The sequence below is a fragment of the Ranitomeya variabilis genome, chromosome 2 (genome assembly GCF_051348905.1).
Source record: "Ranitomeya variabilis isolate aRanVar5 chromosome 2, aRanVar5.hap1, whole genome shotgun sequence".
Taxonomy (NCBI): Eukaryota; Metazoa; Chordata; class Amphibia; order Anura; family Dendrobatidae; genus Ranitomeya; species Ranitomeya variabilis.
The window spans coordinates 118,400,980-118,473,068 of NC_135233.1; the positions used below are offsets into that span (position 1 = coordinate 118,400,980).

The window sequence follows — 72,089 nt, forward strand, 5'->3', positions numbered from 1 at the left end:
GCCAAAGATTCCGTAAATGGTCTGTGCTTACTCAGTGGAATGAGTGCGCCCTGGCGGCGACTTTCAGAGAGGGTCTCTCTGATGCCATTAAGGATGTTATGGTGGGGTTCCCTGTGCCTGCGGGTCTGAATGAGTCCATGACAATGGCTATTCAGATCGATAGGCGTTTGCGGGAGCGCAAACCAGTGCACCATCTGGCGGTGTCCACTGAGAAGTCGCCAGAGAGTATGCAGTGTGATAGAATTCTGTCCCGAAGCGAGCGGCAGAATTTTAGACGGAAAAATGGGTTGTGTTTCTATTGTGGTGATTCTACTCATGTTATATCAGCATGCTCTAAGCGCACTAAAAAGCTTGATAAATCTGTTTCCATTTGCACCTTACCATCTAAGTTTATTCTATCTGTGACCCTGATTTGCTCTTTGTCATCTATTACCACGGACGCCTATGTCGACTCTGGCGCCGCTTTGAGTCTTATGGATTGGTCCTTTGCCAAACGCTGTGGGTATGATTTAGAGCCTTTGGAGACTCTTATTCCTCTGAAGGGGATTGACTCCACCCCATTGGCTAATAATAAACCACAATACTGGACACAAGTAACTATGCGTATTAATCCGGATCACCAGGAGATTATTCGCTTCCTGGTGCTGTATAATCTACATGATGATTTGGTGCTAGGATTGCCTTGGCTGCAATCTCACAACCCAGTCCTCGACTGGAGAGCTATGTCTGTGTTGAGCTGGGGATGTAAGGGGGCTCATGGGGATGTACCTGTGGTTTCCATTTCTTCATCTATTCCCTCTGAAATTCCTGAGTTCCTGTCTGACTATCGTGACGTCTTTGAAGAATCCAAGCTTGGTTCATTACCTCCGCACCGAGAGTGCGATTGTGCCATAGATTTAATCCCGGGTAGTAAATACCCAAAGGGTCGTTTATTTAATCTGTCTGTGCCTGAACATGCTGCTATGCGAGAATATATAAAAGAGTCCTTGGAAAAGGGACATATTCGTCCATCGTCATCTCCCTTAGGAGCCGTTTTTTTCTTTGTGTCAAAAAAAGACGGCTCTTTGAGACCATGTATCGATTATCGGCTTTTGAATAAAATCACTGTAAAATATCAGTACCCATTGCCGTTGCTGACTGATTTGTTTGCTCGCATAAAGGGGGCCAAGTGGTTCTCTAAGATTGACCTTCGTGGGGCGTATAATTTGGTGCGAATCAGGCAGGGGGATGAGTGGAAAACCGCATTTAATACGCCCGAGGGCCACTTTGAGTATTTAGTGATGCCTTTTGGTCTTTCAAATGCTCCGTCAGTTTTCCAGTCCTTTATGCATGATATTTTTCGCGATTATTTGGATAAATTTATGATTGTGTATCTGGATGATATTCTGATTTTTTCGGATGACTGGGACTCTCATGTCCAGCAAGTCAGGAGGGTTTTCCAGGTTTTGCGGTCTAATTCTTTGTGTGTGAAGGGTTCTAAGTGTGTTTTTGGGGTACAGAGGATTTCCTTTTTGGGATATATTTTTTCTCCCTCTTCCATTGAAATGGATCCTGTCAAGGTTCAAGCTATTTGTGATTGGACGCAGCCCTCTTCTCTTAAGAGTCTTCAGAAATTTTTGGGCTTTGCTAACTTTTATCGTCGATTTATTGCTGGTTTTTCGGATATTGCTAAGCCATTGACCGATTTGACTGAGAAGGGTGCTGATGTTGCTGATTGGTCCCCTGACGCTGTGGAGGCCTTTCGGGAGCTTAAGCGCCGTTTTTCCTCTGCCCCTGTGTTGCGTCAGCCTGATGTTGCTCTACCTTTTCAGGTTGAGGTCGACGCTTCTGAGATCGGAGCTGGGGCAGTGTTGTCGCAGAAAAGTTCTGACTGCTCTGTGATGAGGCCTTGTGCCTTCTTTTCCCGTAAATTTTCGCCCGCTGAGCGGAATTATGATGTTGGGAATCGGGAGCTTTTGGCCATGAAGTGGGCTTTTGAGGAGTGGCGCCATTGGCTTGAGGGGGCCAGACATCAGGTGGTGGTATTGACTGACCACAAAAACTTGATTTATCTTGAGACCGCCAGGCGCCTGAATCCTAGACAGGCGCGCTGGTCATTATTTTTCTCTCGGTTTAATTTTGTGGTGTCATACCTACCGGGGTCTAAGAATGTTAAGGCGGATGCCCTTTCTAGGAGTTTTGAGCCTGACTCGCCTGGTAACTCTGAGCCCACAGGTATCCTTAAGGATGGAGTGGTATTGTCAGCCGTTTCTCCAGACCTGCGGCGGGCCTTGCAGGAGTTTCAGGCAGATAGACCGGATCGTTGCCCACCTGATAAACTGTTTGTTCCTGATGATTGGACCAGTAGAGTCATCTCTGAGGTTCATTCTTCTGCGTTGGCAGGTCATCCTGGCATTTTTGGTACCAGGGATTTGGTGGCAAGGTCCTTCTGGTGGCCTTCCCTGTCACGAGATGTGCGAGGCTTTGTGCAGTCTTGTGACGTTTGTGCTCGGGCCAAGCCTTGTTGCTCTCGGGCTAGTGGATTATTGTTGCCCTTGCCTATTCCTAAGAGGCCTTGGACGCACATCTCAATGGATTTTATTTCAGATCTGCCTGTTTCTCAGAAGATGTCTGTCATCTGGGTGGTGTGTGACCGTTTCTCTAAGATGGTCCATTTGGTTCCTCTGCCCAAGTTGCCTTCTTCTTCCGAGTTGGTTCCTCTGTTTTTTCAAAATGTTGTTCATTTGCATGGTATTCCTGAGAATATCATTTCTGACAGAGGGACCCAATTCGTGTCTAGATTTTGGCGGGCATTCTGTGCTAGGATGGGCATAGATTTATCTTTTTCGTCCGCTTTCCATCCTCAGACGAATGGCCAGACCGAGCGGACTAATCAGACCCTGGAGACATATCTGAGGTGTTTTGTGTCTGCTGACCAGGATGATTGGGTTGCTTTTTTGCCATTGGCAGAGTTCGCTCTCAATAATCGGGCCAGCTCTGCCACTTTGGTGTCCCCGTTTTTCTGTAATTCGGGGTTTCATCCTCGATTTTCCTCTGGTCAGGTGGAATCTTCGGATTGTCCTGGAGTGGATGCTGTGGTGGAGAGATTGCATCAGATCTGGGGGCAGGTGGTGGACAATTTGAGGTTGTCCCAGGAGAAGACTCAGCTTTTTGCCAACCGCCACCGTCGTGTTGGTCCTCGGCTTTGTGTTGGGGATTTGGTGTGGTTGTCTTCTCGTTTTGTCCCTATGAGGGTCTCTTCTCCTAAGTTTAAGCCTCGGTTCATCGGCCCGTATAAGATATTGGAGATTCTTAACCCTGTTTCCTTCCGTTTGGACCTCCCTGCATCCTTTTCTATTCATAACGTTTTTCATCGGTCATTATTGCGCAGGTTTGAGGTATCGGTTGTGCCTTCCGTTGAGCCTCCTGCTCCGGTGTTGGTTGAGGGTGAGTTGGAGTACGTTGTGGAGAAGATCTTGGACTCTCGTGTTTCCAGACGGAGACTCCAGTATCTGGTCAAGTGGAAGGGATACGGCCAGGAGGATAATTCTTGGGTGAATGCATCTGATGTTCATGCCTCTGATCTGGTTCGTGCCTTTCATAGGGCCCATCCTGATCGCCCTGGTGGTTCTGGTGAGGGTTCGGTGCCCCCTCCTTGAGGGGGGGGTACTGTTGTGAATTTGGATTCTGGGCTCCCCCGGTGGCTACTGGTGGAATTGAACTGGTGTTTTCATCTTCTCTGTTCACCTGTTCCCATCAAGATGTGGGAGTCGCTATATAACCTTGCTGCTCTGTTAGTTGCTTGCCGGTCAACAATGTTTTCAGAAGCCTCTCTGTGCTTGTTCCTGCTCCTAGACAACTACTAGATAAGTTGGACTCTTGTCCATGTTTGTTTTTGCATTTTTGTTCCAGTTCACAGCTGTAGTTTCGTTACTGTGTCTGGAAAGCTCTTGTGAACAGGAATTGCCACTCTGGTGTTATGAGTTAATGCCAGAGTTTTAAAGTAATTTCTGGATGGTGTTTTGATAGGGTTTTCAGCTGACCATGAAAGTGTCCTTTCTGTCTTCTGCTATGTAGTAAGTGGACCTCAAATTTGCTAAACCTATTTTCATACTACGTTTGTTATTTCATCTTAATTCACCGCCAATACATGTGGGGGGCCTCTGTCTCCTTTCGGGGTATTTCTCTAGAGGTGAGCTAGGACTGATATTTTCCTCTGCTAGCATTATTTAGTCCTCCGGCTGGTGCTGGGCATCTAGAATCAACGTAGGCATGCTACCCGGCCACTGCTAGTTGTGCGTTAGGTTTAGTTCATGGTCAGCTCAGTTCCCATCTTCCAAGAGCTAGTTCCTATATATGCTTATGCTATGTTCTCTTGCCATTGAGATCATGACACATGGCCAAACGTCAACAGGCCTTCTTGAAATTAATTTCCTTGGGGAATCGAAGCCACACAGCGCAGGAGCTCTGGAATGCCATCGAGCAGGAGAGCGATGTGTATTTTGTGCCAGCGAATCTCCAGCCAGGCATGGTAGTGTGTGACAATGGCCGAAATCTGGTGGCAGCTCTGGCCCTAGGCAACCTCACTCACATCCCATGTCTGGCACATGTGCTCAACTTGGACTTGCAGAGTTTTTTGAGGGACTATCCGGATCTTGATGCACTGCTGCACAAGGTCCGCCTAGAGTGTGCTCACTTGCGACGTTCCAGCATGGCAAGATCATGCATTGCAGCGCCGATTCCGCCTTCCAGAACATCGCATCATAAGTGACCTACCCACCAGGTGGAATTCCACGTTACATATGTTGGAGCGGTTGTGTGAGCAGCAGCAAGCAGTAATGGAGTACCAGCTGCATCAGGCGCAAAGAAGTCACACTCCGCGCCGTTCAGACTTCACAACCACTGAGTGGGCCACTATGAAGGACGTCTGCCAGGTTTTACGTTCCTTCGATGATTCCACGCGGATGGCGAGTGCAGATGATGCACTAGTCAGCATGACTGTCCCCCTTATCTGCCTGCTTCAACAAACCCTGCAAGCACTAAGGGATGATGTTGTGGAAGAGGTGGAGGATGAGGAGTCACCAATTCCATCAGCTTCTGGACAGTCAGCGCTACGTGGTTCCTCACAAAGGCCTAGGCAGGGGACACTTTGTGAGGAGGATGAGGAGGAGTCAATGGAGGAGGAAGACATCATTCCAGAGGAGGGAGTTACACAATTATCCGTTAGTCAGTGTGTAGAGCGAGGGTGGGGTGAAGCAGAGCAGGCAGAGATCACACCTCAAGCAGGGGACATCGTTTCTTGGCCAGTTGGCAGTCTGCAGCACATGGTTGATTACATGCTGCAGTGCCTGAGAAATGACCGTCGCATTGCCCACATTCTCAACACGGCTGATTATTGGGTGTACACCCTCCTAGATCCTCGCTAATGGGACAACTTACAAAGCCTCATAACACTGTTGAACCGGGAGCGTAAAATGCGGGAGTACCAAGACACACTGGTGAATTCCATCATCTTCTCCATTCCAACTGAGAGCAGTGCTGCTAGTGCTTTACAAAGCAGCTCAGTGCGTCGAGGCAGTGGGAGGAGGCTCTGCACAAAGAGGGAGCAGAAGCAGTGCCTCAGCACAAGGCAAGACCAGTATGGCCCAACTGTGGCAGTTTTGTGTGCCCGCCACAAATGTCTACACCATCACAGACGGCTCCAGTCAGCAGGAGGCAACGTTTCCGTCAGATGGTCACAGACTACATGTCTGTACTCCCAGATGGCTCTTCCCCCTTCAAATTTTGGGTCTCTAAACTGGATACATGGCCAGAGCTAAGCCAGTATGCATTGGAGGTGCTGGCTTGCCCTGCTGCTAGTGTATTATCGGAACGCGTCTTAAGTGCTGCAGGTGGTGTACTAACAGACCGTCGCATGCGACTGTCCTCTGATAACATTGACTGGCTTACTTTTCTGAAAACTAACAAGGCCTGGATCTCACAGGAATTTGCCACGCCTCTTCCAGATTAAATAATTGGTTGGCTACAGTATCCAGGTCTCCTGTTGCGTTCATATTTCTACCACCTGAACTGTAATCCCTGGGCTCCAACACCGCCATTTGCTGCTCAGAAGTGCCGTCTGCAGAGTCAAAACACATGACCCAGTGTTATTGGGTTTCAGTAACGTCAGCTGATCCCCCCCCCCCAGCTGTGTACCCAGCAATGTGTCCTGCGACCGCCACGCTGACACAACAACTCAAATTTATAGGAACCTGTCCCCTTCCCAGGCGTTTGTTGCTGAAAGAGCCACCTTGTGCAGCAGTAATGCTGCACAAGGAAAAGGTAGCTCTTTTAGTTTAGCTCCTTGCACACGCAGAACGTAACACTTATAAAATGTGTCCCCTCATACCGTGAAACCGTCCCGGAGGTGGGACTTTCCTTCGTAATGTGACGCAGCACAGCCGTCATTCCTATCCCCTTGGCTCCGTGCGCTGCCTCCTTAGCATTGTTTGAATCTGTCCCTTAGCCTGCGCTGTTATGTTCAACCTTGGCCATGCACTGTTTGCGCTGCCCGTCTTCTGACATCCTTTGGTGTCAGGCGGACTGGGCCTGTGCGGCCGAGCTTCCCGAGATCCCGCATCGCTATCTCTTCTGATTTCATCATGCTGCGGGCCTGGGATCCATGTGCATGCGCAGTGCATATCTTCACCTCTGGCTCTCACTCATCTCCCTCCGCTTTCTTCAGACAGTGCGCCGTCAGCTGATCCATAATAGCATGCCACGACCGTGACGCCGCACACTAAGAAGAAGCCGAAAGGAGGTCAGTGAGAGGCAAAGATATGCACTGCGCATGCCCATGGATCCCAGGCCCACAGTGTGATTACATTAGACGACACTGCGAGGCGAGATCTCTGGCAGGGCGACCGCATAGGCGCAGCCAGCCTGACACCAAATGATGTCAGAAGACGGGCATCGCTAACTGCGCATGGCCAAGGTTGAACATAACAGCGCAGGCTCCGGGACAGATTCAAACAACGCTAAGGAGGCAGCGCACGGCGCCAAGGGGGTAGGGATGATGGCTGTGCTGCGTCCCTTTACGAAGGAAAGACCCACCTCCGGGACAGTTTCACGGTATCAGGGGACACATTTTATAAGTGCTTAGTTCTGCGTTTGCAAGGAGTATAATTAAAAGAGCCACCTTTTCCTTTTGCATCATTGTAGCTGAAAGAGCCACCTTGTGCAGCACCAAACGCCTGGAGGGGGGTAAAGGTAACCTTTCAACTTGCTTTAATTAGGCCTCAGCCTACACGGTGCTCGTCCTGCTTTCCCTGGGCTTCAACACCGCCAAGTGCTGTCTGCACAGTCAACAGTCGCTCCTCTGTTATTGGGGTTCAGTAACGCCAGCTGCTCCCCTGCTGTGTTGCGGCAATAACTCTAGCCTGCTCCTCCTGCTGTCCCTGGGCTCTAACACCGCCAGTTGGTGCTCGGAAGTGCTGGCTGCACAGAGAAAAACACTTGCTCCTGTGTTAGTGGAGTTCAGTAACATCAGCTGCTCCCCTGCTGTGTATCCGGCAACGTGTCCTGCAAACGCCACGCAGACACAACAGACAATAAGCTGCCTCCAGTGCAGGCTTCGGCCTACACCCTGCTCCTCCTGCTGTCCCTGGGCTCTAACACCGCCAGTTGGTGCTCGGAAGTGCTGGCTGCACAGAGAAAAACACTCGCCTTGCCACTGTCAGTGGGGTTCAGTAACGCCAGCTGTTCCCCTGCTGTGTAGACGGCAAGGTGTCCTGTGAACGCCACACACACTACAACAAAAATTAAAGGGAACCTGTCCCCCCCAGGCGTTTGTAACCAAAAGAGCCACCTTGTGCAGCACTAATTCTGCATTTGGACAAGGTGTTTTTTTTTTTTTAGTATACTCCTTGCACACGCAGAACTAAACACTTATAAAATGTGTCCCCTGATACCGTTTAACCATCCCGGAGGTGAGACTTTCCTTAGTAATGACACGCAGCAACCCCCTTGGTGCCGTGCGCCGCCTCATCAGCGTTGTTAGAATCTGTCCCGGAGCCTGCACTGTTATGTTATCCCTTGGTCATGCACTGTTAGCACTGCCAGTCTTCTGACATCATTTGTTGTCAGGCTGGCTGCGCCTGTGCGGCCGCGCTGCCCGAGATCACACCCCGCAGTGTCTTATTTATTCTCATTGCGGGGCTGTGATTCATGGGCATGCGCTGTGCATATCTTCGACTCTCACTCATCTCCTTTCGCCTTCTTCAAACTGTGCGGCTTCACGGCCGTGGCATGCGATAAGGGATCAGCTGACGCCGCACAGCCTGAAGCAGGCATAAGGACCTGAGTGAGAGGCAACGATATTTACTGCGCAAGGCCATGAATCCCAGGCCCGCAGTCTGAATAAATCACAAGACACTGCAGGTCTGGGATTCATGGCCTTGCGCAGTAACAGCGCATGGCCAAGGGATAACACAACAGCGCAGGCTCCGGAACACAAAAAAAGCAACGCTGAGGAGGCTGCGCCCAGCACCAAGTGGGTATGTTTGACAGCTGTGCTTCGTCTCATTAAGAAGGAAAATCCCGCCTCCGAGACGGTTTAACGGTATGAGGGGCTAAATTAGATAAGTGTTTAATTCAGCGTGTGCAATGATGAACATAATTAAAAGAACCACATTTTCCTTGTGCAGCATTACTGCTGCACAAGCTGACGCTTCTAGTTACTAACACCTGGTGGGGTTTAAAGGTTCCCTTTCAATTTTCTCCAATTAGGCTTCGGCCTACACTGCTCCTCCTGCTGTCCCTGACCTCTAACACCCCCAGTTGGTGCTTGGAAGTGCTGGCTGCACAGAGAGAAACACTCGCCACTGTGTCAGTGGGGTTCAGTAATGCCAGCTGTTCCCCTGCTGTGTAGCCGGCAATGTGTCCTGCAAATGCCACGCAGACACAACAGACATTAAACTGCCTCCAGTGTAGGCTTCGGGCCTACACTCTGCTCCTCCTGCTGACCCTTGGCTCCAACACCGTTAGTTGCTTCCTGGAAGTGCTGTTTGCACAGAGAAAAACACTTTCTCCTGTGTTAGTGGGGTTCAGTAACGTCAGTTGCTCCCCTGCTGTGTATCCGTCAATGTGTCCTGCGACCGCCACGCTGACACTCCTTCAGATATTAAACTGCCTCCAGTGCAGGCTTCGGCCTACACTCTGCTCCTCCTGCTGACCCTGGGCTCCAACACTGCTAGTTGGGGCTGTAGGAAGACAATCTTGAATAGGTCCCTCTGGTTCCAGTACCGTCAGCCGGTTCCGGGCAGAGCCTGTGGCTTAGGTGCCTCCTTCTGGGTATCCGAGTTCCACCAACGTCTGGTGGTCCTTGGTAGTGCTTTCTGGCACGGGTACCTCCTGCTTAGTAACCGTGTTCCAGTACTGTCAGCTGGTCCTCGGTTGTTCCATTGGCTCTTTTACCTTCGGCTACCCATCCGGGTTCCAGTACCGTCAGCTGGTTCTCGGCAGTGTCTTTTGCTCTTGTACCTTCTGCTCCCCATGCTGGTTCCAGTACCGTCAGCTGGTTCCGGGCAGAGCCTTTGGCTTAGGTGCCTCCTTCTGGGTATCCGAGTTCTACCAACGTCAGGTGGTCCTTGGTAGTGCTTTCTGGCACGGGTACCTCCTGCTTAGTAACCGGGTTCCAGTAACGTCAGCTGGTCCTCGGTAGTTCCATTGGCTCTTGGACCTTCGGGTAGGCTTCCGGGTTCCAGTTCCATCAGCTGGTTCTCGGCATTTCCTCAGCCTTCTTGTACCTTCTGCTACATTTCCAAGTTCAAGACCCTGAAGACCGAGAAGCAGAAGAACAAGAAGCTGCAGAACAAAGAGCAGAAGAACATTAAGCATAAGACTAAAAATCTGAGCAAAAGGTATTATGTAAATTATAAGCAGAAAAAGACTAAGCAGTGTATGGGGGTGAGTCCGTTCCTCCTCGTGGTGCCCCTGGAAAAAGCCTGCTGCTGCAGGCCAAACTGAACGCGGACAAATCCTGTTGTAACTCTTTTGTGACAGGCTTAACGGAAGGTGTAATCTTCAAACTTTTATAGATAATAACAACAGAAATGCCTGTCACAAATAAGAATATGATTAAGAAGTAGAATATGAAGAAGAATAATAGTTTAATAAAAAAGAATATGAAGAATGTAACAAAAAAAAATAGGTAGAAGAAGATGAATAAGGTGAAGAAGTTGATGTCAAAGATGCTGCTGCTGAGGATGATTAACAAGAAAGTGTGGGAGAAGTAAATAAGAAGGTGAAGAGCATGGAAGTAGTGAAACATCAATATCTGACAAAATAAAAAAAATCTTAACATAGTCAATATCTTTGTAACTCCGAACGTCTTTAAAAAAAATTAAAATTCCTGCTATTCTATTTGATTAAGCTAAACCTCTATGCCTTTAATGTCTCCGCCACCTCCCCCAATACATCCTACATTATTCCTAGTTGTTTTCCTTCATGTAGAATGAACCTACAAGGAAAGAAAGGGTTTATTTTAATTCCGATATTTTGGTCCCATTGACTTGCATTGGTATCGGGTATCGGTATCGGCGATATCCGATATTTTTCGAATATCGGCCGATCCAATCCGATACCGATACTTTAGGATATCGGAAGGTATCGCTCAACACTACTGGTGGCATATGTTGGGAGCGGGCTCAGGAGATGAACCTGCTCTGTACTCTGCAGGTGTCGTCTGTGTAATAGTCACCGCCTGTGCCAACAGCAGCAACCAGAGCTAGCTTAGGCTGCTGCTGATGTGACCACCTAAATGTCACTGGCACTCTCACACAGCTGTAGAAAATATAACTTCCATGGCGCAATCATTGTGCTCATTGCACCCCATCCCAAATGATCACAGGTTCAGTCCCTGAGGGGGCACTGAAAATAATGAAAGTTTAATAACAAGCTCAAGAAAAATCCTAACAAATTTTTTTAATTTTATTATCATCTCCCAGAATGAATCAAAATCTAAGACTCTTCGACCAATACATTGCATGTTAGAATTGCCATTTTTCTGTCTCCTCAACATCCCAAAAAAGCGATCAAGATGGTGTGAAACTACAGGAATACACAAGAAAATAAGAAAAATATGTAGAATGGAGAGTCCTCAGTGGTTGACACCTTATAATGGCTAACTGAAAAGGTAGTAACAAATTGCAAGCTTTCGAGACTAAACAGGTCTCTTCATCAGGCATAGACTAATAGAAATTCTGAAGAATCACATGTTTATGCACAACACAGCACAGAACTATTGCCATAGATAAGACAGGTGACATGAAGCAGAATTACCATTATTTGAGTGATAAACAATTATGTCCATAAATATTGGATCAGTTCGTAGATCAGGAGTCTAAATGTTTTATTGTCCTCTGATTGGGGTCTGGTTCTATGTTATGATGCCCCCACACGGTCTGAGGAGCAAATGTCTTAATTGATGTAAAAAGACAGTGAAAGATTAAACAAAAAAAATAGAATAAAATGTAAAAAAAACAAAACAAAAAGCGCATACAAGTCACAAAAATCAGTTTTGCCACTAAAAACACAGCCTATGTGTTAAAACAAAAATAAATATAAACATACACATAATTGGTGTCATCGCCTCCGGAAGTATTTGAACTATAAAACTTCACTTCAACTTCAGTTATTCTATACAGAGAACATGGTAAAAAATGAATAATAGAAAACATGCCAAAATTGAACTTTTTCATTATATTGACACAAAAAAACTGAATGAAAATGGATAAAAGTCATATGTAAAAAAAATGGTACAAATGACAATGCCAAATAGTACCCCAAAAAAACAAGCAAAAAAACTAAAATGTTAAAACTCTCAGAACATGGCGATGCAAAAACAAATTCATATTTGTAAAATATTGTTTTAAGTGTGTAAAAGTAGCAAAGCATAAAAAAAATATACAGCTCTGGAAAAAATCAAGAGACCAACACATCAAAACCCTGTCATGGACAGACCAGTCTCCAGACCTGAACCCCATTGAAACCTCTGGAATGTAATCAAAAGGATGATGGATATTCACAAGCCATTAACCCCTTCACCCCCAAGGGTGGTTTGCACGTTAATGACCGGGCCAATTTTTACAATTCTGACCACTGTCCCTTTATGAGGTTATAACTCTGGAACGCTTCAACGGATCTTGGCGATTCAGACATTGTTTTCTCGTGACATATTGTACTTCATGATAGTGGTAAAATTTCTTCGATATAACTTGCGTTTATTTGTGAAAAAAACGAATATTTGGTGAAAATTTTGAAAATTTCGCAATTTTCCAACTTTGAATTTTTATGCCCTTAAATCACAGACATATGTCACGCAAAATACTTAATAAGTAACATTTCCCACATGTCTACTTTACATCAGCACAATTTTGGAACCAAAATTTTTTTTTGTGACGGAGTTATAAGGGTTAAAAGTTGACCAGCAATTTCTCATTTTTACAACACCATTTTTTTTTAGGGACCACATCTCATTTGAAGTCATTTTGAGGGGTCTATATGATAGAAAATACCCAAGTGTGACACCATTCTAAAAACTGCACCCCTCAAGGTACTCAAAACCACTTTCAAAAAGTTTATTAACCCTTCAGGTGTTTCACAGGAATTTTTGGAATGTTTAAATAAAAATGAACATTTAACTTTATTTCACACAAAATTTATTTCAGATCCAATTTGTTTTATTTTACCAAGAGTAACAGGAGAAAATAGACCCCAAAATTTGTTGTACAATTTGTCCTGAGTACGCTGATACCCCATATGTGGGGGTAATCCACTGTTTGGGCGCATGGCAGAGCTCGGAAGGAAAGGAGCGCCATTTGACTTTTCAATGCAAAATTGACTGGAATTGAGATGGGACGCCATGTTGCATTTGGAGAGCCCCTGATCTGCCTAAACATTGAAACCCTGTACAAGTGACACCATTTTGGAAAGTAGACCCCCTAAGGAACTTATATAGATGTGTTTTGAGAGCTTTGAACCCCCAAGTGTTTCACTACAGTTTATAACGCTGAGCCGTGAAAATAAAAATTCTTTTTTTTTCACAAAAATGATTTTTAGCCCCCAGTTTTGTATTTACACAAGGGTATCAGGATAAATTGGACCCCAAAAGTTGTTGTCCAATTTGTCCTGAGTACGCTGATACCTCATATGTGGGGGGGGAACCACTGTTTGGGCGCATGACAGAGCTCGGAAGGGAAGGAGCGCCATTTGGAATGCAGACTTAAATGGATTGGTCTGCAGGCGTCACGTTGCATTTGCAGAGTCCCTGATGTACCCAAACAGTACAACCCCCCCACAAGTGACCCCATATCGGAAACTAGACCCCCCAAGGAACTTATCTAGATGTGTTGTGAGAACTTTGAACCCCCAAGTGTTTCACTACAGTTTACAACGCAGAGCCGTGAAAATAAAAAATCTTTTTTTTCCCACAAAACTTATTTTTTGGCCCCCAGTTTTGTATTTTCCCAAGGGTAGCAGGAGAACTTGGACCCCAAAGGATGATGTCCAATTTGTCCTGAGTACGCTGATACCCCATATGTTGGGGTAAACCCCTGTTTGGGCACACGGGAGAGCTCTGAAGGGAAGGAGCACTGTTTTCCTTTTTCAACGCAGAATTGGCTGGAATTCAGATCGGATGCCATGTCCCGTTTGGAGAGCCCCTGATGTGCCTAAACAGTGGAAACCCCCCAATTATAACTGAAACCCTAATCCAAACACACCCCTTACCCTAATCCCAACAGTAACCCTAACCACTCCTCTAACCCAGACACACCCAACCCTATTCCCAACCGTAAATGTAATCCAAACCCTAACCCTATCTTTAGCCCCAACCCTAACTGTAGCCCTAACCCTAGCCCTAACCCTAGCAATAACCCTAGCCCTAACACTAGCCCTAACCCTAGCCCCAACCCTAGCCCCAACCCTTGCCCTAGCCCTTGCCCTAACACTAGCCCCAACCCTAGCCCTAGCCCCAACCCTAGCCCTAACCCTTGCCCTAACTCTAGCCCTAACATGGAAATAAATACATTTTTTAATTTTTTAATTTTTCCCTAACTAAGGGGGTGATGAAGGGGGGTTTGATTTACTTTTATAGCGGGTTTTTTAGCGGATTTTTATGATTGGCAGCTGTCACACACTGAAAGACGCTTTTCATTGCAAAAAATATTTTGTGTTACCACATTTTGAGAGCTGTAATTTTTCCATATTTGAGTCCAGAGTCATGTGAGATCTTGTTTTTTGTGGGACGAGTTGAAGTTTTTATTGGTAACATTTTCAGACACGTGACATTTTTTGATTGCTTTTTATTCCGATTTTTGTGAGGCAGAGTGATCAAAAACCAGCTATTCATGAATTTCTTTTGGGGGAGGCGTTAATACCGTTCCGCGTTTGGTAAAATTGATAAAGCAGTTTTATTCGTCGGGTCAGTACGATTACAGCGATACCTCATTTATATCATTTTTTTTATGTTTTGGCGCTTTTATACGATAAAAACTATTTTATAGAAAAAATAATTATTTTGGTATCGCTTTATTCTCAGGACTATAACTTTTTGATTTTTTTGCTGATGATGCTGTATGGCGGCTCGTTTTTTGCGGGACAAGATGACGTTTTCAGCGGTACCATGGTTATTTATATCAGTCTTTTTGATCGCGTGTTATTCCACTTTTTGTTCGGCGGTATGATAATAAAGCGTTGTTTTTTGCCTCGTTTTTTTTTTTTTTTCTTACGGTGTTTACTGAAGGGGTTAACTAGTGGGGTAGTTTTATAGGTTGGGTCGTTACGGACACGGCGATACTAAATATGTGTACTTTTATTGTTTTTTTTAATTTTATTTAGCAAAAGAAATGTATTTATGGGAATAATTTTTTTTTTTTTTCTTTATTTAGGATATTTTTTTTATTTATTTTTTTACACATGTGGGGAATTTTTTTAAAAACTTTTTTACTTTGTCCCAGGGGGGGACATCACAGATCATTGATCTGGCAGTGTGCACAGCACTCTGTCAGATCGACGATCTGCTGTGCAGGGCTGCAGGCTTACCAAGTGTCTGCTCTGAGCAGACACTCGGTAAGCCACCTCCCTCCCTGCAGGACCCGGATGCCGCGGCCATCTTGGATCCGGGACCTGCGGCGAGGAGGGAGGTAGGAGACCCTCGGAGCAACGCGATCACATCGCGTTGCTCCGGGGGTCTCAGGGAAGCCCGCAGGGAGCCCTCTCCCTACGCGATGCTTCCCTATACCGCCGGTACACCGCGATCATGTTTGATCGCGGTGTGCCGGGGGTTAATGTGCCGGGGGCGGTCCGTGACCGCTCCTGGCACATAGTGCCGGATGTCAGCTGCGATATGCAGCTGACACCCGGCCGTGATCGGCCGCGCTCCCCCCGTGAGCGCGGCCGATCGCGTATGACGTACTATCCCGTCGGTGGTCATACGGGCCCACCCCACCTCGACGGGATAGTACGTCAGATGTCAGGAAGGGGTTAAAGAAAGAAGAACAGATTACATTTTTGCGCCAGGAGCAGTGTGAAAGACTGGTGGAAAGCATGCCAAGACGCATGAAAGCTGTGATTAAAAATCATGGTTATTACACAAAATATTGATTTCTGAACTCTTCCTGAGTTAAAATTTTGGTTAGTTGTTTCTAAATGATTATGAACTTGTTTTCTTTGCATTATTTCAGGTCTGAAAGCACTTTTTTTTTTTTTGACCATTTTTCTTTGTCAGAAAAAAAAAATTATTGCTTGGAAATTCGGAGACATGTTGTCAGAAATTTATAGAATAAATGAACAATTTACATTTTACTCAAATATATACCTAAACAGAGAAAAATCAGACAAACGGAATATTTTGCAGTGGTCTCTTAATTTTTTCCAGAGCTGTATAAATCGAGTGTTGCTGTAGTCGTACTAACCCAAACAAATCTATCTTGTAATAGTCACTGCACAAAAAAATGTAAAAACAATAACTGAATTGCTGGTTTTTGTTTATTCTGTGTCTGACAAATATGAATAAAAAGTGATAAAAAATGTTATATGCCCGAAAATGGTGCCAAAAAAATCTACAACTCGTCTCGCAAAAAATAAGCCTCATACAGCTGTGTTGGCCAAAAAATTAAAAAGACATAGCTCTCACAATTAGTGATGGGCGAATCCGTGGATGTTCGGGTCCAGCGGGTTCAGCCGAGCATTTAAAAAAAGTTTTGTTTGGGTACCAGAGCAGTACGCGAACCAAACCCAGACCCTATTCAGGTTAGGTACAGGTTGAAAACCACTTATTGCACACATGGATTACGCCGTGGGGCAGTATGTCATACTGGTGAGAGATATGGTTGGCTTTTATTTTTCTTTTTTACAGGGCTTCAGTGGTCTATGGGCGTTAGGTGAGTATTATTGTTTATTATTTCCTCTATTTTCTGGTTTCTTACAGGGCAAGAGGGCTTCACTGAAATGGGTGTAAGGTGAGTATAAGTTTTTTTTTTTTTTAAATAAAACAGTAAACGGTGTGCACTTTTATTTAAAATAAAGGACTTTATTCTGGCTGTGTGTTTAATTACAATCTGGCAATGGGTTTAGTAATGGATGGGCGTCTGATTTGTGGGTTGGATGTCAGGGGCCATAAAACAGCTGACATCAACCCCACAAATATTAACCCCACTTCCCACCGCCATCCAATAGGTGTGGCTTTTCTGGGGCGGCTGCGGGCTGCTATTTTTAACCTGGGGGGAGGCTGGGGAATATCAATGGCCCCTACCAGCCTGAGAATACCAGCCCACAGCTGTCTGCTTTAGCCTGGCTGGTTGTCAAAAATAGGGTGGACACCGCTGTTTTTTAAAAATTATTTAAATAATTTTAAAAAGTGGCGTGGGGACCCCTCTATTCTTTATAGCTTGCCATGATAAAGCTGATAGCTGAGGGTTGCAGCCCACACCTGTCAGTTTTGCCTCCCTGGTTATCAAAAACAGAGGGGAACCCAAGCCGGTTTTATTTATTTTTAGCACAGGCATCGGCTGATGAATAGTCCCATCAGTCGCCGCCTGCTTTTGCTATTATTAGAGGTAGCAGGAGTAGGCTGATGGGAGCAGATGGGGGTTCTACCTTGTATGGTGGCACAATGTGTGGGGCGCTACAATGTATAGAGGCGCTACAATGTATGGGCACTAAACTGGCATATTTGTAAATCTCCAGAATAAAGCCTGGCGTGGATGTTACAAAATAATCACTGTACATGAATTGATTGAGAGGTGCAGTTTTGTACAATGGGGTCACTTTTAGTATTTTTTTTCTGCTGTTCTAGCACCTTAGGGGCTCTACTTTTCTGTCACCTGAAAACTTTTCTAGCAAAATCTGTGCTCCAAAAGACAGTGTGCTCTGTTCTTCTCAGCCCTGACATGTGGCCTAACCGTGGTTTCTGACAACATATGGGGCATGACCACCACATTTGGGTGAAATTGTACAGTACCTTTTTGGGTCCGGTTTCACCCATTAACCTTCGTGTATCATACATTTTTTTTTACCACTAAAATTATATATTTCCAAGTTCCAATATTCTAAAATCCTGTGCGGCACCAGTGGATTCAAAATTCTCACTGCACCCCTAGATTAAAGTCCTTAAGCAGTGAAATATACAATGGGGGATCACTTGGGGGGGTTTCCAGTAATCTGGCACTTTAGGGACTTGGCTAATGGCACTCACAATCTGCGTTCTAAAAGCCAAGTTTCGCTCCTTCCCATCCAATCCCTGCCATGTGCTCAAACAGTAGTGTTCAACTACATATGGGGTATTATTATTATTATTATTTATTGTTATAGCGCCATTTATTCCATGGCGCTTTACATGTGAGGAGGGGTATACATAATAAAAACAAGTACAATAATCTTAAACAATACAAGTCATAACTAGTACAGGAGGAGTGAGGACCCTGCTCGTGAAGGCTCACAATCTACAAGGGATGGGTGAGAATACAGTAGGTGAGGATAGAGCTGGTCATGCAGCGGTTTGGTTGATCGGTGGTTACTGCAAGTTGTAGGCTTGTCGGAAGAGGTGGGTCTTCAGGTTCTTTTTGAAGATTTCGATGGTAGGCGAGAGTCTGTGTTGTGGTAGAGGGTTCCAGAGTAGGGGTGATATGCGAGAGAAATCTTGTATGCGATTGTGGGAAGAGGAGATAAGAGGGGAGTAGAGAAGGAGACTGAGAAAAAGAAGGGCACTGCCACGTTAAGAAAAATTGCATAATTTCTGGAAGAAACTATAGTGCAGAGTTCATAGAAGAAGCCCACAGAACCTTCAGGATCTGAAAAGTATTTTTGTGGAAGAATGGGCCAAAATTATATCTGAGCAATGCCTGCAACTAGTTTCTCCATACAGGAAGCGTCTTGAAGCTGTCATCACCAATAAAGGCTTATATACAAAGCATTAAATACATTTCAGTAAGCGTGTGCACTACTTTTTTCCTGAATAGATTTAATTGCTTTGCCTGTGTGGATTGAATGGGTTGTTACTGACATCTGGTGAGAATTTCATGTTAATAGTAAGATGAGCAAACATTTCAATGTTCAGTTACGATTGCCAAGTTTGCAATATTCACCAGTTAATTTGTTGAATATTCGCCGAACATAGCAGAACGCCATTCATGTCAATGGTAGGCAAAAACACACGCATGCACAACATCTTATAACAGCCCCAAATGCATCCAAAATACATCAAATGAGGGACAGACACCAGGAAAGTGTCCTCAATTCACCTACAGTACAAATTTTTGCATGTCACTGCAGCAATCAGCCAGGCATGAGGTGTCAGGGTCTGGGACAGCATTTACAGCTTTCAATTGAACGTCACAGTAAGACGAGGTGGGTGAGGGATCGGTGCAGGGCCCCTTTGCTGGGAGTCCTGATACCACATGCAACACTTCTACCTGCTTTCATTCTGAGCCACACTCAGGTGGCACAAATATCAGATTTATAAACTACCAATGTGAGAAAAATGTAAGGATAGTAACACAGGTAGTTGAGTCCAAGGAAGTGGAAGCCTGACTGTCTTGGAGGCCTACTGTTACTGGCAAAACGTATGAAGGAGACCCAGCCAGGAGTGTTCACATTCCCAAAAATTATTGGCAGACAATACCAAAGTGGCATCAATTTCAAAACAGTATAGATAGTATAATACAACCGACGGGTCTTCCACTACACCCAATACAGCAGATGGACACCCAACCAGGAGTGTTCACATTTAAACAAATGAGGGCCTTACACCACAGAATTGGCATCAATTTCACCACAGTAGAAACAGTATAATAAGGACTGATAGGTCTTCCACTACACCCAGGGCCGGTTTTAGGCAAAGTGGGGCCCCAGGCAAAGTTTAAAATGGGGCCCCAAATGCTAACATATTGCACATCACACAGAAGAATTTCGGTTGTATTTACGTGCGCTGAGTTGAGGCTGCTAAACGAGTGTGATCGACAATACTGAAGTCATTCAACGGCTGTTTCTCGGCCTCTTTCCACCGTCTGAGAAAGAATGATGGGAACCGAACAATCACTAATAGATCAATCTGTCCCCATAATGTTACATGTTACACTGGCGATGTGCTGCTGAGAACAATGATTTTTGTTCCGGCATAAACAATCCAATCACTCGATGAATATGCAGCATTTTACCTGTTTAGTATAATACAACCCATAGTCCTCCACATATTATAATGTGCACCACAGTCCTCCATATTGTATAATAAACTCCTCAGTCCTATATATATATATACTGTGTATATATATATATATATATATATATATATACACACACACTTCCCATAGTCTTCCATATAGTATAATACACTCCTCATAGTCCTCCATATAGCATAATACATTCCTCATAGTGCTCCATATGGTATAATGCACCGCCATAGTCGTCCATGTAGTACAATTCACTTCCCATAGTATAATGCACCACATAGTTCTTCATATAGTATAATGTATTCCCCATAGTCCTCGATACAGTATACTGTAGCCCACATATAGTATAATGCAGCCACTCCACAGAGTATAATCTAACCCCCCACAGAATATAATGCAGCCCCCCTCATGTAGTATAATGTAGTCCCCTCATAGAGTATGATGCAATCACCCCTCATAGAATATAAATAAAATACAGCCCCCCATAGAATATAATGTAGCACCGAATAGAATAGAATACAGCTCACCTCCCCATAGAATATAATGTAGCCCCATCAAAGAGTATGATGCAATCATCCCTCATAAAATCTAATACAGCCCCCCATAGAATATAATGAAGCCCACCACAGAATATAATACAGCCCACCTCCGCATAGTATATAATGCAGCCCCCCATAGTATATAAGCAGTCTGTCCCATAGAATATAATACACCCCCATAGTATATAGCACAGCCTGCATAGTATGTAGCACAGCCTGCATAGTATATAGCACAGGCTGCATAGTATATAGCACAGCCCGCATAGTATATAGCACAGCCACGTAGTATATAACACAGCCCACATAGTATATAGCACAGCCACGTAGTATATAACACAGCCCACGTGGGATATAGCACAGCCCACATAGTATATAGCACAGCCCACGTAGTATATAACAGCCCATGTAGTATATAGCACAGCCCACGTAAAATATAGCACAGCGACATAGTATATAGCACAGACACGTAGTATATAACACAGCCCACATAGTATATAGCATAGCCCACTTAGTATATAACACAGCTTGCATCTCTCCCCCCGAGAATGGCCCCACAGTCCAGTAAAAAAAACCCCACACACGTCGCCTCATGCCCGCGCTGCTCCCTGCTGAGCTGCTCCTGTCTCAGCAACTGCAATGCCGGCTGGCACACAGTGAGTGCGCAATTACGTCATCGCGCACCTGCAGTGTCAGCGAGGCAGAGCGGGGAATGATGGGAGAGGGAGCGTCATCTGATGCTCTCTCCTCCATCATTGCTTTGAACTGTACCGGCAGACGCGGGTATAGTATAATGCGGAGGGGAAGTCGGCGCTGGCGGAAGCTGGGCCCCCCTGCCTCACAGGGGCCCCATAGCGGCTGCATGATCTGCCGCTAGCTTGGGGCCCCTGGGGAGAGCGGGGGCCCCAGGCAGCTGCCTGGTCTGCCTGCCCCTAACGCCGGCCCAATCCAGCAGATGGACACCCAACCAGGAGTGTTCACATTTAAACAAATGAGGGGCTTACACGACAGAAGTGGCATCAATTTCACCACAGTAGAAATAGTTCAATAGGGACCGACAGGGTTTCCACTACTCCCAATCCTGCAGATGGACACCCAACCTGGAGTTTTCACATTTAAAAAAATGAGGGCCTGACACCACTGAAGTGGAATAACTGTCACGAGAATAGAAAAAGTATAACTGGAACCAAGACGTCTTCCACTACAACTAATATAGCAGATGTAGACCAACCATGATTGTTCATATTTCCACAAATATGGAAATATGACTTGGACTCTGTTGTGCTAGTGCACGAGCTGGTCTAAAACAAAGTGTCAAAGGACTCACCGAAATTGCTTCTTCCACTTACACCACTGCTGCTGCTAATGTTTTGGCGTTGACGAATTGACGAGCCAGAGGTTGGAAGTCTAGAACTGTGATGTGAACTGTGTGCTTCATTGCTGTCTTGGGAAAAAGCTCTCCTAAGGTTGTGTAAAAGTGTGTTTCGATACTCCAGCATTCGCGGGTCCCTTTCCAGGGCGGGAAGCATCTGGCAAAATTTGGTTTTATAACGTGGATCTAACAGAGTGGCAACCCACTAGTCAGCAGTATTCCTAATTATAATTATAATTATACGGGGATCATGTTGTAGATAGTACAGCAAGAAGGCACTCGTATGTCGGGCTCTACCGTGAGGTCCAAGCCCATGCTGTGTTGGTGGCTGGGTAACAATGAAGCTCATTTGCTCCGTCCGCTCCCGCCAACCATGAACAACAGAGAGGGGAGGATTATCCTTTTCATTTGACAGTTGCTCGCCCATCACCACTCCCTCCTCCATTTGTTCCTTTGATCTTGCACCTTCGATAACAGTTTGTCTGTTATCACCAGACCCCCTTGATCGCAGTAATCCACCCTCTCGTGGCACCCGCCTGTATGACAATAGTTTTGAACTTAGAGACTGTATCCCTTCCGCATCCTCCTCTGCTTCCTCCTCTTCTGGGACCACCATCTTCTCCCACAGTCTATTCAACGCTTCCATTGGTCGATCAGCTGATGTTTTTTTTTCTCTTTGTATAGTGTAACTTTATTTGTATACACCAGTGTTGCATGGCTTCTATTATGCTGCATTTGGGAGGAAGGACGACAGACGATGTGAACAGGTACGTGCAGAAGAGGAGGACACGTTCCTGTCCTGTGATGTCAGGGTAATGAGTGGAAATGGCTTCTACCAGTGATGCTGCTCGTGTATATCACAGGGACATGTGTGTTGTGTCGCGTTGTCACCCCGCTGTTACATTGGCAGTAGTATCCCCCTGGTGCAGAACCTGCACCCATAAACGTGTGTATGCATTAGAGCACTTGCAGAGTAAGGATAGATTCGTATGGGATGACCACGATCTGTACATGTAAAATCTGCAGTGGGTGCTGGCAATGTGGGTGAGAGGGGTAACATCCGCTGTAATCACCCCCACAAATCTGCAGCAAGATCCACGTGAATTAGTGGCGGGATCCACAGGAGTATTAGTGGCAGATTCTTCCTTCCAAGTGGAGATGACATAATGGCGCCACACTGGGCTATTCCTTGATTTGCCTGAAGTCACCCAGCATAGAGGCTGTCAGTCAAGCAGGAGGAAATAGAGCTGGAGTGACAGAGGCTTCAGATCTACCATAGCTCTTCAGCCTCATTTGCATATCGATTCCAACTTTGATTCCTCAATAACGGAGGAACCATGTAAAGGTATTGCTGGGCTTGTCTTTAAAGGGTTACATGCACATATAAATAGTTTGGGAAGTGAAATCCTGCTTACAGAATCCCTTTAAATCACCAATCCACAGGCTACATACTAAGAACATGATCACTTGGGGTCGAGCTACTAAGACCCCCCTGATCCCAAGAACAATTTGAATTAATGGGGTTGTCTGGTTATAACCAATCTTCTATCCACAAGAATGGACAACTTGCTGATTAGCTCGTGTCTCATTGCTGGAATCCACACAGATTGGCAGAACAGGGAACTTTTATCCCCAGGTCAGATGTCCACTGCTGCTCCATTCATTCTCTATGAGGCTGCCGGAAAAAAGGCGAGTGTGGAATGAATGGAGCAGCAGAATGAATGGAGCTGCGGTCAAGCTTCCTCGCTGCCGATAAAAGTTCCCCATTCTACCAATCTGCATGAGAGTCTGTTGATAGGAAATTACTTGTTTTCACAGGACATCTCCTTTTAAGCCTAGAAAATCCCTTTAATTGTTAAGGTGCAGGTGTGTCCACTGCTGCACTATCAGTATGGACAATGAACTGTGCAGCTGTCGCACATACTCACTAAGGCTACTTTCACACTAGCGTTGTTTGGCGTACGTCGCAATGCGTCGTTTAGGAGAAAAAACGCATCCTGCAAAGTTGTCTGCAGGATGCGTCTTTTCCCCATAGACTTACATTAACGACGCATTGCGACGTATGGCCACATGTCGCAACCGTCGTGCGACGGTTGCATCGTGTTTTGGCAGACCGTTGGCACAAAAAAAGTTACATGTAACATTTTTTTGTGCGTCGTGTCCGCCATTTCCGGCCGCTCATGCGCGGCCGGAACTCCACCCCCTCCTCCCCAGACATTACAATGGGGCAGCGGATGCATTGAAAAACTGCATCCGCTGCCCCCGTTGTGCATTTTTTTTCACAGCATGCGTCGGTACGTCGGGCCAACGCAGCGCGACGGCCCCGTACCGGCGCTAGTGTGGAAGTAGCCTAAGACTGGGGACTGTGGCACTCTGCCCTTTTGAAAGGTGGGAGTCACAGCAACTGGACCCCCAGCATTTATACATTATCTCTCCTGTCCAATAAAGTTGCTTCCCTGCAGCTTCCATTGTCAGGCACAAGATGTCTTCTAACAGTAGAGTTTTGTATGGATTTGCTCCTGGACCTGGTGTTGTCCACCTTATAAAGGGGGCAATTTCGATAAGAGCTTTGAGGGCAACACCCTGGACCACGTGTTTGCAAATAGAGATACTGGTTTGGCTTTTATCCTAAGTCGTGTCAAGGCTCGTGAAAGGGTCAATATTTACTTGTAAGATTACTTTTACCAATAGGTGGTGCTAGATTTCTAGTCCCCTTACTCTATTGAGAGGCAATTTGCATATTTAACTTCCCAGAGGAGCATTGCATGGCGTATAAGTCTCCTTACTCTGACATGGCAGGCTTGGCACTCTGCACAAGGAGAAACGTTACCCCTTAAACCCCACTCCAGAACCTCTCACCTAGTCAAATCAGATCTCATACTTTGCACTGATGAGGGGAAACACACTGAAACATGAGCCTGCAAATAGCGGTTCTGATTTGGCTTTTATCCAAAGTAACATGGCAAGGCTCGTTAAAGGATCGATAGTGACTTTTAGGATTCCTACTTCCAACAGGTGGCACTATAGAGTTCTAGTCCTCTTCCTCTCTGAAGATGCAATTTGCATATCACTTTTCAAAATCCAAATTAGTGAAGCTTTCAAGTAGATGAAGGTTGTAATGGACTTCACGCTGTATAAATCTAAAACGCCATTTTTTTTTACTTTGGTGTCTTAGAATTTCCATCATGGCTGCTGTAAACTTTGAGGAGTTTTCTGTGCCACCTGGATCTGAGCTCTTCCACCTCTGTTTGGTGGTAATATTTTAGAAAGTGAATTGGAGACCGAGGTTGAATTTGTTGATGGAGGCCTGAGTGACGACAACATACAAGACGAGGAGGAAGAAGAGGCGCAGCTGTGCATGAGAGAGCTCAGTAGGAGAAAGCTCCTTGCCTTGAATCACCACTGCAAAGAAATTGAACAGGTTTGTACATAACTGTTTTTGCTGCCATCTTGCTATAATTTAAATATGAACCAATTCATCATTTGTGTGTCTGTCTGTATGTATGTATATATATTATACACACATAAGTATTTGATCCCTTGCTGATTTTGTAAGTTTGCCCACTGACAAAGACATGAGCAGTTTATAATTTTAAGGGTAGGTTAATTTTAACATTGAGAGATAGAATATCAAAAATAAAATCCAGAAAATCACATTGTATAAATTATATAAACTTATTTGCATTTTGCAGTGAGAAATAAGTATTTGATCCCTCTGACAAACAAGACTTAATACTTGGTGGCAAAACCCTTGTTGGCAAGCACAGCAGTCAGAGGTTTCTTGTAGTTGATTATGAGGTTTGCGCAAAGGTCAGGAGGAATTTTGGTCCACTCCTCTTTGCAGATCATCTCTAAATCATTAAGATTTTGAGGTTGTCGCTTGGCAACTTGGAGTTTCAACTCCCTCCATAAGTTTTCTATGGGATTAAGGTCTGGAGATTGGCTTGGTCACTCCATGACCTTAATGCGCTTCTTTTTGAGCCACTCCTTTGTTGCCTTGACTGTATGTTTTGGGTCATTGTCTTGCTGGAAGACCCAGCCACGACCCATTTTTAATGTCCTGGTGGAGGGAAGGAGGTTGTCACTCAGGATTTTACGGTACATGGCTCCATCTATTTTCCCATTGATGCGGTGAAGTAGTCATGTGCCCTTAGCAGAGAAACATCCCCAAAATGTTTCCACCTCCATGCTAGACAGTGGGGATGGTGTTCTGGGGTCATAGGCAACATTTCTCTTCCTCCAAACATGGCGAGTTGAGTTAATGCCAAAGACCTCAATTTTGTCTCATCTGACCACAGCACCTTCTCCCAATCACTCACAGAATCATCCAGGTGTTCTTTGGCAAACTTCAGACGGGCCTGCACATGTGCCTTCTTCTGCAGGGGAACCTTGCGGGCACTGCAGGATTTTAAACCTTTACAGCATAATGTGTTACCTATGGTTTTCTTGGTGACTGTGGTCCCAGCTGCCTTAAGATCATTAACAAGTTCCCCCCATGTAGTTTTAGGTTGATCTCTCACCTTCCTCATGATCAAGGATACCGCACGAGGTGAGATTTTGCATGGTGCCACAGATCGATGTCGATTGAGTCATTTTGTATTTCTTCCATTTTCTTACTATTGCACCAACAGTTGTCTCCTTCTCACCCATTGTCTTACTTATGGTTTTGTAGCCCATTCCAGCTTTGTGCAGGTCTATGATCTTGTCCCTGACATCCGTATAAAGCTCTTCGGTCTTGCCCATGTTGTAGAGGTTAGACTCTGACTGAGTCTGTGGACAGGCATCTTTTATAAAGGTGACTATGTAAGACAGCTGTCTTTAATGCAGGTAACGAATTGATTAGAAGCATCTAACTGGTCTGTGGGAGCCAGAACTCTTAATGGTTGGTAGGGTATCGAATACTTATTTCTCACTGCAAAATGCAAATAAATGTATATAAATTATTCAATGTGATTTTCTGGATTTTATTCTTGATACTCTATCTCTCAATGTTAAATTTAACCTGCCCTTAAATTATAGACTGCTCATGTCTTTGATAGTGGGTAAACTTACAAATTCAGCAATGGATCAAATATATATATTTATACAGTGAAGGAAATAAGGAAGTGTGTGGTTAGTACAAAGAGCGGCACATGACTTATTCCTTCCAAGGACCATATTGATATAGAATGAAGACCTGATGGAGAATGGTTTTTTTTTGCGACCTATATAACCAATTTCCACATCAATACCCCTGATTATTGTTTTTTGGTTTTCTAGGTCAATTAGAGAATCCTTATATATACGAAAAAATAGAGTAAAAAAGTCCACAAATACGTAATTATGTATAAAATGTATAAATAGCGTTTTATTACAATCAATCAAAAAATACAAAACAACAACAAAAACATAAGTCAAACAATGCAGAAGTGTACTGTAGACACTCTGCAGAACAGAAAAGAACAATAAGGAGGACACATGACGGAAAGTGGAGTAGGGAGAGGCACTATAAATACATTTCTTAGGTCATGTGAGCAGGCCAAACAAATACCTATTAACAGGCAAAGGGTCCCAAAGGTATCCCATCCATGTAACCAGCATAGATAAAGTATAGCATCATAAAGGCTTACCCATGTCAATAATCACAGAAAGTGCCCCCTCCTTCTCACCGCCCCCGAACGCACGTTTCGCCAAATGGCTTTTTCAACAGGGTTCGACGATGTATTTATAGTGCCTCTCCCTACTCCACTTTCCGTCATGTGTCCTCCTTATTGTTCTTTTCTGTTCTGCAGAGTGTCTACAGTACACTTCTGCATTGTTTGACTTATGTTTTTGTTGTTGTTTTGTATTTTTTGATTGATTGTAATAAAACGCTATTTATACATTTTATACATAATTATGTATTTGTGGACTTTTTTACTCTATTTTTTCGTATATGTCTCTACTTTGAGTGGTCCTATTTATTGGACGCCCTGGGGGTGTTCTGGGAGAGCTGAGGTTTTTCGCTCTCGGCTACAGTGTATAGTGCTTCATGATTGCGTGATTAATTAAATTAGAGAATCCTGAACAGACTTCACCAGGTTCAGAAGATAACACGAAAGCTGAAACAAGAAAGAAGGTTGGTACTTTCTTATCACATTAATAAGAGTAGACCCTGTGCACACCATGCTGAATTCATCTGTCCAAGAATACAAGACTTCTGATGGGTCAAGGTCTTGCACATAAGCGCAGGCAAAGCAAGGGTCAGCATTAGCCCAGTTCAGGTGTGAGGCAGATCTCGATTCACCCTGATCTTTCCAACTGCTTCTTTGATCCTGAAAGTCATTATTTTTTTTCCCAAGTATGCTGAATTATTGATCCTGACCACCCTCAGAAGAGGGGACCCTTTTGGAAACATTAGTGAAGGGCTATATTGCACAGATCTCATTCTCTTTTGCTTTGTACATATTTCAGATGCCTCATGAAAATCTTGGACTCCTACGGAGATGATTACAGGCAGAGCCACATCACCTTCCTACTTGAGGTATGACTTATTATGAAAAAATGCATGCGTTATTTAAGCCATACTTAAAGGGGTTTTCTGAAGTCATCCAAGATGGCCACCATCACGTGCAAACCATCCTAAGTATAATAATAATAATTTTCATTTATATAGTGCCAACATATTCCACAGCACTTTACAATTAAGCGGGGACATGTACAGACAATAAATTCAATACAAGTTAAGACAATTTAAACAGTGACATTAGGAGTGAGGTTCCTGCTCGCAAGCTTACAATCTACAAGGAAATGGGGGGGACACAATAGGTGAAAAGTGCTTGTTATTTCGCGTCTGGCAATTATAATAAATAGGGATTTTCATATAAAGCTGCATGATCCGGTCATCAGCCCATGTGTTTAAGTGCAATAGTCAAGTATCAAGTGCAGTTATCGTGTGCATGGAGGGTGTGGAGACAGATGAATAGTAGAGTGCAGATTCAGAATAATATTTGGAAGGAGGGAACAGGGCAAAGTTAGTTTACTGAGTAGTGCCTTCAAACATGTGATAGGCTTGTGCAGCGCCCCAGGGTCCTGGTCATTGCAGTAATGTCATTCTCCTCTAGGGGAGGGTGATGTTACATTTGAAGGCAAAAAAGGAGATCTCTTTACAAGGTATCACAAACATGCAACACATTTCATACTCCAGTCCACCAGGGGGAGCCATGCTCCTATTTATTAGGGCACTTCTCACACTTAGGTAAAACTGGTCTGGATAGGAAGTTAGGCAGTTGCTGGCTGAGTTTCGGCTCAGGTAGTTGGTCCCTGACAAGGGTGGGATCCTGTCAGAGGTCTAGACGGAGGGCCACGGAGCTGCGCCTGCCCGACGTGCGTCAGTTCCTAAGAATGGGCACTAAAGCGAACTGTATTGCAGAGACGGTGAAGAAGTCAAAGCAAAGGAGCGGATACCAGGAGGAGTTCTGTCCTGCACAGGCTGCCTTCTCCTGAGGCGCAGGATCCCGGTAGCCGGAACACCGAGGGAGCAACAGTCCTTTATGCCTTGCTCCAGAGACCAGCAGGACAGCTAATTTCATGTTACCTGCCCGCCCTGTACCCAGGAGGCAAGGTGGCACCCACGAGAGGCTGGGGCATGATAGTCCCTGTAAAAAGCCTCAAGCCACCGGTCATACGGGTTTGTCCTATCCTATACATGGGACAGGGAGAGAGAGAGACATAACATCTAGAACATCCATCATAGTTGTGAGGACCTTATGAGAGGCTCAGCAATAAGGTACTACAACACCCAAGGCGCTAGAGGAAGGTTACTGATTTCCACCTGGATAAGGGGACTCTGGATTTGCCTTCAAACCGGCCGGACTCTGCCTGCGCTGTGATCTGGTGCTCTGGACTGTGGATTGCTGAAGTCTTCAGTAAAAGGTAAAGAGACTGCAACCTTGTGTCCTCGTTCTTCACTGTGCCTCACACCATACCACCATCTGCATACTGGGAAGCCCTGGGGACATACGTCACCTGTGGGAAGGTATACCATCTAGCTGCCATAACATCACCCCAGTGGACCCTTCAAAGCAGCGTCGGTCACCCAGACCGAATACCACAGGTGGCGTCAAGAACATTTATCCCTTTAAAGACCTTTCCCAACACCTTTTATTGGACATCCTGCTAGGGCCACGGACCGGGTCAAGCCATCGTGACATCCCCCACTTCAGAAGTAACGGACCCGGTACCGAGTACCCCGCTGCCCTTAACTGGGGGCGCTCCAACTTTGGCGTCACGAACAGGATCTACTTAAGCCTGAAAATCAAGTCATGTGCACCTGGAGAGTGTGCCAGAATTGTGCTTGAACTGTGTCTGAATTGCTATTTGCTAAAAGACTGTATGTCAGGCTGCTGCAGTTCAGTACAGCGCAACCTCCACCAGAGGGGGCTTGGGAGGAAAGTAAGACTGCACTCACAGGACAGCAGAACAGACGCCATCAAGTGGCGAGAGAGTGGTCAGACAAGCCGAGTCAAAAAACACTAGATAGCACGACAGTATAATAGGATTAGACAGATGGATAGTCAGAACATAGCCAGAGATCAGTAAACCAGAACGGGCAAATACGGTACAAAAGGGACAAACAGCAACTAAGTAAATAACCAAGCCAGAAGATCAGAACCGGAGAATCAAGCAGACAAACAGACAGAGAAATACTGGGAAAAGGGCAGACAAAGGGAGTTAACAAACACAGGACAAGTCAGGGTTCACAGCAGGGCAAATCAAGAGCTACCAGCAGGGTCAGGTTAACACGCCGAAGGCAGAACTATAACTGACACTGCCAACAAGATTCATGGGTGCTAAATAGCAAACCTGAACCCAGAATGAGGCAGAGCAAAGTTAACCCTTGACATGATCCATCCAGAAAAAAGGGCAGACACTAATAAACCCTGGAAGGGATCATGACACTGTATAACTGATGGACTGTGATTTGCCGCCAAAACCGCCGCCATCGCTCCCTGCACCGCTTCCAGAGCCGCTGCCAGCACCGCTGCAGACCCCGCCGCCAGTGAAACCGACTGGCACTGAGGACACCGCTGCGGCAGATAAGGATGCCGACCCTGCCCTGGTGACCGAGGAGCTGCTGATAGCAGTGCCACCTCCCCGCGGGTCCAGCCGGCTCCAACACCTCGAGCCCAGGGACCATGCCACGGGGATGGAGCGGTTTCTGAAGGCCCCGATACAGCCCGCCAGCCTGCCCAGTGAGATCCGAGCAGAGAGAGTTGTATACCGCTGGGTGAATCCCGGACCAGATTTTATGGGGTTCCCTGGGGTGGAGAAACAAAAAGGAGAGACTGTAGAGGTTCTTAGTTGGAAGGACTACTAGGCCCAGCTTGCCCACAAGTGGGAGGAGAAGGAGGAAAAACATCAGGCCCAGTGCAGAGCCTTTGATAAGCGGGATCTACAGGTTAAAGCACAGGCCCCCAAGGACCGCACCATCAACCAGGCCCCGCGTAAGCAGGGCACAGTCGTCGCCTTTAAGCTGCAAGGAGGTTGGGGTTTTATAAAAGAACCAGGCCTCTACGCAGAAATATTCATGAATAGGAGGGACGTAGAATATCATCTCTGGGAAGGGCACCCAGATAGAGACTTGTATCCAGGGGACTGTCACATACACCAGGCACCTTGGTGAAAAGGGCTGGTTTGCCCTAAATGTCCATAAAGGCCGAGACACTGTGACACCCCACACTGAAACCTCTGCTATGCCATCTCCTGTCACCATAATGCCACCTTGTGTCAAAACAACTGCTACTACAACTACCACTACTGTCAACCCTGCCTGCACGGCCGGCCGAATCCTGTGTATAAATTTCATTATTGTGAAAGCTTCATAAATAAACTACATACATATTCTAGAATACCCAATGTATTAGAATCGGGCCATCATCTAGTGTGTGTGTGTGTATATATATATATATATATATATATATATATATATATATATATATATATATATATATATGTATATATACACTAGATGATGGCCCGATTCTAACGCATTGGGTATTCTAGAATATGTATGTAGTTTATTTATGAAGATTTAAGAATAATGCAATGAATTCACAGGATTTTCCGGGTAAAATGTATGTGCAGCGCCCCAGAGTCCTGGTTGTTGCAGTAATGTCGTTCCTCCACCAGGGGTAGTGATATTACGTCTGAAGGTAATAAAGGAGATCTTCCTACCAGGTATCACAAAACATACACCACACTTCACACTCCAATCCACCAGGGGGAGCTATGCTCCTATCTAGTAGGGCACTCCTCACAGAAGGGTAAAACTGGTGGTTTGGATAGAAAGTTAGTCAGACGCTGCCTGGGTTTGACCCAGTGAGTTCCTGTCAGGCAGACAGGGGGAAAAGGAGGAACATCTGAGCTGCAGACAGAGGGTCCCTGTCAGGGGTGGGATGCTGACAGAGGCCTAGCGGGATAGAAAGCTACAGAGCTGCGCCTGCCTCACATGCGGCAGCATCCTAATAAAGGACATGAAGAGAACTGTGTTGTAGAGAGTGAGAAACGAAGTCACAGCACAAGGAGAAAACACCAGAAGGAGTTCTGCCCTGTAAAGGCTGCCTCCTTCTGAGGCACGTAGCCAGTGGCCGGAACACCGAGGGAGTAATTGTCTCTACGCATTACTTCAGAGACCAGCAGGACAGTCAATTCCAAGTTGGCTGCCCGACCTAAATACTTAAGAAGACACAGTGGCAAATTGTGGGGGTCGGGGCATCTCTAGGGTCCCTATAAACAAGCCTCAGGCCATCAGTCATATGGGTTTGTCCTATCCATATCATCTGGGGGACAGAGAGGAAGACATCTAGATCATCTACGAAAGTTGTGAGGACCTTACCGAGTTGCTCAGCAGGAAGGTACTACAACACACAGGCGCTAGTAAGAAGGCTACTGATTTCCACCTGGATAAGGGGACTCTGGATTTGCCTTCGGACCGGCCGGACTCTGCCTACCCTGTGGTCGGTACCCTGGACTGTGGATGCTGAAGCTTCCAGTAAAGGGTAAAGAGATTGCAACCTTGTGTCCTCGTTAATCACTGCGCCTTACATCTTCCACCATCACCATCTACACCTCTGGGGAGCCCTGGGGATACACTTCACCTGTGGGAAGGTATACCATCTAGCTGCCATTACATCACCCCAGAGGACCCCTAAGCAGCGTCGGTCACCCTGACCGAATACCACAGATGGCGTCACAAACTTCCTCTTTAAAGACCTTTCCCAAAACCATAAAAACTATTTCCATTATTGGACGCCCCTCTAAGGACCACAGACCGGGTCGGGCCACCGTGACATCCCCGCAGAACACTGAAGGACCTGGTGCCGAGTACCCCATTAACCTTGTACGTGGGGGCGCTCCATATACATTATCATTAAATTTTATTGCTCATAGAACTCAATACAACTGAATGAAATTATTAAACAGATCATCAAAATATATAAACCATTACAGGAATATCTAACTGTATTTAAATAAATCATGGGACGAAAGAAGTACATCGACACTATAATATATTTGTGTGTGGCACTGTGACTGACAGAACTTGTTCAGTAAACGAGACTGAACTACGTGGCACTGTGACTGACAGAACTGCACCTGTCGCTGATTGGTCGTGCCAGCCACCGGCGACGCGGGATTTCCGTTACAGACAAACAGACAGAATTAGATGATTGTATAATTATATATATATATATATATATATATATATATATATATATATATATATATATATATATATATATATATATATATATATATATATATATAAACTAAACTAGATGGTGGCCTGATTCTAACGCATCGGGTACTCTAGAATATGTATAGTAGTATATAGCACAGCCCACGCAATATATTGCCCAGCCATGTAGTATATTGCACAGCCATGTAGTATATAGCACAGCCCATGTAGTATATAGCACAGAGACATAGTATATAACACAGCACAATATAGCACAGCCACATAGTTTATAGCACAGCCCACGTAGTATATAGCACAGAGATGCAGTATATAACACAGGCCATGCAGTATATAACACAGCCCATGCAATATATAACACAGCCCACATAGTATATAGCACAGAGACATAGTATATAACACAGGCCACGCAGTATATAACACAGTCCATGCAGTATATAACACAGCCCACATAGTATATTGCACAGCCCACGCAGTATATAGCACAGAGATGTAGTATATAACACAGGCCATGCAGTATGTAACACAGCCCATGCAGTATATAACACAGCCCACGTAGTATATAGCACAGAGATGTAGTATATAACACAGGCCACGCAGTATGTAACACAGTCCACGTAGTGTGTAGCACAGAGACGTAGTACATAACACAGCCCACGCAGTACATAACACAGCCCATGCAGTATATAACACAGCCCATGTAGTATATAGCACAGAGACGTAGTATATAACACAGGCCACGCAGTATATAACACAGGCCACGCAGTATATAACACAGCCCACACAGTATATAACACAGCCCACGTAGTATATAACACAGCCCATGCAGTATATAACACAGCCCACGTAGTATATAGCACAGAGATGTAGTATATAACACAGGCCACGCAGTATATAACACAGCCCGCGTAGTATCTAACACAGCCCATGTTGTATATAGCAATGTGGGCACCATATCCCTGTTAAAAAAATAATTAAAATGAAAAATAATTATATACTCACCTTCCGGCGGCACCCGGATCCAGCCCAGGCGTTTAGCGATGCTCCTCATGACGCTCTGGTTCCAAGAATGCATTGCGGCCATAACACGTGATGATGTAGCGGTCTCGCGAGACTGCTACGTTATCTGGGGTCATTGCCGCAATGAATTCTTGGGACCGGAGCATCGCGAGAAGCGGGAAAGGCACCGGAAGGTGAGAATATAATGATTTTTTATTTTTTAAAATTATTTTTAACATTAGATCTTTTTACTATTGATGCTGCATAGGCAACATCAATAGTAAAAAGTTGATCACACAGGGTTAATAGCAACGTTAACGGACTGCTAAACCGCTATGGGGGCACTGACTGGAGGGCAGTAGGGAAGGGCGAATTCGCGGCCGGACTGTGCCCGTCGCTGATTGGTCGCGGGATTTCCATGACAGACAAACAGACGGAAGTGACCCTTAGACGATTATATAGATAGATTTCTGTCTACAAAATTGTATTAAAAGGTCAAAACTTTATTGGCCCGTTAGACATTGCAGTCATTTATAGTTTGGAATTTTTGTAAGCTTCAGAACACCATGTTGTAAGTGCTTATAATAAAAATTATTATAATGTATTTTATTCTAAACATGTTTACTCACTTAGGGTAGGTTCACACTAGCTGTTTTTTCAGCTTCTTTTTTCTGCAGCAAAACCTGATCTCTTGGTAGGAAAGAAGCATGTTTTCTTTGTTTTTTCCTTGCATTTTTTTGCTGCTTTTTTTGCTGTGGTTTTGGCATGTTAGACTTGTCTCTTGTGCATGCTGATAAAGTGTTGTGTTGAATAAAATTCCTTTTCTATAGAATTGTGTTTTGGCACAAAAAAAGCAGGAAAACCGAATATCTGCATTTTTGGTGCCTTTATTCAGCATTTTTTCACCACCCATTCATTTCAATGGGTGAAAAACACTGAAAGAAGTGACATGCTCCATTGTGCACAAAACCATGCACAACACAGAATACTGATGACAAGAAAACATTGTGTGTGCATGAGATTTCTGAAATCTCATAGACTTTGCTGGTAATGTAAAACACAAGTGAAAGTTTGCATAAAAATTCATTAAAAAAAGCTGCAAAAACGCCTAGTGCGAACTCAGCCTTGGGCTATGTGCACACGATGCATTTTTGCGGCGTTCTTTTACGCGTGTAAATGCTCCAAAATCAGAATGGAATACTAAAAGCAAGGTAATGCAATGACATTCCTGAAGTGTTGTTCTCATGACCAGGAAATTTCCGCCCTTATTTGCATCCTTTTATTTTCCGCAGCATGTCAATTATTTTTGTTTGTGCAGCGTTTTTGCCTCATTGACTTCAATTGAGTCAGTCAAATCCGCAGCAAAAGTGTAGGTGTAAAAAGATTTGCATATTTGCTGCAGATTTGCTGCCAAAAATGCTGTGAATTGTCAGAGGGAAATGATGTCAGAAGGAGGAAGAGTGTGTGGATGGATAACATTTGTGTGTCTTTGTATGTGGGCGGAGAATGTGTGTGTCTCTCTGTGTGTGGGCGGAGAATATGTGCGTGTCTCTGTGTGTGGGCGGAGAATATGTGCGTGTCTGTGTGTGGGCGGAGAATATGTGTGTGTGTGTCTGTGTGGGCGGATAATATTTGTGTGTCTGTGCGTGGGCAGAGAATATGTGCGTGTCTGTGTGTGGGCAGAGAATATGTGCGTGTGTCTGTGTGTGGGCGGAGAATATTTGTGCTTGTTTGTGTGTGGGTGGAGAATATGTGCGTGTGTCTGTGTGGGCAGATAATATTTGTGTGCGTCTCTGTGTAGGTGGAGAATATGTGTGTCTCTGTGTGTGGGCGGAGAATATGTGCATGTGTCTGTGTGGGCGGAGAATATGTGCATGTGTTTGTGTGGGCGGAGAATATGTGCATGTGTTTGTGTGGGCGGAGAATATGTGCATGTGTCTGTGTGTGGGCGGAGAATATTTGCGTGTGTCTGTGTGTGGGCGGATAATATTTGTGTGTCTGTGTGGGCAGAGAATGTGTGTGTGTCTGTGTGGGCGGAGAATATGTGCATGTGTCTGTGTGTGGGCGGAGAATATGTGCGTGTGTCTGTGTGGGCGGAGAATATGTGCGTGTGTCTGTGGGCGGATAATATTTGTGTGTCTGTGTGTGGGCAGAGAATGTGTGTGTGTATCTGTGTGGGCGGAGAATATGTGCGTGTGTCTGTGTGTGGGCGGATAATATTTGTGTGTCTCTGTGTGAGCAGAGAATATGTGCGTGTCTGTGTGTGGGCAGATAATATTTGTGTGTCTCTGTGTGTGGGCAGAGAATGTGTGTGTCTCTGTGGGCGGAGAATATGTGCGTATGTGTGTGGGCGGAGAATATGTGCGTGTGTCTGTGTGTGGGCGGATAATATTTGTGTGTCTGTGTGTGAGCAGAGAATATGTGCGTGTGTCTGTGTGTGGGCAGATAATATTTGTGTGTCTCTGTGTGTGGGCGGAGAATATGTGCGTGTGTCTGTGCGGAGAATATGTTCATGTGTCTGTGTGTGGGCAGAGAATATGTGCGTGTCTCGGTGTGTGGGCGGATAATATTTGTGTGTCTCTGTGTGTGGGCAGAGAATGTGTGTGTGTGTGTGTCTGTGTGATCGGAGAATATGTGCGTGTGTCTGTGTGGGCGGAGAATATGTGCGTGTGTCTGTGTGTGGGCGGAGAATATGTTCATGTGTCTGTGTGTGGGCGGAGAATATGTGCGTGTGTCTGTGTGTGGGCGGATAATATTTGTGTCTCTGTGTGGGCAGAGAATATGTGCGTGTGTCTGTGGATAATATTTGTGTGTCTGTGTGTGGGCAGAGAATGTGTGTGTGTGTGTCTGTGTGTGGGCGGAGAATATGTGCGTGTGTCTGTGTGTGGGCGGAGAATATGTGCGTGTGTCTGTGTGTGGGCAGATAATATTTGTGTGTCTGTGTGTGGGTGGAGAATATGATAGAACGGGCAATCTGATTGGTAACAATACCACTATCAATGATCAGAGGTTTGAAAGGGCCACAGCGGTAGGGGGCTACAGCCTAGGTGAGTGCTACAACATGTGCTCTGTGTACCTACACACTGTATATCCCCTTAATGACAGCCAATAAGTCTTTTAACTGACCTGAGATATAAGAGAATAGCCTCCCCATAGAGGTGACAATCCAGCAGCTGTCGGCTGTACACTATAACTGACAGCTTTCTGTATAAGCCATGATCAGTGTTTGCACCGTCCATATCTGTTTAACCCCTTAGATGCTGCTGTCAATAGTGACTACTAGGGTTGAGCGACTTTCATTTTTTTAAGATCGAGTCGGGTTTTGTGAAACCCGACTTTGTCCAGAGTCGAGTCGAGTGCAGTCGGCCGATTATCGCTAAAAGTCGGGGATCGACCGAAACACGAAACCCAATGCAAGTCAATGGGGAAGCATAGTCGGCAGTGTGGAGGCCAGGAAAACACCTACAGTGCCCATTTTAATGCCAAAAACATCCATTCTTGTTTCTGAAGCTTGTCAATCTTAATTAACTTTATAATAATAGTTGTTCAATGGAACTTGGGGGTCATTTGGCAAATTTGTGGGGGGTAGGGCTGGTTCAAGGTTTTAGTGGGCCCAGGAATCGTGGACTACGTCACGGCGGTGGAGCAGGGAGAGGAAAGTATTTCAACGTTGCAAGTGCTGTGATCCTGAGCAAGCAGGGGGGCACACTTGTTCGCATTGGCACTGGCACAGGGCCCCTCAAAGTACAGCGGTGTGTTTGCACGGCGGGGGCGCCTCCCACCAGCAGCGACACATTTGCGTACTCTGAGGGGCCCTGTGCCAGTGATGTTGCCAACGAGTATGCCCCCCCACCTGATGAAGGAACCTGCACTTTCATCTGCACCTTCCTCTTTGTCCCTGTGTAAGGTGGTATAACATGCGGGAAGGGGAAACTTACTTTCAGCAGGGTCAGATTCTGGCTGTGTAGAGTGCAAGGGGAATGTAGTGGTCTAGGTCAATGTACCAGCAGACTCATCTAGCAGTGGCTGGGCAATGGGCAGGATGAGGAGGAAACAGATATAGGGCCAAAGAATAAAGTAGGCTAAATGCAGTTCAAAATTGGTAACAGGACTAAACAGGCGGCATTGCTTTGTTCAGTGGAGTAGCAAACCCAGGAGCAGCAGACACTGTTTTAAGGGCCCAACCACACTAGTAGGCCAAATGCAGTATAATATCTGCTACTGTAGGCCAAAAGCCAGAAGGATGAAGCTCCTCTTTATTCAGTTGAGGACTAACACCAGGGAGGGGCAGACACAGTTAGTAGGCCGTAACCAAAGTTGAAGGCCAAATGCAGTTTAATTTCTGATACTATAGGCCGAAAGCCAGAAGGTGGAAGCTCCGATTTAGACAGTGGAGGACAATTTGAATTAGGGACTGCAGACAGACTTAGTAGGCTGTCCCCTGTGGACCATGCATCCAACACATTAACCCATTGCGCCGTAATGGACACGTAATCTTCCGTGGCCATGCCTACAGGTCCATGCGTCTGTTGTCAGGTGCACCTTTGTACTCAAAGATTGCCAGAGTGCATGGACAATGCGGTCTTTTACATGCTGGTGGAGGGTTGGGATGGCTTTTCTCGCAAAAGAAGTGTCGACTGGTTTGCTTGTAGCGTGGTACAGCGTAGTCCATCATGGCCTTATTAATAGTAAATAAAATATATAACTAGGCTCTATGAACTTTTAAATAGGTTCCAGGGGTACACGGGCAGCATTGGTGTGGTCAGTGGAGGAGTATTGCAAGTAGGGACGGCAGACAGGCTCACAAAGGCCTAAAATAACAAACAGTAGGCAGTCATGGCAGTTTTACATCGGTTACATGGATACACAGCCAGGCAGCATTGTGGTCAGTGGAGGAGTATTGCAAGTAGGGGCCGCAGACAGGCTCACAAAGGCCTAACATAACAAACAGTAGGCAGTCATGGCAGTTTTACATCGGTTACATGGATACACAGGCAGGCACTCCAGGCAGCATTGTGGTCAGTGGAGGAGTATTGCAAGGAGTGTCTGACACAGTTAGTACTCCAAAAAAATAAATAGATGTTAATGTCTCGCAAAACAACTATAAGTAAAAAAAGGGTGGCATGCTTAGGTACAGGGGTGGGCTCATCTGCAGAGTTTATGACAAAGTAATTTGGCAGTAAATTAGTATTTACTGGTGTCAATATAGGACACTGACCCAGACTACTTTAACTAGCATCATAGATGCAAACAAATTGGTATTGTTTGTCAGTGCCAGGCATTGAATGATGTCAGTGCATAGACTAAACATTGGTGGAGCTGTGCGAGATAATTTTGCACGTGGTAGAGCACAGTTTGAGCTGGGGGGGGGGGGGGAACTCTCTTGTGGCCGGCGGTACCGCCCCAGGGCCCCTCATGTTACAACGGTGTGTCTGACGTTGGGTGCGCACCACCACCGCCAGAGACACTACATTGTACTATGAGGGACCCAGTGGCAATGCCGTCGACCAAAAGCGGGCACACCCGCCTCTTCAGACAATCAGCACTGTAACGGGTGCTTGCGCCAAGTGGCGAGACAACGGCCCCGTGAGGGGATTTTTCCCATTGGGGGAGGTGTAAACATGTCGTAGGCTGGACATACAGCTGCTGCAAATTAACAGATTGGAACACTCAGTAAGACCAGTCCACAAGCAAGACTTTTTTATAGGAAAGCTAGGTGTCAGCCGGGAAAGGTGGGGCAAAATAATTTGAAATCCAGGAGTGGTTCATTTTAATGAAGGTGAGATCATCCACATTTTGGGTAGCCAGACGAGTCCTTTTTTCGGTTAATATTGAACCAGCAGCACTGAATACTCTTTCTGATAGCACACTAGCTGCTGGGCAAGCAAGCTCCTGCAACGCATATTCTGCCAATTCAGGCCAGGTGTCTAATTTTGATGCCCAGTAATCAAATGGGAATGACGGTTGAGGGAGAACATCGATAAGGGAAGAAAAATAGTTAGTAACCATACTGGACAAATGTTGTCTCCTGTCACTTTGAATAGATGCTGCAGTACCTGTCCTGTCTGCGGTCATTGCGAAATCACTCCACAACCTGGTCAGAAAACCCCTCTGTCCAAGGCCACTTCTGATCTGTGCACCCCTAACACCTCTGCCATGTTGCCCCCTGCAGCTTGTGTGAGAACCATCACCGGCGCTGTGTGCTGGGAATGCCTGAATCAAACGGTCTACAAGAGTAGCTTGTTTGGTTGCTAAGATTTGTTTGAGGTTCTCATGTGGCATAATATTTTGCAATTTGCCTTTATAGCGAGGGTCAAGGATGCAGGCCAACCAGTAATCGTCATCGCTCATCATTTTAGTAATGCGTGGGTCCTTTTTGAGGATACGTAAGGCATAATCCGCCATGTGGGCCAAAGTTCCTGTTGGCAAATCTGCGGTTGTGCTGGTTTGAGGGGCAGTTACAGGCAAATCTACGTCACTTGTCTCCCTTAAAAAAACAGAACCCGGCCTTGCAACGCCACTAATTTCTGTTGGCCCAGGAGAAGCTTCCTCATTAAAAAAGTACTCATCCCCATCATCCTCCTCGTCCTCCTCCTCCTCTTCGCCCGCTCCCGCGTCCTCTACACGGCCCTGACCAGACAATGGCTGACTGTCATCAAAGCTTTCCTCTTCCTCAGCTGCAGACGCCTGCTCCTTTATGTGCGTCAAACTTTGCATCAGCAGACGCATTAGGGGGATGCTCATGCTTATTATGGCGTTGTCTGCACTAACCAGCCGTGTGCATTCCTCAAAACACTGAAGGACTTGACCGAGGTCTTGGAGCTTCGACCACTGCACACCTGACAACTCCATGTCTGCCATCCAACTGCCTGCCCGTGTATGTGTATCCTTCCACAAAAACATAACAGCACGCCTCTGTTCGCACAGTCTCTGAAGCATGTGCAGTGTGGAGTTCCACCTTGTTGAAATGTCGATGATTAGGCGATGCTGGGGAAGGTTCAAAGACCGCTGATAGTTCTGCATACGGCTGGAGTGTACGGGCGAACGGCAGATATGCGAGCAAAGTCTGCGCACTTTGAGGAGCAGGTCGGGTAACCCTGGATAACTTTTCAGGAAGCACTGCACCACCAGGTTTAAGGTGTGAGCCAGGCAAGGAATGTGTTTCAGTTGGGAAAGGGCTATGGCAGCCATGAAATTCCTTCCGTTATCACTCATTACCTTGCCTGCCTCAAGATGTACAGTGCCCAGCCATGACTGAGTTTCTTGGTGCAAGAACTCGGACAGAACTTCCGCGGTGTGTCTGTTGTCGCCCAAACACTTCATTGCCAATACAGCCTGCTGACGCTTGCCACTAGCTGTCCCATAATGGCACACCTGGTGTGCAACAGTGGCAGCTGCGGATGGAGTGGATGTGCAACTGCGGTGTGTGGACGAGCTCTCGCTTCTGCATGAGGAGGAGGAAGAGGAGGGGGGGCGAACACCTACAGCCAACTCTTTCCTTGACCGTGGACTAGGCAAAACTGTCCCAATATTGCTGTCCCCTGTGGACCCTGCATCCACCACATTCACCCAGTGTGCCGTGATGGACACGTAACGTCCCTGGCCATGCCTACTGGTCCAGGCATCTGTTGTCAGGTGCACCTTTGTAGTCACAGACTGCCTGAGTGCATGGACGATGCGGTCTTTAACATGCTGTTGGAGGGCTGGGATGTCTTTTCTAGAAAGAAGTGCCGACTGGGTAGTTCGTAGCGTGGTACAGCGTAGTCCATCAGCGCTTTGAAAGCTTCACTTTCAACTAACCGGTAGGGCATCATCTCTAGTGAGATTAGTCTAGCAATGTGGGCGTTCAAACCCTGTGTACGTGGATGCGAGGATGAGTACTTCCTTTTCCTAACAAGAGTCTCGTGTAGGGTGAGCTGGACTGGAGAGCTGGAGATCGTGGAACTAGCGGTGGTGCCGGTGGACATGGGTGACTGAGAGAGGGTTGGAGATGGTATTCTTGCCGGTGCCCTACATGCAGTGTTTCCTACTACTAACCTGGTTATTCCCTGACTGCTTTGGCCTGGCGACGAAAGCTGCACAGATACTGCAGGTGGTGTGGGAAATGGTCGGCTTACAGGGAGGGAAGGGATGTAGCGTTGCTGACTAGCTTCATTGGCCGAGGGTGCTGCAACCTTTAGGGACATTTGGTAGTTAGTCCAGGCTTGCAAATGCATGGTGGATAAATGTCTATGCATGCAACTTGTATTTAGACTTTTAAGATTCTGACCTCTGCTTAAGGTAGTTGAACATTTTTGACAGATGACTTTGCGCTGATCATTTGGATGTTGTTTAAAAAAATGCCAGACTGCACTCTTTCTACTATCGGATACCTTTTCAGGCATTGCAGACTGAGCTTCTTTAACCGGATGGCCACGCTGTCCTCCAACTGGTTTTGGTTTTGCCACGCGTTTTTGGCCAGATACGGGCCCGGTAGATGGAACCTGTTGTGATGTTGATGCCTGCTGCGGCTCCTCCTCCTCCACTTCAGAACTACTGCCGCCTGCACCCTGTTCACCCAATGGCTGCCAATCGGGGTCCACAACTGGGTCATCTATGACCTCCTCTTCTATGTCGTGTGCGATTTCATCTGTGTCACCGTGTAAGCCGGTGGTATAGCGTCCGTGACGGGGCACCATAGTCTCCGCTGGGTTTGATTCTGCCTCAGTACACTGCGAGGGCAATGTTCTGGTCTGAGTCAAAGGAACAGCATAGTAATCTGGCTGTGGCTGTGCATCTGTGCACTCCATGTCCGATTCACTTTCTAATGGACATGGCCTGTTAACTGTTTCACTGTCTAACCCAGGAACGGTATGTGTAAAGAGCTCCATGGAGTAACCCGTTGTGTCTCCTGACACATCCTTCTCTCTTGTTCTGGGTGAAGAAGACAAGGAAGCGACTTGTCCCTGACCGGGAGCATCCACTGACGATGCACTGCTCTGACATTTGGCACTTTCCGAGGAGGAGGCGAAAGAGCTAGAGGCAGAGGCAGCAATGAAAGCCAATACTTGTTCCTGCTGCTCTGGCTTCAAAAGTGGTTTTCCTACTCCCAGAAAAGAGAGCGTTCGAGGCCTTGTGTAGCCAGACAAGGAACCTGGCTCAACAACTCGAGACTTAGGTGCTGTACTGCTTTTACCACGACCACCTGATGCTCCACCACCACTACCATCATTACCAGCTGACAATGACCGCCCACGGCCATGACCTCTTCCACTAGACTTCCTCATTGCTTTCAAAACGTAACCAAAGTAACACTATTTGTTACTGTAAAACAACTTATAAGGTGAACTCAAACTTCTGTAGGATTTATATATACCTTTATAGGTGCCTGACACTGAAAGGAAAATCAGGCCCAATGTTACACACTAGGTTTTCTGTGGCCCAATAATTTGAGACAGATGGCACACACAGGCCCAGCACTCAAGCAGAAATGCCAATCTTAATCTCCCACAATTTTTTTTTTTTTCTGGGAGAATTTACCCTAAAAAATAAAAAAAAAAGGCCCAGTATTACACAGTGTTTTCAGTGGCACACAATGAGAGAGAGATGCCACACACAGCAATGGCACGGAGGCAGACTTGCCAATATTTATCTCCCAATAATTTTTTTTTTTGAAAAGGGAGAATGTACCCCCCCCAAAAAAATGGCCAAGTATTACACAGTGTTTTCAGTGGCACACAATGAGAGAGAGATGCCACACACAGCAATGGCACGGAGGCAGACTTGACAATATTTATCTCCCACTAATTTTTTTTTTTTGGAAAAGGGAGAATTTAGAAAAAAAAAAAAAAAAAGGCCAAGTATTACACAGTGTTTTCGGTGCCACACAATGAGAGAGATGCCACACACAGCAATGGCACGGAGGCAGACTTGCCAATATTTATCTCCCTGCAGTTATCTCAGAAAAGTATGGCAGGCAGCTGTAAAAGGACTGCTGCACACAAAAGTGTGGACAAACACACAAGATAGCTGTGCAGAAAGGAAGGAAAAACAGGATTTGTGCTTTGAAAAAAGCAGTTGGTTTACACAGCGGCGTACACACAAAGCAACGCAGCTATCAGGGAGCCTTCTAGGGCAGCCCAATGAGCTACAGCGCTGAGGAAAAAAAAATGTAGCTTCCACTGTCCTGCAAACAAAAGGTGCTATTGGACAGTGGAAATCGCTACAGCACAAGCGGTTTGTGGCTTTATGTACCCTGCCTATCACTATCCCTGCTTCCGAAGAAGCTGCAGCAACCTCTCCCTACGCTCAGATCAGCAGCAGTAAGATGGCGGTCGGCGGGAACGCCCCTTTATAGCCCCTGTGACGCCGCAGAAAGCAAGCCAATCACTGCAATGCCCTTCTCTAAGATGGTGGGGACTGAGATCTATGTCATCACGCTGCCCACACTCTGCGTCCACCTTCATTGGCTGAGAAATGGCGCTTTTAGCGTCATTGAAATGCGACTTTGGCGCGAAAGTCGCGTACCGCATGGCAGACCCCACACAGGGATCGGCTCGGTTTCATGAGACGCCGACTTTGCCAAAAGTCGGCGACTTATGAAAATGAACGATCCGTTTCGCTCAACCCTAGTGACTACATCATATAAATGGTTAACAAAAGTGTGTCGGCTTCCTCTTTATCCCAATTGGTTCCCTCAGATCATGATTGTGTTGTCCTGATGTTTGCCATGGCAATTCATGACCAAATAGCAGCCTCAGAGTCTGACGGCTGTTGTAACCTGTTTAGAAGTTGCATTGAGGTGGTAAAAATACATATTTTCATTTCTGTCATGCCACTTTCCATTAATTCCTGAAAATCAGCTGAAGGGTTAATAAACTACCTGAATGCAGTTTTCAATATGTCAGGGGGGGCTGTTTTTAAAATGGTATAGCTTTTGGGGTTTTCCCAATATGAGACCCTTAAAGGTACTTCAAACATGGATAGGTCCCTAAAAAAAAAAATATTTTGTAAATTTCCTTGAAAAATTACTGCTACATTTTTAAACCTCCTAAAATGCTAACAAAATAAAATATCATTTTACAAATGGTGCTGATGTAAAGCCGACATGCGGGAATTGTTATTTATTGATGTTTTGCTGTGGCAAAACAATCTGGATTAAAGGGATAATCATTCAAAGTTTGAAAATTGCTAATTTTTTTTAAATTTTTCTCAAATTTTTGATATTTTTTATAAATAAACACAAAACATATCGACCTAAATTTATCATTATCATAAAGTATAATGTGTCACAAAAAAACATTCTCAAAATCACTGGGATTTGTTGAAGCGTTCCAGAGTTGTTTCCACATAAAGTGACACTGATCAGATTTCAAAAATTTGGTTCCGTCACTAAGGAGATATATAGTGACTGTCCAGGGTATTGCAGCAATGTGCAATTCGTATTGCACTTTACACCATGCTCCAAATTGTTATGCAAATGATATTTTTCTCTGATTTTCCTAAACGGTTGGTGCAAATGACAGTCAGTCTAATAAAAGTCATCACCCGTTAGAGTATACATCGAATTTTATTGAGTAAACCTCCCAATGATAACAGTATAATCTCCAAAATTAATAAAAACTCAAAATGCACTGTTCCAAATTATTAGGCACAGTAGATTTTCTAAACATTTGATATGGTTTAAAGAACTGAAAATGCTCCATTTGTGGAATTTGCAGCATTAGGAAGTCACATTCACTGAACAAAAAAGCTATTTAACTCCAAAACATCCTAACAGGCCAAGTTACATGTTAGCATAGGAACCCTTCTTTGATATCATAGGCTATGTGCACAAGTTGCAGAATTTCCGTTGAAATTTCCGCGGCAATTCCGCAACTCCTGCCGCGGGTATATTGCATGCGGAATTGGCATGCGTATTCCCACTAAACACTAGTGTCTTGCAAGCGTAATTAGCTTGCAGAATGCTAGCGTTTTCCAAGCGATCTGTAGCATTTCTTGGAAAACCGATTGACAGGTTGGTCACATTTGTCAAACATAGTGTTTGAGAAGTGTGACGAACTTTTTACTATTGATGCTGCCTATGCTGCATCAATAGTAAAAAGATCTAATGTTAAAAATAATAATAAAAAAAATTGTTATTCTCACCTTCCGATGGCGCCAGATCTCCTCGGCGGTGCACCCGGCGGCTTCCGGTCCCAAAGATGCTATGCGCGAAGGACCTTTGTGACATCACGGTCACGTGACCGCGACGTCATCCCAGGTCCTGCGCGCATAGCAACCCTGGGACCGGAAGCCGCCGTGTGCACCACTGAGAGGCAGGAGGACTCCGGGGCCATCAGAAGGTGAGTATATCAATATTTTTATTTTAATTCTTTTTTTTAACAAAAGATGGTGCCCAGTCCGTGGAGGAGAGTCTCCTCTCCTCCACCCTGGGTACCATCCACACATGATCCGCTCACTTCCCGCATGGTGGGCATAGCCCCATGCGGGAAGTAAGCGGATCAATGCATGCCTATGTGTGCGGAATCGCCGCGATTCCGCAAATTAATGAACATGCTGCTCATTTTTCCGCAATGCGTTTCCACTGCGAAAAATACGCAGTACTGTATGTGCACAACATTTGCGGATTGCATTATAATTAATAGGATGCTTAATGTTAGCGTTTCTTTCACGTTTTTATAGCTAAAAAACGCGAACAATCCGCAATGTGTGCACACAGCCTAAAACTTACAATTTATGCTTATTGTGTTGGACTTTATAACATATGACCTGCTATGATTCGTTGGTTCAGTTTGTTACAATTGTGATGTATTCACCGGTTGTTTTGAAATGTTTTTAGAATTTTTGTGTTGTGGGTATACACTCACCGGCCACTTTATTAGGTACACCATGCTAGTAACGGGTTGGACCCCCTTTTGCCTTCAGAACTGCCTCAATTCTTCGTGGCATAGATTCAACAAGGTGCTGGAAGCATTCCTCAGAGATTTTGGTCCATATTGACATGATGGCATCACACAGTTGCCGCAGATTTGTCGGCTGCACATCCCAAAGATGCTCCATACAAGGCAGGATGGATCCATGCTTTCATGTTGTTTACGCCAAATTCTGACCCTACCATCCGAATGTCGCAGCAGAAATCGAGACTCATCAGACCAAGCAACGTTTTTCCAATCTTCTACTGTCCAATTTCGATGAGCTTGTACAAATTGTAGCCTCAGTTTCCTGTTCTTAGCTGAAAGGAGTGGTACCCGGTGTGGTCTTCTGCTGCTGTAGCCCATCTGCCTCAAAGTTCGACGCACTGTGCGTTCAGAGATGCTCTACCTTGGTTGTAACGGGTGGCGATTTGAGTCACTGTTGCCTTTCTATCAGCTCGAACCAGTCTGCCCATTCTCCTCTGACCTCTGGCATCAACAAGGCATTTCCGCCCACAGAACTGCCGCTCACTGGATTTTTTTTCTTTTTCGGACCATTCTCTGTAAACCCTAGAGATGGTTGTGCGTGAAAATCCCAGTAGATCAGCAGTTTCTGAAATACTCAGACCAGCCCTTCTGGCACCAACAACCATGCCATGTTCAAAGGCACTCAAATCACCTTTCTTCCCCATACTGATGCTCGGTTTGAACTGCAGGAGATTGTCTTGACCATGTCTACATGCCTAAATGCACTGAGTTGCCGCCATGTGATTGGCTGATTAGAAATTAAGTGTTAACAAGAAGTTGGACAGGTGTACCTAATAAAGTGGCCAGTGAGTGTATATGTAATAATTTGTTATTCTTTAAGGTGATCCCTGCTTTTTTGTATGTCTTCTTGTTCTGGTAGTTTAATGTGAACTGCCTCCCACCCTCATAGATCTTTTGATTGATGATACTCCAAAGGTTCTCTATAGGGTTGAGGTCAAGGGAAGATGGTGGCCACAACATGATTTTATCTCCTTTTATGCCCATAGCAGCCAATGACTCAGAGGTATTCTTTGCAGTATGAGATGGTGCATTGTCATGCATGAAGATGATTTTGCTCCTGAAGGCACATTTCTGCTTTTTAGATCATGGAAGAAAGTTGTCAGTCAGAAACTCTATATACTTTGCAGAGGTAATTTTTACACCTTCAGGAACCTTAGAGGGCCATACCAGCTGTTTTCCCATGTTTCCGGCCCAAAACATGACTCCTCCACCTCCTTGTTGACATCGAAGCCTTGTTGGGACATGGTGGCCATCCACCAACCATCCACTACTCCATCCATCTGGACCATCCAGGGTTGCTCGACACTCATCAGTGAACAAGACTGTTTGAAAATTAGTCTTCATGTATGTCTGGGCCCACTGCAACCATTTCTGCTTGTGAACACTGTTTACGGGTGGCCTAATAGTAGGTTTATGCACCATAGCAAGCCTTTGAAGGATCCTACACCTTGAGGTTCAAGGGACTCCAGAGGCACCAGCAGCTTCAAATAACGGAACAAATAGAGGAGAAAATCCAGCTTCCAAAAATATCAAAATTTATTGAAGATAAAATCCAAGATCCAAAAACATGGTTCACAGGAGAAGAAATGGCAGCATGCAAATCCAATGAATTTGTCTGGCAGAAACTTTCCTCATTATGCCTTTATCTGCATGAACTCTGTCTGTGCTCTTTCAGTCACAAATCTCTTCACAGTATGATGATCACTCTTAAGTTTTCATGAAATATCTAATGTTTTCATACCTTGTCCAAGGCATTGCACTATTTAACGCTTTTCAGCAGCAGAGAGATCCTTTTTATTTCCCATATTGCTTCAAACCTGTGGCTTGCTTAACCCCTTAAACCTCAAGGGTGGTTTGCACGTTAATGACCGGGCCAATTTTTACAATTCTGACCACTGTCCCTTTATGAGGTTATAACTCTGGAACGCTTCAACGGATCTTGACAATTCTGACACTGTTTTCTCTTGACATATTATACTTCATGATAGTGGTAAAATTTCTTCGATATAACTTGCATTTATTTGTGAAAAAATGGAAATTTGGTGAAAATTTTGAAAATTTTGCAATTTTTCAAATTTGAATTTTTATGTCCTTACATCACAGAGATATGTCACACAAAATAATTAATAAGTAAAATTTCCCACATGTCTACTTTACATCAGCACAATTTTGGAACCAACATTTTTTTTGTTAGGGAGTTATAAGGGTTAAAAGTTGACCAGCAATTTCTCATTTTTACAACACCAATATTTTTTAGGGACCGCATCACATTTGAAGTCATTTTGAGGGGTCTATATGATAGAAAATAACCAAGTGTGACACCATTCTAAAAACTGTACCCATCATGGTGCTCAAAACCACATTCAAGAAGTTTATTAACCCTTCAGGTGTTTCACAGAAATTTTTGGAATGTTTAAAAAAAAATGAACATTTAACTTTTATTCACAAAAAATTTACTTCAGCTCCAATTTATTTTATTTTACCAAGGGTAAAAGGAGAAAATGGACCCGAAAAGTTGTTGTACAATTTGTTCTGAGTACGCTGATACCCCATATGTGGGGGTAAACCACTGTTTGGGCTCATGGCAGAGCTTGGAAGGCAAGGAGCGCCGTTTGACTTTTCAATGCAAAATTGACTGGAATTGAGATGGGATGCCATGTTGCGTTTGGAGAGCCCCTGATGTGCCTAAATATTGAAACTCCCCACAAGTGACACCATTTTGGAAAGTAAACCCCCTAAGGAACTTATCTAGATGTGTGGTGAGCAATTTGACCCACCAAGTGCTTCACAGAAGTTTATAATGCAGAGCCGTAAAAATAAAAAATCATTTTTTTCACAAATATGATTTTTCACCCCCAATATTTTATTTTCCCAATGGTAAGAGAAGAAATTGGACACCAAAAGTTGTTGTGCCATTTGTTCTGAGTACGCCGATACCCCATATGTGGGGGTAAACCACTGTTTGGGCGCATGGCAGAGCTCGGAAGGGAAGGAGCGCCGTTTGACTTTTCAATGCAAAATTGACTGGAATTGAGATGGGACCCCATGTTGCGTTTGGAGAGCCCCTGATGTGCCTAAACATTGAAACCCCCCACAAGTGACACCATTTTGGAAATAAACCCCCTAAGAAACTTATCTAGATGTGTTTTGACAGCTTTGATCCCCTAAGTGTTTCACTACAGTTTATAACGCAGAGCCGTGAAAATATATATATATTTTTTTTTTCACAAAAACTATTTTTTAGCCCCCAGTTTTGTATTTTCCAAAGGGTAACAGGAGAAATTCGACCCCAAAGGTTGTTGTCCAATTTATTCTGAGTACGCTGATACCCAATATGTGGGGGGAACCACCGTTTGGGCGCATGGCAGAACTCGGAAGGGAAGGAGCGCCATTTGGAATGCAGACTTAGATGGATTGGTCTGCAGGCGTCACGTTGCATTTGCAGAGCCCCTGATGCACCTAAACAGTAGAAATCCCCCACTAGTGACCCCATATTGGAAACTAGACCCCCAAGGAACTTATCTAGATGTGTTGTGAGAACTTTGAAACCCCAAGTGTTTCACTACAGTTTATAACCAGAGTCGTGAAAATAAAAATTAATTTTTTTTCCCACAAAAATATTTTTTAGCTCCCCAAATTTTTATTTTCCCAAGGGTAAGAAGAGAAATTGGACCCCAATAGTTGTTTTCCAATTTGTCCTGAGTATGCTGATACCCCATATGTTGGGGTAAACCCCTGTTTGGGCGCACGGGAGAGCTCAGAAGGGAAGGAGCACTGTTTAACTTTTTCAACGCAGAATTGGCTGGAATTGAGATCGGATGCCATGTCGCGTTTGGAGAGCCCTGATATACCTAAACAGTGGAAACCCCCAATTTTAACTGAAACCCTATCCCAAACACGCCCCTAAACCTAATCCCAACAATAACCCTAACCACACCCCTAACCCTGACACACCTCTAACCCTAATCCCAACCGTAAATGTAATCCAAACCCTAACCCTAACTTTAGCCCCAACCCTAATTTTAGCCCCAACCCTAACTTTAGCCGCAGCCCTAACCGTAACTTTAGCCCAAACCCTAACTGTACCCCTAACCCTAACCCTAGCCCCAACCCCAACCCTAGCCCTAACCCTAACCCTAACCCCAACCCTAGCCCTAGCCCTAACCCTAACCCTAACCCTAACCCTAACCCTAACCCTAACCCTAACCCTAACCCCAACCCTAGCCCTATCCCTAATCCTAGCCCTAACGGGAAAATGGAAATAAATACATTTTTTAAACATTTTTTATGTTTCCCTAACTAAGGAGGTGATAAAGGGGGTTTGATTTACTTTTATAGCGGGTTTTTTAGCGGATTTTTATGATTGGCAGCTGTCACACACTAAAAGATGCTTTTTATTGCAAAAAATATTCTTTTCATTACCACATTTTAAGACCTATAATTTTTCCATATTTTGGTCCACAGTCATTTGAGGTCTTGTTTTTTGCAGGACGAGTTGATGCTTTTATTGGTTACATTTTCGGGCACATGACATTTTTTGATCGCTTTTTATTCCGATTTTTGTGAGGCAGAATGACCAAAAAATAATTATTTTAGCATCGCTTTATTCTGAGGACTATAACTTTTTTATTTTTTCGCTGATGATGCTGTATGGCGGCTTGTTTTTTGCGGGACAAGATGTCATTTTCATCAGTACCATGGTTATTTATATCCGTCTTTTTGATTGCGTGTTATACCACTTTTTGTTCGGCGGTATGATAGTAAAGCATTGTTTTTTGCTGAAGGGGTTAACTAGTGGGACAGTTTTATAAGTCGGGTCGTTACGGACGCGGCGATACTAAATATGTGTACTTTTATTTGTTTTTGTTTATTTAGATAAAGAAATGTATTTATGGGAACAATATATTTTTTTTCTTTATTTAAAAATTTTTGCTTAATATTTTTTTTTCCACATCTAAAAATTTTTTTTTTAACTTTTTTCCTTTGTCCCAGGGGGGACATCACTGTATAGTGACAGATCGCTGATCTGACACTTTGCAGAGCACTGTGTCAGATCAGCGATCTGACGTGCAGGGCTCCTGGCTTGCCGGCGCCTGCTCTGAGCAGGAACTTGGTAAGCCACCTCCTTGCAGGACCCGGAAGTAGCCCCGTGGCCATTTTGGATCCGGGGCCTGCAGGGAGGAGACGCTCGGTACAAGGTGAGCACATCGCCTTGTACAGATCGTCTCAGGGAAGCACGCAGTGAGCCCCCTCCCTGCGCGATGCTTCCCTATCCTGCCGGAACACCGCGCTCATGTTTGATCGCAGTGTGCCAGGGGTTAATGTGCCGGGAGCGGCATAGGGGCCCACCCCACTTTGACGGGATAGTACGTCATATGGGATTAAGGGGTTAATAATGTGGAACATCATTTTTAAGTAGTTTTCCTTGAATTAGAATCACCTGGAAAACTAATTATCACATGTGTTTAAGATTGATTTCAGTGATCCATTGAGCCCTGAGACACAATACCATCCGCGAGTTTATTTTAAAAACAAAAAATTAAATCTTTATGACACTTTAATCCAATTTGCATAATAATTTGGAACACCGTGTATATTGCCAAGTACAATCAGTTCTGATGTTCTATGTGTTCTAACGTCTTCCTGTTCTTAAATGTGGTTGCACAGTGTGTGCTGTGTCAAAAAGTAATATTTGAAATTAAGATACCAAGCACATATCTCTTCTGTCAGTTCTAATTTGCAGTGGCCTAATTTTATAAAACAGGAATTTGTACTTATAAATAATAATGATAATAAATTACTTTATTTCTTCTTGCTACATCCAACACAACAAGTACTAGTTTATGAAAAATAAATTGGTGTCTATAAAATATTCATGTGTACCCAATTAATATTACTGTCTATACAATGCTATGACAGTGTCTTGTTCTTAAGTCTCTTATAACTGCATATTTCTCCGAAAATGATTTTAAAGGGAATTAATAATAATTTTAAAAGTGCATTTATTGAAAATTTAAACAAACTAAGCTCATATTACAAATGTAAAAAATAAGTAGCTTAAACTAAAAGCGTATGGGATAAACGGAACATACAAATGGAAAGCATAAATGAACATGTGAATAAAGCATAAGCCGTGAATTAGTTGCATCTGAACAGCTTGTTTCCATCAATATATGTATTTATACTCAAAGATTTAGCATTGTCACATTTTATTAAGACATTGGAAAGTGTCCTGGATGAAGCAGCAACTGCTACACACAGAACAACCTGACACAGACAACGGAAACCCTGACACAAGCTGCAAATACGTTTTGTCCAGCGGTGATCCAGGTGTTCCGAGCGTCAGTGAAGAAAATTACTTTCAGCAGAAGACTTCATTCATTATAAGTTCATGCTCAAAACGTATAACTCGGCCCTCAATCTGTTCAAACAAACCTACATGACCACCCTCATGACATCACTATTATCCACAATCCTAAACAACTGTTCAAAACTTTCTACTCCCTCCTGAACCCTATTGTACAGACCCCTATTGCCAACCTCATCACCGATGATCTGGCCACTTATTTCCAAGAAAATATCAACCATATCCGCCAGAACATTTTCAGCCAATTCCTTTACAGTTTGGACCCCCTTCCTTCCCGCACCTCAACTTCACTTTCCACCTTTGAACCTGTCACAACAGAAGTTACCAGGCTCCTTACTTCTTATCGCCCTACAACCTGCACAAATGACTATGTTCCCTCATATCTCCTTCAGTCCCTCTTCCCACCTACCTAAAACATTTCACCATTCTCTTCTAGAATCTTCTTCCTCCTTTAAACACTATGCTATAACCCCTTTACTAAAAGAAAAAGACATGGACTAGAACTACTCTGCTAACTACAGACATGTCTTTAATCTATCCTAATTTTTCAATCCGTGGAAGGCTTGATCCTCTCTTATCTAATCTGCTATCTTTCAGATAGCTCCCTTCTTGACCCTTTACAATCCGGTTTCTTCTCTTTGCATTCTAATGAAACTTCCCTTAAGGTACCTTCACACTCAGCAACTTTACAACGAGAACGACAACGATCCGTGACGTTGCAGCGTCCTGGTTAGCGATCTCGTTGTGTTTGACACGCAGCAGCGATCTGGATCCCGCTGTGATATCGCTGGTCGGAGCTAGAAGTCCAGAACTTTATTTGGTCGTCAGGTCGGCGTGTATCGTCGTGTTTGACAGCAAAGCAACGATGCCAGCAATGTTTTACATGGAGCTAACGACCTGTGAGAACGATAAGTGAGTCACCGTTACATCACAGGATCGCTCCTGCATCGTTCTGGAGCTGCTGTGTTTGACATCTCTACAGCGACCTAAACAGCGACGCTGCAGCGATCGGCTCGTTGTCTATATCGCTGCAGCGTCGCTGAGTGTGACGGTACCTTTACTAAAGTCTCTAACGATTTTTTTACAACTAAATTTACTGGATTCTCTTGGATCTCTCTGCTGTTTTTAACACTGGATCATCAGCTCCTCCTCACTATGCTCCACTCGCTCACTATCCTGACCTCAAAGAAACTGCTGTCTCTTGGTTCTTTTATCTCTCAGACCACTCCTTCATTATCATTTTCCAGTTCTTCTTCTGGTGAAAAAACGCTGCAAATACGCAAGGTTGACTTTTCTTGCAGCGTATTTGCTGCAGAAAAGTCAAGGACAGCCGGATGTGATGTCATACTCGGCTCTGCTACATCTAGATGGCAGGCTGCATGATGCGTCCATGCAGCCTGTCATCCAGCAGTGCGGACCCGAACCCCATTCACTTGAATGGGGGTCCCACAATACAGTGTTTTAAACGCTGTCATATGCATGACAGCACGGCAAACACCGCTTCTGATCGGCGGGGAAATAATCTCCGCCGGTCAGAGAGCCGCGGCTCCCACGCTGTCAGAAGACAGCGGGAGCGCTCAGCTGTGATCGCAGGTGTAAACTTCACCTTCGGTCACTGGTGTCAGCTGATGGGACTACTGCTCCCATCATCTGACACAGGAGCTAATTACAGTGAAAGCACAAGCGGCGGAAAGGAGTTTTCATCTGCCGCGCCTGTGTTATAAATAAATAAATAAATTAAAAAACGGCATAGGTTCCCCCTAATTTTGACAACCAGCCAGACAAAACTCACAGCTGGGGGCTTCAACCCCCAGCTGTAAGCTTCAGCAAGGCTAGTTATCAAGAATAGTGGGGTCCTCACGCTTTTTTTATTTAAATAAATAATTTAAAAAAACAGCATGGGGTCCCCCCATTTTTGACAACCAGCCTTGCTAAAGCTCACAGCTGGGGGTTGGTATTCTCAGGCTGGTAAGGGACCATTGATATAGGCCCCCCCAGCCTAAAAATAGCAGCCCGCAGCTGCCCAGAAAAGGCGCATCTATTTGATGCATCAATTTTGGCGCTTTGCCTGGCTCTTCCCACTTGCCCTGTAGCAGTGACAAGCGGGGTAATGAGGGGTTAATGTCACCTTACTATTATTACTATCCATTACTAATCCTATAGCAGTTAAAGGGTTAAATAAACACAAACACATGTAGAAAAAAAGGTATTTTAATGAAATAAAACACACAGTTTTTTATTGTTCTGCCATTCGAAGCGAAGCCCTCGATCTTCTGTAATAAAAATAAAATAAAAAAGCAAAAGTATACTCTCTGATCCGTCATAGTCCGATATAACGAGTGTCCCACGCAGTATCTGGGGAAGATAAAGCTTACAACCGGGAGCACTGCTAATGTGACCGCTCCCGGCTGTAAGTACTGGGGAATGAATGAGACTCACTGGGCGCAGGCTCAGTAACTAGCGGTGACGTCACCGAGCCTGTGCTCCCTCACAGCCTGACCTGAGGTAACCTCTGGACCGTGGGAAAATGCCGGGGAAGAGGACACCACAGGTAATGTATCTATTCTATCTAATGTATCAATCTATCCAATCTATTCATTCTATCAATTCTATCAATCTATCTATTCATTCTATCTATTTTTTCTATCAATCTATCTATTCATTCTATCTATCTATTCTATTAATTTATCTATTAGTTCTATCTATTCATTCTATCTATTCTATCAATCTATCTATTCATTCTACCTATCTATTCATTCTTTCTATCTACAGGAAGTTGTTTTCTTTTACTCTGTGTGCACTCAACTTTATTGGCATGCACAAAGAGAAAAAAAAAACGGCAAAACAAGCACCAAACAACGTACCTAAACCTGCATTTTTCTTTCCTGCCAACATGATAAGGTTTTGCTGCGAAAAAAATGCAGCGAAAAAAATGCAGCAAAAACACCCTGTGTGAACTTACCCTAATATCCTCCATAATCAGAATGTCCCACTTCCATCTCTGAGTCAATCCAATTAATATCAAGCTTATGTCTTTATTTTAACGTGCTGCGGAATATGTTAGTGCTATATAAATAAAATTATTACTATTTTGTTAAAGTAGGGGTAAGCTCTCATTTGTAGGTGATGTGGATACAGTTGCCTAGACCTGACCTACTGACTGCAATAAGCACAACAGCCTGTCCCATATCCATTTGTATTCTGTTCCTGTAAGTTATTCTGATATGGATTTTCACAGTAAGTACAACAACTTCATGAGGTCTAATAAAACTGTTAAATAATATAGAAAGTTTTTATTGTCAAATCCGTTGGCAAGTCCACTTTAATCTGACTCTGTATCATTCTAGGGGTACCACAGAATTGGTTCTCTGAATGCACCTCTTGGCCCCCTATACTCTTCTATATTGTGTCACACACCATTCTACTCACTGACTCTGACTTAACAGTCAGACAACCGCATATAGACCCTGTCTGGTGTGGCTATCTCCTTAGCCTTTGAATGCAGCTATATTTGTCATATTTTGTGGAATCACTAACAGGAATTATTTATTTATTTATATAGCACCATTGATTCCATGGTGCTGTACATGAGAACGGGTTACATAAAATACAAATATCACTTACAGTAGACAACCTAACAAAGGTAGACTAGTGCAGTGGGAAGAGGACCCTGCCCTTGCGGGCTTACATGCTACAAGACGAGAGGGGAGGAGACAGTAGGTTGGAGGTTGTAGCTGCTCTTATGGTGTTGAGGTGCAGCGTGGTCAGTGCAGGCTGTAAGCTTTCCTGAAGAGATGGGTTTTCAGGTTCCATCTGAGGGATCCAAATGTGGTTGATAGTCTGACGTGTTGGGGCACAGAATTCCAGAGAATGGAGGATATTCGGGAGAAGTCTTGGAGGCGATTTCGGTGAGGAGTAAATAAGTGTGGAGGAGAGAAGGAGGTCTTGGGAGGACCGGAGATTACGTGAGGGAAGATAGCGGGAGATTAGTTTGGTGATGTACGGAGGAGAAAGGTTATGGATGGCTTTGTAGGTCATTGTTAATAGTTTGAACTGGATACGCTGGGAAATAGGGAGCCAATGAAGGGATCTGCAAAGGAGGGAAGCAGTAGTGTAAAAAGGAGAGAGATTAATTAGTCGGGCAGCAGAGTTAAGGACAGACTGGAGAGGTGCGAGAGTTTTAGAAGGTAGACCACAAAGAAGGAGGTTGCAGTAGTCCAGGCGGGAGATGATTAGGGCATGCACAAGCATTTTGTTAGAGTGAGGATTGCGGAAAGCACGGATTCTGGAAAAGAAAAATAACATAATAAATAATAATATTTATTAGACTTGCCTTAAAAAGGGACCACTAAATAGGAGTCCAAGCACACAAAAAAAGAGAAAAAAAAACAAGATAAGTATAACCATTAACCAAGGGTGAAATGATCGTGGTCGCAGAGGGTGCAGAAGGGGGTACCAAGGAAGCACATTCAGCTGAAATGCTCTATAATAGACATCACCAGCCAATCAGAGGCCACCTGCTGATGTCGGCATGTCTCACTGGCGGTGCATGGCACTGATTTTATTTCAATGTCAGCTTCTAGCTTTTGCCAATGGAAGAGTATGCTGCACATCTTGGAAGCTGGAGATGGTGAGATTTTTTTTTTTCTTAAAAAAAAGTGTTGGAAAAGAGCAACAGAATTGGAGACATTAGTATAGGAAAGACGTAGGATATTGGACATTATACCAGGAAGGGGTCCAGGATGGGGGACAATATGCAATGGAGGGGCCAAAGACATGGAACATTATACCATGAAGTGGCCCAGGATGAAGCATTATTATACCAAGAATGGGCCGAAGATGGGGGAAATTATACCAAGAAGGGTCAAAGGATGGAGGAAATTATACTATAAAGGTGCCCAGGATGGGGGACATTATTACAGGAATGGTGCCATAATGGGGAACATTATACTAGGAAGGGGCCCAGGATGGAGGACATTATTACAAAAGGATCAAAAAAAGAGAGGGGCTGACAGCACTCACTCAATGGGGCACCCGTTCAAGGTCCAGGGAACCATCCTGGATACTCCAAACAGTCCGTAAATAGATGAACAGCGCTCCAGCCGGGTGTAATAATGTCAAAGTATAAAATTTATTAAGCCATGGTACAGCGACGTTTCGACCATAAAGTGGTCTTTTTCAAGCTTGAAAAAGACCACTTTATTATTACAAAAGGAGTCAGGATAGAGGATATTATTACAGTTAGGATCCCAGGATGGGGAACATTATTATAGTATGGAGTCCAGGATGGGGGACAGTGTTACTGGAAGGGGCACAGGATAGGAGCTATTATTACAGTAAGGGGCTCATCATGGAGAACATTATTTCAGGAAAGGGCCCAGGATGACGGGATATGATCACATGGAGGGCAAACACGGTTGTCTTTATAGGATAAAGAACATTACAAGAACACATAAATTTGACCAACATGCAGCATCCAAATTTTGCATTTTGGTCCATTGGACTCTAGTAACTGCACTGTGTATAAATGTGGAAATATCATAGACATGTAATAAGTTCCTTATGATGGGGGATCAGAAGGTCAGGAAAACAAACAGGACCTTGTGACACTATCAGGGCTCGCTAGACCTGTATGCAATCATCAGCATTCCTCCAGTCATAATGTGCCAGGGCTTAAATGTCATATAGGGCTTCACAGAAACCTAAGGAATCTGCATGTGTGTTGTTATACACAAATTATACTATGACATGGCCAATTAGACTACATGTCCATCATGCACAGGTAATGCCTTGATCTATCTCATTGTAAATAGAGACACAATTCCATATGAGTCAGTCTTCTGTATTACTATGACATAGGATACAATGTATCACTATGTTAAAGATGTATAAGTTCTAAAAAACTATTATGCCCTAATCTAGGTCCCGGCTTAGTCATGGAGGCTTGCACCCTAATATAAACTGTAAATGGCACCCCTGCTCACTGTTGGCTGGTGAAAATATGCCCTATACTGGCCCTTCGTAGATAAACAACTCCACACATACATGGCTGACTTCTCCGTTGCCAGAGATCCAAGATATGACTAGCTTATATGACAGAAGCTAGCAGGTACGGACTGGGGCTGAAATGCAGTCCTGGCGTTTGAAATCACACAGGCCCATGTTGTCCCTGTCCCCACGAACCAGATGGGATATATTACTAATATTACCCTGGATGGAGGAAAGGAAGATTTTCTTCAAGACCAATATTTCTAATGATACCAGAGGCCTGCAGGAATAAGTGACGGAGTCAGCGACTTTGTGCTTCGTCACAACTCTTAACAGTATCGATGTCTTGAGCACAACGATTCAGTTAACATAGCAGACAAGGCGGCCCATGACCAGACAGGCCCTTCTGGCTTTTGCTAGGCGGCCAGTCCGGCCCTGGAAGCCAGTATCCATACTGATTTCAGGGTATCCCTAATCACAGTATGCACATATTCAAATTAGCACACTTGGCTCAGGTAAGATATTGAGACGAATAAAGGACCTAGTCCAATGTAACATCAAAGTACCCAGAATATCATATTTAGATTAGTATACTCATCATAATGCATTTACCGTCCATTGGTAGAAGCTTCTTCAGGAGAATTAATGGGGTCTAATTAATGAGGTCCAATCTGCTGGTCCATGTGTGAGCTTGACTGAAACTACGTAATTAAAGCTCCTCCTGGATTGTCTGTGGCCCCATGAATTCTTCTGAAGAACCTACAGTGGGGCTCCGCTCTGCCATCAGGCCGTCTTCTTGAAACTCCTTTCTGCCTTCAGGCCATCTCCTTGGCTTTTCTTTCTGATCTCAGGCTGTCTCCTCTGCAATGCTTTTAGCCATCATGTCGTCACCTTAGCATTCCTTATTTGCCATTGAGCCATCTCCTCAGCATTCTCCTCTACCCTCGGGCTATCTCCTCTGCGTTCCCATCTAACCTCGTGCTGTCTACTCACTGTTATTCTATGCCCTTGGACTGCCTCCTCAGCATTCCTCTTTCCTCGACTCTTCAACATTCTTCTCTTTTCTCAGGTGGTCTTCTCAGCATTCTTCTCTTCCCTCGGGCCATCTCCTCAGTGTTCCCTCTTCCCTCGGATTGTCTCATCAGTGTTCCATTATGCCCTTGGGCCGTCTCCTCAGCGTTACTCTCTTTCGTTGACTCCTCAGCATTCCTCTATTCCCTCAGGTTTTCTTCTAAGCATTCCTCTCTGCTCTCAGGCCATCTCCTTAGCATTCCTTTCTGCCCATGGGCTATCTCCTTCACAATCCTCTCTACCCTCAGGCCATCTACTTTCTGTTCCTCTTGACAGTCTCATCAGAGTTCCTCTTGGCCAGCTCCACAACATTCGTCATGTGGATACATATTAATATGTATAGTTTTTGTTATTTAACATACAGCATGTAATAAAAAGTTATTGAATTATATTACTATTTTGAGCAATTGGGGTTCTTTTTTTTTTATTACATATTTGATGGATAGCTACTGTAGATAGATAAATAGATAGATACTGTATATATGAAATTAGATAAACAGATGATAGATATGGGATAGATTTTGTTTCCTTTTTTTTTTTACATAATGTGTCTCTTAAAAGCTCATAGCAGATCTATGGGGAACATATATTTCATTTTTTTTTATTGCACTTATTTTCCACTATGACTGAGGCATCTCTAAGATCCTCAGTTACAGGGAAAACATCCATAAGTCACTGGCAGAGATGATCTGGGTGGGCTAGGACCCAGCAGCTCTGTCAGGCAGACCCATCAATCATGAGATTGCTGGATATAATAGACACCTCAGCTTTGCTTATGCTTCTATTTAGCACATGTAGATCATTGAGCTTTATGTGGCTGCAGAAGAGAAGACAGTGGTGATAATTTGCTTCTCTCTTCCCAGAGGACACTGTGACAACTGACAGCGCTGAAAGCTGCTGCACACAGGCATTGCGTCATCTGTTTTGCACTTTGCAGTGTGAACTCAGCAGGTCAGTGCTCATGCTGCGCAGCTTCTCTGGTGATGGCAGTGCGGGGCATTTGGCAGGCTGCCTGTAACATCAGGACAGAGATCCACATCAAGAAGTTTTCCACTAAATCTGGGATGGTTGGGAGCTATGGTGGTGCCTGAAAGTTTGTGATCTCTTCAGGATTTTCCATATTTTTGCATAAACTATAACTAAATCAGATTTTCACACAAGTTCTGAAGCGTTTCAGAGATCAGCATACCTGGCTGTCACTCTGTGTCTGCATATTGCCAAACTGCAAAAGACAGACTATCACTTCCAAGCAGATATCAGGTATGAACAGGTGCTTACTAAGAGTAGCCATCTCCATATACAACTAAACAAATAAAGTAGCATTCTCTAGCGCTATAGCATGCAAACATGAAATATGAAAATTTAATTGCATTACATATGAAAAATTGAGAATACTTAGCTCATAAATCGTCCAATTCATATGTACCGGGCAGCCATGACAAGGTGACTCTCATTGCCAGGACCTGCCTAATGAGAATCCTCTCTTAGACTAAAGTCTACATCTCTCTGACTGAGCAATCCACCCCTGAGCCTCAGGCATTTTAATTGCAGTAGGATCCTAACTTCCCATAGAGATGTAGACTTTAGTTTAAGAGAGGATTCACATTAGGCAGGTCCTGGAAACGAGAGTCGCCTTATCGTGGCTGCCGGGTACACATGAATTGGCCAATTTATGCGCTAAGTAGTCTCAATTTTTCATATTTCTTGTGCAGTAATGCAATTCAATTTTCAGATTTCATGTTTGCATGTCATAGTGCTACAGAGTGCTACTTTATTTGTTTACTTGTATGTAAGTATGTGATTTGCATTCTTGTGGCAGGTGCTGACTTGATTCATTCGGCTTCTCTCCATTCACTTCTATGGAGAGAAAAGCTGAAAGTCTAGTCAGCACATAAACGCAATGCACAGATTGCACACATGTGGTCACAAGACCATCGCTCACATCGGGAAACTGAAAATTGTTGCCGAGTGTGTCTCGCATGCGGTGAAGCTGTCACTATCTAGTAGTTTGAAGTCAAATAGACTGCAGACATTTGCCCCAGCCTAAGTAACCACTGTAATTTAATTAAGACTACTATCTTTTAGGATACATCGGGGGGGGGGGGGGGGCTTATCTACAGAACTCCAGAATGCTGTAGATAAGCCCCTGATGCTGGTGGGCATAGCTCACCCTCGATTTTGGGGGTGACAGGTTTCCTTTAAGACATTCAACTGAAGCATCAGCTATCTTTTCAGCTCGCCATTTAATTAAGTCTGTTAGCTAGTAAAGTGAAAACTTATCAGCTTGCTTCCATTGCAGAGTTTTAAAACACAAATGTGTCAGAGAGCAGTTATTCATGCCGATGTAACCTTCAATCCCCTGCGTGTTTGTTTATTCTATCTATTAGATGTAATGAGATGCAGTTCACTTTCCGGATGTGATAAAACATTGCTGTGTTCATAAAATATAACTAGGTCCCAGCAGCAGGTCGAATATCCTGCAAAACGGTTCTCTTCCTGAAGTAATGATTCAGAGTAAAAATTTTCCATACCCAGAGATTTTAATATGGAAGAGTGCTACTATTACTAAGGCCTCTTTCACATATCCTGATAGGTTAATGTCGGTCTTCATGAGGGTCTTGTTGGAGACATACGCTACTGATTCATTAAGAAGCGCATGCCTCGTAATGAATCATTCACATCTGAAAAGATGTGTCTCACCACAAATATTACTCCATTTGGAGAGTGGAGTAAGATTTCTGGGGTAAGATACAGTCGAGCTGTGGTGTCATTTCTCTGCTCCACCCCTTTTCCACCCCAACTCCACTGATTATGGCATAACTGGATAAAACTTGAAAACGCCAAAAGTCACAATTTTTTGCGCAACTCTCTGTTGCGCAAAAAAATTGTGACTTTTGAAAACGTACCAGAATTCTAGTATATTCACTTTGATGAATTGGAGCTTTTGTAGTTTTCCTATTGTTTTGTATTTGGATGTTTGGGCCAGCAGAGAATTCTCTATGTATTGTGCAGCCAGATATGTGACAGGGCATTCGTCTGTAAGTATTGGCTAATGGTATGTAAATTATCTCCCACCGCAAACTACTTGAGTCCATTGGTACCTTTGCCCATCATAGAGGTACCCTTTGAGCGGATAACAATGGACCTGGTGGGCCCCAGAGTGAAATCCACCCACAGCCATCAACATATCTTGGTCATAGTGGACTACGCCATCCAGTACCCAGAGGCGATATCTCTCTGCCACACCTTGGCCAAGCTACTAGCCCGCAACCTAGTTTTGTAACCTTGGGCTACCAAAAGAGATCCTTACAGCTCAGGGAACTCCTTTCATGTCCAAGGTGACCAGGGAGCTATGTAAGCTGCTCCAGATTAAATTATGTTGGTGTACCACCCACAAACCGATGGGTTGGTGGACAGGTTTAATAAAACCCTCAAGTCCATGCTAAAAAAGGTGGTCGCCAAGGATGGGAGGGATTGGGACATGTTACTAATGTTCACTATCCGCGAGGTACTACAGGCATCCACAGGGTTCTCCCCATTTGAGCTATTTTATGGCAGGCACCCAATGGACAGCCAAAGAGACCTGGGAACAGGAGCACACTCCATATAAGAGTGTCATCGAGCATGTGGCAAGCATGCAGGACTGGATTGCGGCAGCAGTACGGCCCCTCGTAAATGAGCATCTGATGGATGCCCAGGCCGTGCAGTTCTAGTGCCCACCGTGGAGAGCAAGCTCATGGCCAAGTGGCAAGGGCCATATGAGAAACGAGGGAAGGTGGGAGAAGTAAATTATAGAGTTAATCAGCCCGGGAGAAGAAAACCCGAAGAGCTGTATCACGTCAACCTGTTGAAAGCATGGAAGAATCAGGAATATTTGTTCGCTGAGGCGACCCCGGTCATACCAACAGGGAACCCTGGGACACCGGCCAAGGATGAGGCAGAGAGAGAGGTAAAAATTGGAGACAGCAGTGTCGAGAGGTTTAGAAATTAGTTTAAGAAAATGCAGACGTATTCGGAATTACCCTGTTATAATGTCCGTGATCCAGCATGACATTGTCACCGAGCCTCATGTAAGGGTATGAATGAAACCATACCGAGTGCCTGAGGTCCGGAGACAAGCCATTGCGAGTGAGGTGAGACAAATGCTCCAGTTGGGAGTAATTGAGGAATCCTGGAGTGAATAGGCTAGCCCCATTGTGCTAATCCTGATGCCGGATGGGTCATTACTAGTGTTGAGCAGATACTTAGCGTTATCAGAATTCCGATACCGAGATCCGATACTTGCCGCGTATCGGATACCGGAATCGGAAGTTCCCAGGATTCAAACTGCACAAATTTGCACGAATTCAGCCAATGAGAATGATTCCAAGTGTGGGCACATCCTGTTCAGCATGGAGGGCATGAAACTACTGGCAAGGCTGTGATTGGCTGCTGAAATGATGTCATGCTGCAGTTTAAAAGTCGCTGGCGCCATTTTGCGCTCACTCTGCTGTGAATTCAGTTAGTGACAGGTCGCTGTTTGCTGACTGAGGGCCAGTTTAGAGATAGCGATTTGCTTCATTGTTCTTTTCCAAGGCTAATTTAGCAACCGCTGTGTTCACCTACTAATCACCTTGCTTCTGCCTTGCAGCGCTGTTTTCACAGCGATCTGCAAGGTCTGTGTCTGTGTCTGTGTCTGTGTCTGTGTCTGTGTCTCTGTGTGTGTGTGTGTGTGTGTGTGTGTGCAGCCCACTCTCTAGTCTGTGTGCAGCCATAGGCCATAGCTGGTTGTATTCAGTTCAGGGAGGGTGGTTCATTGCCTCATACTGTTCTATTTTTTTTTTTTTTTCAAGTAGTGTAGTCTGCTGTTCATTTTTTCTAATAATTCCTATTAGTGACTTTCCACCCGTATCCAGCTAACTTGTGGAAAAACACTACATAGGATAAAGTAGAGGAGGTTTTTTGAGCCTTGCAGCGCCGTTTACGGCTGTCTGCACGGTCTCCGTGTGACTGCAGCTCGCCCCCTGTAGTCTGTGAGCAGCCATAGCCTGGTTGTATCCAGCTCGGGGTTCTTCACTGCGTCATACCGTCAAATCAATTTTCCTTTTGTTTTAAGTAGTGTAGTCTGCTGCTCATTTTTTCTAATAAATAATTCCTATTAGTGACTTTCCACCCGTATCCAGCTAACTTGTGGAAAAACACTACATAGGATAAAGTAGAGGAGGTTTTTTGGGCCTTGCAGCGCCGTTTACGGCTGTCTGCACGGTCTCCGTGTGACTGCAGCTCTCTCTGTTGTCAGTTCAGCCCCCAAAAAATAAATAATAAAGTTCACCAAACACACCACTTTACATTTGTGTAGGCCACATTAGCTCATATTAAAGTCTAGTCCACACTTTAGAAAATTAGTGTTTCTTATACCTGTTAGGAGCTGTTCAGGAATAAGCACACAAAGCCGTTAGTACTTTTCTGCTTATCTTTATCAGTCAACCAAGATGAAGAAGGCAGGGAGTAAGGCACGTGGGCGCGGAGCAGGGAGAGGACGTAGGGATTCTGTGCCTGCTGCGGGCACCGGTGACTCATCAGCACCCACTTTCAGCAGGGAACAGTCGTTCATGCGCAGCTTTGTCGGAGAGCGCCGTACACCGCTGCTGCGTGAAGACCAAAATGAAGCCGTTGTTGGATGGATGGCAGCTAATGCATCGACTTCAATTAGTGCCACATCCTCTCAGACACAGAGCACTGGAGAGCACCCATCTGTCTCTTCACCACCTGCCAAATTGCCCAGGCAGACAGAGAGCCCAGGACAGGAGCCGTCTCTACTTCTGTTCTCTGAATCTCTTGGCTTGGAAACAGGGGGCCAGCCAAGCAGCATTGGAGAAATGGAAGAAGAGGCAGGGTGCAGTGATGCCCAACTGCTTTTTCTCTCTTCCTCTGAAGAGGCGGGTGGGCCAGTGCCTCCGGTCACCACATCGCAGGACGCATCCGCTGATGACACTCAGGTGCCACTTTCTGGTGCGTGCTCTGCTGCTGAGACTACCCAGGAGAAGCAGTTGGTGGCAGAGGGTAGTGTGTTATGACCCCAATGGCGAGGGTCTCAGAGGAACGTGGAAGTCTGCAGAGTACAAAAATCCAGCTCATAGGGCAGTGGTAACTGGATTGACCATATATCTACTCCTAACGCCAACACTAGAAGTAGCCGGGGATCATTCCTACGTTGATTCTAGATGACACGCTCCAGCCGGAGAATCTAGCTACCCCTAGTAGAGGAAAACAAAAGACCTTTCTTGCCTCCAGAGAAGGGGACCCCAAAGCTGGATAGAAGCCCCCCACAAATAATAACGGTGAGGTAAGAGGAAATGACAAACACAGAAATGAACCAGGTTTAGCACAGAGAGGCCCGCTTACTGATAGCAGAAATAAGAAAAGGTAACTTATATGGTCAACAAAAACCCTATCAAAATCCACACTGGAAATTCAAGAACCCCCGAACCGTCTAACGGTCCGGGGGGAGAACACCAGCCCCCTAGAGCTTCCAGCAAAGGTCAGGATATAGATTAGGAACAAGCTGGACAAAAATACAAAACCAAAAACAAATAGCAAAAAGCAAAAAGCAGACTTAGCTGATATAACTGGAACCAGGATCAGTAGACAAGAGCACAGCAGACTAGGTCTGATAACTACGTTGCCAGGCATTGAACTGAAGGTCCAGGGAGCTTATATAGCAACACCCCTAACTAACGACCCAAAAAACTAGTAACCACTAGAGGGAGCAAAAAGCAAATTCACAACAGTACCCCCCCCTTAGTGAGGGGTCACCGAACCCTCACCACGACCACCAGGGCGATCAGGATGAGCGGCATGAAAGGCACGAACTAAATCGGCCGCATGAACATCAGAGGCGACCACCCAGGAATTATCCTCCTGACCATAGCCCTTCCACTTGACCAGGTACTGAAGCCTCCGCCTGGAGAGGCGAGAATCCAAGATCTTCTCCACCACGTACTCCAACTCGCCCTCAACCAACACCGGAGCGGGAGGCTCAGCAGAAGGAACTACAGGCACAATGTACCGCCGCAACAAGGACCTATGAAATACATTATGAATAGCAAACGACACAGGAAGATCCAGACGAAAAGATACAGGATTAAGGATTTCCAATATCTTGTAAGGCCCAATAAAACGAGGTTTAAATTTGGGAGAGGAGACCTTCATAGGAACAAAGCGGGAAGAAAGCCATACCAAATCCCCAACGCGTAGTCGGGGACCCACACCGCGGCGGCGGTTGGCAAAGCGCTGAGCCCTCTCCTGTGACAACTTCAAGTTGTCCACCACATGATTCCAGATCCGCTGCAACCTATCCACCACAGAATCCACCCCAGGACAGTCAGAAGGCTCCACATGACCCGAAGAAAAGCGAGGATGGAAACCAGAGTTGCAGAAAAAAGGCGAAACCAAGGTGGCGGAACTAGCCCGATTATTAAGGGCAAACTCAGCCAACGGCAAGAATGTCACCCAATCGTCCTGATCAGCAGAGACAAAACACCTCAAATAAGCCTCCAAAGTCTGATTGGTTCGCTCCGTCTGTCCATTAGTCTGAGGATGGAAAGCAGACGAAAACGACAAATCAATGCCCATCCTACTACAAAAGGATCGCCAGAACCTGGAAACGAACTGGGATCCTCTGTCTGACACAATATTCTCAGGGATGCCGTGCAAACGAACCACATTCTGGAAAAACACAGGAACCAGATCGGAAGAGGAAGGCAGCTTAGGCAAAGGAACCAAATGGACCATCTTTGAGAAGCGATCACATATCACCCAGATAACGGACATGCCCTGAGATAGCGGAAGATCAGAAATGAAATCCATGGAGATATGTGTCCAAGGTCTCTTCGGGACAGGCAAGGGCAAGAGCAAACCGCTGGCACGAGAACAGCAAGGCTTAGCTCGAGCACAAGTCCCACAGGACTGCACAAATGACCGCACATCCCTTGACAAAGAAGGCCACCAAAAGGACCTGGCCACCAGATCTCTGGTGCCAAAAATTCCCGGGTGACCTGCCAACACCGAGGAATGAACCTCGGAAATGACTCTGCTGGTCCACTTATCCGGGACAAACAGTCTGTCAGGTGGACAAGACTCAGGCCTATCCGCCTGAAATCTCTGCAACACACGTCGCAGATCCGGAGAAATAGCTGACAAGATAACTCCATCTTTAAGAATACCAACAGGATCAGCGACTTCAGGAGCATCAGGCACAAAGCTCCTAGAAAGAGCATCGGCCTTCACATTCTTTGAACCTGGTAAATACGAGACAACAAAATCAAAGCGGGAGAAAAACAATGACCAGCGGGCCTGTCTCGGATTAAGGCGTTTAGCAGACTCGAGATACATCAGATTTTTGTGATCAGTCAAGACCACCACACGATGCTTAGCACCCTCGAGCCAATGACGCCACTCCTCAAATGCCCATTTCATGGCCAACAACTCCCGATTGCCCACATCATAATTTCGCTCGGCAGGCGAAAACTTCCTAGAGAAAAAGGCACAAGGTTTCATAACAGAGCAACCAGGGCCTCTCTGCGACAAAACGGCCCCTGCTCCAATCTCTGAAGCATCCACCTCAACCTGAAAGGGAAGTGAGACATCGGGCTGGCACAAAACAGGCGCTGAATTAAACCGGCGTTTCAACTCCTGGAAAGCCTCCACGGCAGCAGGAGCCCAGTTGGCTACATCGGAGCCCTTCTTAGTCATATCCGTCAAAGGTTTCACAATGCTAGAAAAATTAGCGATAAAACGACGGTAGAAGTTAGCAAAACCCAAGAACTTCTGAAGACTCTTAACTGACGAGGGCTGAGTCCAATCAAGAATAGCTCGGACCTTGACTGGGTCCATCTCCACAGCAGAAGGGGAAAAAATGAACCCCAAAAAGGGAACCTTCTGTACACCAAAGAGACACTTTGAGCCCTTGACAAACAAAGAATTTTCACGCAAAATTTTAAAGACCAACCTGACCTGCTCCACATGCGAATCCCAATTATCAGAAAAAACCAAAATATCATCCAGATAAACAATCAAAAATTTATCCAGATACTTCCGGAAAATGTCATGCATAAAGGACTGAAAAACTGAAGGCGCATTGGAGAGCCCAAAAGGCATCACCAAGTACTCAAAATGACCTTCGGGCGTATTGAATGCGGTTTTCCATTCATCACCTTGCTTAATGCGCACAAGGTTGTACGCACCACGAAGGTCTATCTTGGTGAACCACTTGGCACCCTTAATCCGGGCAAACAAGTCAGACAACAGCGGTAAAGGATACTGAAATTTGACAGTGATCTTATTTAAAAGCCGATAATCAATACAAGGCCTCAAAGATCCGTCCTTTTTTGCCACAAAAAAGAATCCCGCACCAAGAGGGGAAGAAGACGGACGAATATGTCCTTTCTCCAGAGACTCCTTGATATATGAACGCATAGCGGTATGTTCAGGTACCGACAGATTAAACAGTCTTCCCTTAGGAAACTTACTGCCTGGGATCAAATCTATAGCACAGTCACAGTCCCTATGAGGAGGCAGTGCACTGGACTCAGACTCACTGAAGACATCCTGATAATCAGACAAATACTCCGGAACTTCCGAAGGCGTAGAAGAAGCAATAGACACAGGCAGGGAATCCCCATGAATACCCCGACAGCCCCAACTTGAGACTGACATAGCCTTCCAGTCCAGGACTGGATTATGGGTCTGTAACCATGGCAGCCCTAAAACAACCAAATCATGCATTTTATGTAAAACCAGGAAACGTATCACCTCGCGGTGTTCAGGAGTCATGCACATGGTAACCTGTGTCCAATACTGCGGTTTATTTGCTGCCAATGGCGTAGCATCAATACCCCTAAGAGGAATAGGATTCTCTAATGGTTCAAGAGTAAAACCACAGCGCTTAGCAAATGACAGATCCATAAGACTCAGGGCAGCACCTGAATCTACAAACGCCATGACAGGATAAGACGACAGTGAGCAAATCAAAGTTACAGACAGAATAAACTTAGGTTGCAAATTACCAACGGTGACAGGACTAACAACCTTAGCTATACGTTTAGAGCATGCTGAGATAACATGTGTAGAATCACCACAGTAGTAGCACAAGCCATTCCGGCGTCTATGAATTTTCCGCTCATTCCTAGTCAGGATTCTATCACATTGCATTAAATCAGGTGTCTGTTCAGACAACACCATGAGGGAATTTGCGGTTTTTCTATCACATTGCACCGAATTAGGTGTCTGTTCAGACAACACCATGAGGGAATTTGCGGTTTTGCGCTCCCGCAACCGCCGGTCAATTTGAATAGCCAGTGCCATAGTATCATTCAGACCTGTGGGAATGGGAAAACCCACCATAACATTCTTAATGGCTTCAGAAAGGCCATTTCTAAAATTAGCGGCGAGTGCACACTCGTTCCAATGTGTCAGCACGGACCATTTCCGAAATTTTTGGCAATACACTTCAGCCTCGTCCTGCCCCTGAGACATAGCCAGCAAGGCCTTTTCTGCCTGAATCTCAAGATTGGGTTCCTCATAAAGTAAACCGAGCGCCAGGAAAAACGCATCAATATCAGCCAATGCCGGATCTCCTGGCGCCAGCGAAAAAGCCCAATCCTGAGGGTCGCCCCGTAAGAACGAAATAACAATTTTTACTTGCTGAGCAGAGTCTCCAGATGAACAGGGTCTCAGGGACAAAAACAATTTACAATTATTCACAAAATTCCTAAACTTAAACCTGTCTCCGGAAAACAGTTCAGGAATCGGTATTTTAGGTTCTGACCTAGGATTTCTGATAACATAGTCTTGTATGCCCTGCACACGAGTAGCCAGCCGGTCCACACTTGTAATCAAGGTCTGGACATTCATGTCTGCAGCAAGCATAGCCACTCTGAGGTAAAGGGGAAGAAGAAAAAAAAAAAAACTCAATCTTCTTTCTTATAATCCCTCTTCTGCAATGCATTAAACATTTAATACTGGCCTGGCAAACTGTTATGACCCCAATGGCGAGGGTCTCAGAGGAACGTGGAAGTCTGCAGAGTACAAAAATCCAGCTCATAGGGCAGTGGTAACTGGATTGACCATATATCTACTCCTAACGCCAACACTAGAAGTAGCCGGGGATCATTCCTACGTTGATTCTAGATGACACGCTCCAGCCGGAGAATCTAGCTACCCCTAGTAGAGGAAAACAAAAGACCTTTCTTGCCTCCAGAGAAGGGGACCCCAAAGCTGGATAGAAGCCCCCCACAAATAATAACGGTGAGGTAAGAGGAAATGACAAACACAGAAATGAACCAGGTTTAGCACAGAGAGGCCCGCTTACTGATAGCAGAAATAAGAAAAGGTAACTTATATGGTCAACAAAAACCCTATCAAAATCCACACTGGAA

At 44.9% G+C, this 72,089-nt stretch overlaps 1 protein-coding gene across 1 annotated transcript; it reads left to right on the forward strand.

Annotated features, from left to right (window-relative positions):
* The first annotated feature begins 22,348 nt into the window (after positions 1-22,348).
* LOC143803675 (TCF3 fusion partner homolog) lies at positions 22,349-28,101 on the forward strand. The gene is given in 6 exon segments (XM_077281454.1): positions 22,349-22,360; positions 24,769-24,824; positions 24,827-25,018; positions 27,565-27,569; positions 27,629-27,690; positions 28,026-28,101. Coding segments are annotated over 5 exon segments (381 nt in total). The 5' UTR covers positions 22,349-22,360; positions 24,769-24,778.
* Positions 28,102-72,089: the final 43,988 nt, after the last annotated feature.